This window comes from Crinia signifera, chromosome 19, assembly GCF_055691185.1.
Source record: "Crinia signifera chromosome 19, ASM5569118v1, whole genome shotgun sequence".
NCBI classification, from domain to species: Eukaryota; Metazoa; Chordata; class Amphibia; order Anura; family Myobatrachidae; genus Crinia; species Crinia signifera.
Genome location: NC_139226.1, coordinates 134806077 through 134878165, shown reverse-complemented (window position 1 = coordinate 134878165; position 72089 = coordinate 134806077). Strand labels below are relative to the sequence as shown.

Here is a 72089-nt window from a genome sequence, read left to right as displayed (position 1 = left end):
GGGATGGGTGTCATGTCCAAGGTGTTGGGGTGTGGTGGGGTTTGGGAGGGGTTTGGGGAGGGTGGTGGGGAGTAATAGGGTGGTTCAAAAGGGGGTAGTGGTGGGTTGAAGGGGGGGGGGGTGGTGGAGGAGGAGGAGGTGTGGCTGGTGGAGGTGGATGAGGATAAGGTGTGCTGTCCAGGGGGTGGCACGGTCTCTGACCACACAGACTGGGAGGAGGAAGGGGAGGGGGAGGAGGTGTGGCTGGTGGAGGTGGATGGGGATAAGGTGTGCTGTCCAGGGGGTGGCACGGTCTCTGACCACACAGACTGGGAGGAGGAAGGGGAGGGGGAGGAGGTGTGGCTGGTGGAGGTGGATGGGGATAAGGTGTGCTGTCCAGGGGGTGGCACGGTCTCTGACCACACAGACTGGGAGGAGGAAGGGGAGGGGGAGGAGGTGTGGCTGGTGGAGGTGGATGGGGATAAGGTGTGCTGTCCAGGGGGTGGCACGGTCTCTGACCACACAGACTGGGAGGGGGAAGGGGAGGGGGAGGAGGTGTGGGAGTGGGAGGTGGATGGGGATAAGGTGTGCTGTCCAGGGGGTGGCACGGTCTCTGAGCACTCAGACTGGGAGGGGGAAGGGGAGGGGGAGGAAGTGTGGGAGTGGGAGGTGGATGGGCTTGCGGCTGGTGACATGGCTCGTGCAGCTCTGGCCTGCTCCATGGCCTCCCTCGCAGCCTCCTCCTGACGGGCCCTGATGCATGCCCTGGCCTGAGCTGAAATGTCCATGATGGTTCAGGAGTCAGGGATGGTGGAAGAATATGAAAGGAAAAAGGAAAGAATAATTTAGTATAGATTACAACATAGAAAGTTGATTTATATGGGAAAGTTGACATTTTTTAATTGGACATAATTTATATCAAAATAATGCACACTAATGTACATCCATATATGGACATATACACACTACCCATATATACCACTACACAACCATATATTAACCTAGCAGACCATATATAGGCCGACATAGCATAGACATAATATACCCATAGACTAATGCACAACGAAATATTAATTACAAAAGTGCTATATAAACACTATAATATTTCGCATTTTTAAAGCAATGACAAAATACTCACATCGGCTAATGTAGCGGCGAATAGAACATAGCAGCTCCGGCTGCCTTCGGCGGAGGTCGGACCACCGGCGCTCAACCTGGCCTAAGGTCCTCCTGACGCCCGTCCGAAAGAAGATTCGCCGGCGGGCTGCATTATACGCCCGCCGCTTCTCTGCATTGGACACACAGGGGCCCCTGCCACCCAGCCGATGGTCCATAACCCGAACCAGGGCCACAAGCTCCCTCAGGGAAAAAGATGGTGCCCTTCCAGAAGACATCTTGGCAATGGCGCAGTTATTAATTGCAGGCACATATATAAGTTTGCCTGGTGTCTGATTGGTCACAAAAATTGTAATGTAATAACTTTATTAGTCCATCTTCACAGAACAATATGTTTGCGAAAATTAACATACGCAGACCGTACACATAACCACTTCAATACATACAATATGCATTACATGGAGACGTCCTGTATATACAGTATGCGCGTGTATTGATGCTACGGCTCAGACAAGCTGAGGAGCTGTGGCAAAGGCAAAAGCAGGCTGACCCACCACCAACACAAGCACAGGCAGGGACCAGCACACAGCCTACTCCTGACCCTACTTTGGCCAATGGTGGCCAAACTATCAACCAGCCTTCTCAAATATTGCCGAGTCGGTATTGGATCATGAAGTGCGAAAATTTAAATAGCATATCTGCGTCATTTTACGCGAATTGTGATACAACATAAAGGTGTATGAGTGTGTGTCTGTACATTTGTGACGAATGACATGTGTCACCATATTGTTAGTGTGTGATATGCGTATCTAACATGTGTTCATTCTAGACATCGCTACACAATCAACCATATTGGCGAAAAAGGTAATGAGAAACCAACACATCGAACATTAGACACTTTATTGAGGTAGAAATATGCGTTAATGGAAAACAACAACGAGGTTAAGGGGTTGTCTGCGTGAGTAATGAGGTTTGCAGATTGGATCAAGTCTACATCCATCCCACTTAATTGAGGAGCGTGAAATCATTGATTGATGTGGTGAGTGCATGTGTCTTGCGTGCTTAAAAGTGTATACTGCAAAACATTACGCACAGAAAACATGTTCGGACGCACAATGTGGTGCGTGTGCGTGTGGAAATGTGGTGGGGCGTGCGAGCATTTCTGATTGCACGCCGTGGTAGACCACACCTTTTTTGGGGATATGTGTGCGTACGTATGAGTTGGCAAGTTTATAGGCGTGACTGCAAGATGCGTGCTAGCGGTTTTGCAGTGTAGCACTGCGTGCGTATGTGCATGCGAACGAATGAACCTGAATAAGGGCCATAGTACATCAGAACATAATATACTGTAACATAAAGAATCGATGAAGAGGCATCTCTAGTTCATGACATAATACAAAAAATATCAAATAAACAGATTAAACCAACATTGGGGGAAAGCACATGAGGATAGGTAAGCAAAAGAGGAGGGGAAAAGGAGTACATATTTGTCAACATAAAGATTAAAATTGTGCAAAACATAGAGAAAATAAGCATGTAAATGGTTTGACTTAGCTGACTCATTGTTCAGTAGAAATTTTTCTGAGAATCCACCATTTAGTATTTTAAAAAATATGAAATATTTGAGCTTGTATTTGACTGTCTACACCAGTGGTAGCCAACCCTAGCCCTCGAGAGCTACCAACAGTTCACATTTTCCAGACAACCTAGCTGCTGCACAGCTGCACACATTAATCACTGACACATTTTAAAAAATACACAGATGGAGCTAATTAGCTCACTTGTGATTCTGTGAGGAGATGCACTGTTGGTAGCTCTCGAGGACTAGGGTTGGCTACCCCAGGTCTAGAGAGTCAATTTAAGGACCCTGTTTCCTGTAGAACACTAAAACGCATTTTTCTATTTTTCAGGTAGTGCAGTTTGTCCATCATAGAAAAAGATTCAATAACATATTTCAAACCTCTCCCAAAAGGGCCACCGATGAAGAGATCCAATGTTTTAGAATCACATTTTTTGCAGTGGGTATGGATCATTAGGTCACCACAATGTTTTTTGACAGTCATTAGGTCGACATGCATTTAGGTGGATATGAGTCTAGGTCGACATGCAGGAAGGTCGACATGAGTCTAGGTCGACATGGGTTAGGTCAACAAGGTCATTAGGTTGACAGTCAAAAGGTCGACATAGGGTTTTTCACTGAAACATAGCACCCCGCCCCCTCGCATGCTTCGGGCGAGCACAGTGAGCCATGCTGTTATTCTCCCACCACACTCTAGTGGATGGTAGGGCATGAAATACCACCTGTCAGCACATGTCAGCTCATTTTTTTTTTAAAACCCCATGTCGACCTTTTGACTGTCGACCTGACCTATGTCGACCTAATGACCCTGTCGACCTAACCCATTTCGATTTTCCTGCATGTCAACCTAGACTCATGTCGATCTAAAGGCATGTCAACTTAATGGTGTCGAACTAAATACTGTCGATCATCATGCTGGTGACTCAATGACTGTATCCCTTTGCAACTGTAACCACAAATGTGAGTATTGGGATTTACCTCTTTTTCAAACTCCCGTCCAACCATCTCCCAAAACCAGCCAACAGGAAAGCACCATGGTCCAAGGAAACTTTGGTATAAAATACAGTATTGATATAATTAACCACACACCACAAACGCTTAATATTCCCACAATCCCACCATTGGTGCATATGAGAAGCAGATTGGCATTTGCATTTAGGACACTAACCTAAAACATCAGGAATGGAATGCCTACATTATTAATGTGGTAAATTATTATACTATTTCCAAATGTTTGGTTTTTAAAGGAATATCTACATAGGTGTATAGAGGACCATTTCTAGGAACCATCACTCCAGTGGTCTTATAGTACATTTTGTTTGCTAATCACATTAGAAGACTAATGGATGATTAGAAAACACTGGAAAACCCATGTTCAATTATGTTAGCACAGCTGAAAATAAATTTGCTTGTGAGATGCTATACAACTGGCCTTCCTTGGACCTAGTTGAGTATCTGGAGCATCACATTTGTGGGTACGATTCTACTCTCAAAATGGGCAGCAAAAAAGAGAACTTTCATGTTAAACTCGACAGTCTATTCTTGTTCTTCGAAACGAAGGCTATTCTATGTGAGAAAAAGCAAAGAATCTGAACATTTCATACAAAGATGTGTACTACTTCCATCAGATAACAGAACAAACAGGCTCCAACCAGAGTAGAAATAGAAGTGGGAGGCCGTGGTGCACAATTGTGCAAGAAGACAAGTACACTAGAGACTTTAGTTTGAGAAATAGATGCCTCACAGGTCCTCAACTTGCAGCTTAATTAAATGGTACCCACAAAAAAACAGTGTCAATGTCTACAGTAAAGAGGTAACTTGGATGCTGGCCTTCTAGGCTGAGTGGCAAAGAAAAAAGCCATATCTGAGACTGGACAATAAAAGGAAAGCTTAATATGGGCAAATGAACACAGACATTGGACAGAGGAAGATTGAAAAAAGTTTTATGGACAGACGAATCAAAGTTTGGATCACACAGAAGAACATTTGTGAGACAAAGAACAAGTGAAAAGATGCTGGAAGCCATACAAGAACCAAAAACAGAAATCTCACTCTTAGGTACACGCATTGACACATTGGAACATAAGACAGATGAGATCTGCAGTTACCAAGATGTAATTACCCAAGAGTTTGCAGAAATGGAAACAGAAATGGCCCATATGCGAGAACACATGGAGGATCTAGAAAACAGATCACGGAGAGAAAATTTACGTATTCGAAATATCCCTGAAACATAGAAACATAGAATTTGATGGCAGATAGGAACCACTTGGCCCATCTAGTCTGCCCCTTTTTTAAACATGTTACCTCAAACCATATTTGATCCTTATTTTTTTGTAAGGATATCAATATGCCTATCCCAAGCATGTTTAAATTGTACTACTGTATTTGCCTCTACCACCTCTGATGGGAGGCTATTCCACTTATCTACTACTCTTTCTGTGAAGTAATTCTTCCTCAAATTTCCCCTGAATCTTCCTCTCTCTAGTTTCAGTGCATGTCCTCGTGTTCTGCTGCTCCTCTTCCTGTGAAGAATGTCTCCCACCTGTACCTTGTTAAAACCCTTGATATATTTGAAAGTTTCTATCATGTCCCCCCTTTCCCTTCTCTGCTCTAAAGTATACATATTAAGATCTTTTAGTCTTTCCTGGTACGTTTTGTGATGTAGGCCATGCACCATTTTAGTTGCTCTTCTTTGTACAGTCTTTAATGTATTTATATCCTTCTGGAGATATGGCCTCCAGAACTGAACACAATACTCTAGATGAGGTCGTACCAATGACCTATACAGTGGCATTATTACTTCTTTCTTTCTACTGCTGATACCTCTCCCTATGCAACCAAGCATCTGACTTGCCTTCTTCATTGCTTTGTTACATTGCCTACCTGCCTTTAAGTCCCCTGAAATAGTGACACCTAGATCCCTCTCTTCCTCAGTAGTTTCCATTATAGGGTCATTTATACTATATTTAGTCTTTGGATTTTTGCAACCCAAGTGCATGATTTTGCATTTTTTGGCATTAAACTGTAGTTGCCAGGCTCTTGACCATTCCTCTAATCTACCTAGATCCTCAATCATTTGTTTTACTCCTCCTGGTGTGTCTACCCTGTTGCATACTTTTGTGTCATCTGCAAAAACACTGATATATATATAGATAGTCTGTTACTTCCAGGCTTCCTGAAGGGCCTTTTTCAACAAATGTTACCAGAGTGCAAAGAAGAACAATTCTTGCTAGATAGAGGTCATAGAGCACTTAGAGCGAAACCATCTATAGGACAGCCCTCCAGAGACATTATTCTACGAATATATTACCAACACATTCAAATAAAAATCCTGGAAATAAGTAGGCGAACTTCTACAGTGCAGTATAAAGACTCAAATTTACTAATATTTCAAGATATGGCTCCCATAACATTGAGGAAAAGGAGAGAGATGGGACCAATTACTAAAATCCTTCATGAGCAAAAGATTATGTATAGATGGGGATTCCCTTTTTCACTGCAGTTTACATATGATGGAAACAAACAGATCTTGAAAAACACGGAAACTGGACTGGAGACCCTTAAATGTCTGGGCTTAGTCGCAAGCTCTATACCCCCACCCTTGATTAAGGATTTGAGCAATGCAAAAGCTAAAGCCCCTCCCCGAGCAGAATGGTCCAACACGTGATCTCTAACATATACAAGAGATTTTAGTAGGAGTACCCTTAGTGAAAAACTATATAATATAAGTTATAAGGATACAGAGCAGCCACCCGAGTTAGTGATTTAACACGACTATAACTAGATACACCAATAGAAAATGTTGGAAGTGCACATTTGATTTAAATATTTTTTTTTACTTAATTTTTTTTTTCCTTTGCTCATCTGTCTCATGTTTGTATTTATTTAAATTTGTGGAAAATAGCTTGAATATGGGTATTTGATAGTGTTTGAAAAACGCACTAGCACAGTATAAAGCTGGCTCACACAAAAAGCCCTGGATTTATTTTTATTTTTATTTATTTTTTGGGGGGGGGGGTGTTTAAGGGAAAGGTGAAGTTTTAATGATATTCCAGATGAACATATAGGTAAATAATTAAGATTTGGCACCCAGTTTATTATATTTCCCGACTTTATTTGGTACTTATGTAATATCTGGGCGCCCGATTTTTTCATTACATCGCATGCAATATAGTGGCATACAATTCATACGATGCGATTTTTCATTGTAAAGACCCGACTTTTACATGTATTCTGCGTCCCCTCGCGGGGCTCACTGCGCTCGCCACGCTTCGGGCTCGGTGGCTCGCTGCGCTCGCCACACTATATAAAGTCAACTCCATGCATAGTTGGATAGTGGGGGTATGAAATCACCCATGGTTGACTATACAATGAAAAATCTGGTCTTTACAATGAAAAATCGCATCGCATGCCTTAAGTAGTGGCATGCAATGAAAAAATCGGGCGCCCAGATAATTCATAAGTACCCTTTATTTATGTTTGTTAGGTTTAAATTTATTTAATTCGACACAATTAGTGGAGACAAAAATATGCAACAGATAATCGGCTAGATTGACCCCTAATAGTAGACTATACTACTCTGTTTTTTTTTTTTTTGTCTCTTAAGAGTTGAAAGCCTATAATAGAGAAAGGCAGCCCATGCCCCACTATAAAAGAAAGAGAAAAAAAAGAGGAACTACAGTATAACATCCCCCCCACCTCCCGCACCTTGAGGGGGAGAGTCCAGTTTCTGGGCTACCACCCAAGAAAGGAGTGGTAAGCCGTTTCTTTAAAACACGGCCATAAGATAGGTACTAAGATGTCCAGTCGGACATCACCTTTAGTGGGGTTTTTTTTTTGTATTTTCTTTTTTTCTTTACCCATTTTTCTTCTTTTTTTGTTTTTCTTTATTCAAGCAACTTAGCAACAGACAATGTGGTCACATTGTTTAAACAGACAATGTGGTCACAAGCCATAGGGCACCCAAAAACTAGGAAAGGTGAGTGCTGATGTTAAGTGTATATATTGTTTATTAGATTAATTGTTTTAATTATTCTTATTGTGGTCACATTCTCTCATGCACCCTGTTTTTAACTAAGATTCCATAGCTTATGTTAACCATTTTCCTAGATGATTAGAGATAGGTGTGTTGGTAGCTGCTCACCTATAAAAGCAAAGTGTGCTGTGAGCTTCAGACCAGATAGCATGCCTGGAATCAAACATTGATGTGATAGCTATGTGTATTGTAGCCATTTTCAGCGATAGTGGTAGGACCTGCAGAAAAGTGGGGTCCTGTGAAGGGGGCTGCAGGCTTAAATGCATTGATCAATTCATGAACCAAATCTCCACTATTTATTATCAGTTAATTTAGTGTGTGCAGAGCCCCTGCAATGTCTGTTTAAACAATGTGGTCACAAGCCATAGGGCACCCCAAAACTAGGAAAGGTAAGTGCCGATGTTAAGTGTATATATTGTTTATTAGATTAGTTTTTTAAATTAGTCTTATTGTGGTCACATTCTCTCATGCACCCTGTTTAACTAAGATTCCATAGCTTATGTTAACCATTTCCCTAGATGATTAGTGACAGGTGTGTTGGTAGCTGCTAACCTATAAAAGCAAAGTCTGCTGTGAGCTTCAGACCTGATAGCATGCCTGGAATCAAACATTGATGTGATAGCTATGTGTATTGCAGCCATTTTCAGCGATAGTGGTAGGACCTGCAGAAAAGTGGGGTCCCTTGAAGGGGGCTGCACGCTTAAATGCATTGATCAATTCATGAACCAAATCTCCACTATTTATTATTAGTTAATTTAGTGTGAGCAGAGCCCCTACAATGTCTATTTAAACAATGTGGTCACAAGCCATAGGGCACCCCAAAACTAGGAAAGGTGAGTGCCGATGTTAAATGTATGTATGTATATATATATATATATATATATATATATATATATATATATATAAACCAAGAAATGAATGGGCACTCAGGGACTCCAATGATGCTGGTGAAAACAGGGACCAAAATTTATTCCATCAGTGGTCTCACGAGCGTCAACGTTTCGGGGGCCGGATCCCCGTTGTCAGGACAAATTGCAGACAAGGTATAACACAGAATAAAGTGCAGTGATATATATCGGACATAACAAATGATGCGCTGTAGCCGTCCCCCACGAGTGTCCACGGGCCGGTTTCTGGAGTCCTGCACCCAGCAGTGACGTCACCCCGTTCAGCGGTGTCCAGCTGAGAGCGTGTCATCGCGGCCGTCATCCCGCGGTCACGTGGGAGGGCTGTGAAGAGGCATGCAGCTCATTAGCATAAAACAGTGCAGTAATAAAGTCATATGACTACAAGGCATCCATAATAAGTACATTCATAGGAGGATGCAAAAGTGAAAAAAAAAAAACGTAAAACTAGGCACACGAGTGAGTGTGACCGTACAGTGACTGTTCAGTGACATCTAGTGGTGGACATCGAGAAAACATGTACAATAGAATATAAAACATTAAAAAGCTTTTCGTTTAAAAAAAAGTATGCATGCAAACCCATAATGGAGCCATACTAAAGAAGATGCAAAATACTAATGCTGGGTGAGGTGCAAACCCCTGTGGTGTGTGTGACAGCCACACAAACAGTGCGGAACTGTCACTGACCGCTATTCTATATCAGACAAATAGAGGCTGACTGAGAGAACCATATTATTGGACTGTAGTTTAAACAGCATAAAAGCCGGGAGGCATATTCTCTCCCTGCTCTGCTCCTGTGTCAAACAGGGGTAGCACAACAAACAATCGGTTGTGCGAAATGTTAGAATGTGAACACGTCACAGATGGTGAGGCTGCAGCAACAGAATGCCAGCCCTGTGTATTAATGTGCATTGATGTGTCCCATGGATGCAAATTGGAATGAGGGACTAATGTCGGGCAGTTGGGTGACAGATAGATAACCTATCAGGGAGGGAGCTGATGCTTAGGTCAGCAGATAAGGTAATTAAAGGAAATTATGTAGGCCAAGCATGTCATTAAGGCCTCTGGGATATAGCGTGTCCATTTTATAAATCCATTTGGACTAAAGTTGCAGAAGTTTTTTGGAGCGATTGCCACCCCGTATGTGTGCCGGCACATGGTCTATAATCTTATACTTAAGCATTGCCATATTGTGTTTGGCCTTGGCAAAATGCCGGGCCACTGGTTGTTCACCTTAGCCAGATTGCAAGGCCGCCCATATGGCACAACGATGTTGTGCCATCCGCACTTTGAAGGCACAGTCGGTCTTGCCGATGTAATGAAGTCCACATGGACAGTAGATAACATAGACAACAAATTTTGTAGTACACGTGAGGGGCCATCTGATTTCAAATTTCTTACCAGTGTATGGATGTACAACTTCAGTAAAAGCTGTCATATAGCTGCACGTAGTGCAGCCTAGGCACCGGTAGCAGCCCACTCTAGTGGGCCTTGTTTGTCTAAAGGGGGTATCAAAATTTGTGATCTCGGTCTTGACTAGTAGGTCCTTCAAATTTGGGCCGCACTTGTAACTGGGCATTAGCTTGGTGTCTTTAAATACTTGTAGCTCGGGGTCTGATCTCACAATTTCCCACCAGTTTTTCACTCTGCTGGTGGTGTCCCGGCTGGCTGAGCTGAAGTCATTGACCCTTAGGATGCATGGTTTCCTGACTCTAGGTGTCGCACCTGTGATCAGAGTGGTGCGATCACATGCCAGAGCCCTGGCCTTAGCTTTAAGTAGGCTCTGTCTGGGGTAACCTCTCTCCTCGAACTTGTGCACCATGATGTCCAATTGACGATTGGTTTCTGAGTCTGTGTCAGTGATCCTGCATACTCTCAGAAACTGGGAGTATGGGAGACTCTCCACCGTGTTACGTGGGTGAGAGCTGTTGTGTCTGAGCAGTGTGTTGCGGTCTGTCGGTTTGACATATAAAGAGGTGTGTAACTGTCCTGCCGTGATCGAGATGAGTATGTCTAAGAATGCGATTTGGGTGGTGCTGGTGGTAAGCGTCACTTTGACCGGATGTGAGGATTCGTTCTGCACATTGACCAGGTCACACAAGGGCTGTATGGGCCCATTCCACATGATGTACAGGTCGTCAATATACCGCATGTACACCCTGACATATGGCTCAATCACGGGATTGTACAGTATGAGCTCCTGCTCTAGCTGCCACATGTAAGCATTTGCAAATGTTTTATATTATATTGTACACACACCTAACCTCATTAACAGAATCCATAAGCTGCTCACACAAAACTGCATAATCTGTTACAGACAGCCTGTGTCCAATGTACCGCCTCCTCCTCTGGCTCCAAACCCCCCCCCCCCCAGACGTATATGACTCATACATAATAGTACCTGGGAGAACGTCCACTAAGTAAGTTTCCCCCTTGCCGCTACTCCGCGTCTGAGGGGAGCTGTGAGCTGCGCGCTGCAGCTTCCCTCTAAATAAAGACCGTGCTGGGGATCGGGGGCAGGAGAGGGCTGCGCCAGGGATTGCAGGGAGGAAGACCACGCCGGGGATCACGGGCAGAAGAGGACCAAGCCAGGGATTGCGGGCAGCAGAGGGTCGCACCGGGGATCACGTGTAGGAAGCGCCTGCTGCTTGCCACGCCCTGCAAACCTTTGGTGCCTGGAGCACGAGCTCCGCCGGTGCCACCCTAGCTACGCCTCTGGAAATAATTAGCTCCACCTGTGGATATTTTAAAACATGCAAATGAGTGCAGCTGTGCACCTGCCAGGTGACCTGGAAATTGAGGACTGAGGCTAAGAATCAAAGCTCTAGTCTAAAAATCTTCAAGCATTCCATGAAATCTCACCTCCTTAGCCAGCTTATCACATTCCAGGACTGCCCACATTAACTTCATAAACCTTTCCTATCTAGGTGACATGAGGCACAAGCAAGGTGGCCTGAAGTATGCGAGGCAGAGATTGCCAAGGCATGTTACAAATAAGGGCATAAATACAATCTAAGCATTCTATGGGCTAATGAATCTTTAAGCAGTTAACGAGACAAATTTAAAGCAGGTGCAAAATGTCAGCGGAACAACATTGAGAAGATCAATTTATCCATGGCAATAATGTCTCAGAACTTTCTCAAACCTCCAAATTTCTAATCAGGGAAAGCCATATTTTTGTCTTCAGCAAAGCCATGCGATCCAGATATGGGGGAGTGGCATCTACAAATATGGGTGAGGCCTCACCAGAAGCCGCTCCACAAGCCACACATCTACCGTATTCCCCCAATAATAAGACACTGTCTTATTTTTTTTCCAGTCCAAAAAACACCATAGGGCTTTTTTTTCAGGGTAGATATTATTTTAATTAACATTGACAGCAAATTCAATTAAAAGGTCATTGTGAACAAAAATTATTCAAAAATGGTCATGTCATCTTCTTCAACAACATCATCATAAGTGTCTATACCCTGAATTTCGCAAACACATTCACAGAAAGGGGAGGGTGCGCTCTCACTGTGAGAGAGTGAGATGCTGCATCTGTGATTGGATGCCACTGTTAAATCTTTCTCACTATGTGGACATGCCCAGTGTTCTTCGAGGATGGGAAGTACGTTTTCCAGTATTCTATGTGTCTTTGTCAGACAAACAATAGATTAAAAGTGTAATGTCAAATAAAATAGCTAAAATGCCATTTTGCCCCATACCAATACAGTAACCAACCAAGATTCTAATTATTTTTTATATAAAGACAAATATCTAAAATGCCTTTACAAGCTTACAAAGATGTAGGGTTATACATAAACAAAAGCAAAATACCGTTGGATTATGGCAGATTGAAACGTATGATTATCAGGTGGTATGGTCAAATATTTAATCATCATCATCAATAACAATCCAAAAGTAAACGCACTCATAGTCAGCTGAGTATGAGAACATAGGGATGAGAGTAAATAACTCATATAGTATATATAAAGGGACGAGCCACACATATTACACTACATATTACTGGAAGAGCCATACATGTTACACTACAAATAAAGAGCTACAGATCAGAGACCCGCCCTGCACCGTGTGACAGAAGACAAGAGGATGGAAGCCAGACCTGACCTGAAGCTTTACCATGTGCATGGGATGGATTCCAGGGATCACCTGAACTCTTTTTTTGAGGCAGAAAGTGCGTTCAGAGATGAATCTGTGGTGTTTGTTATGGAGAAGCTGCACAGCGCATTAGCAACAGGTGAGTATTCATCTTACATTGTTTCCTCAGATATATACAGTAACAGGGTAATTGTATATGGCAGTCATTATAGTGTACAGGGTGTAAACATTGCTCCTCAGCTCTGCATAATGGTAACAGGAGAAATGTTCCTCTGGAGAAGCTTGTTTACCAGGGAATCGCCACAGAGTATGTGTGTCCTGCAGACGATCATTACACGAGGGGCTGAAACATCTTCTATGTATTTTGCACTCACCATCGGCAACACTCTGGTAACTACATATTCTAGCACCTACTCCCAGACAGATGTGGACAGGTGAGAAGCCGACTACTTACCGAGGTATCGCAGAGTTATCTCCCCTGAGCCATTGTTCCCGGAGAGGAGCAGAAGAATGTAGGCCGATGTGCCATTTATCAAGGAACGTTTTGCACTATTTGACACCTATGGTTCCATTTTTTTATACATATGATCATATCCGTTAGGTAATATGTGTGGATTCTTTATGTGACTCCAATACAGGTTTTTAAATGGATCAGTAAATGTCAAAATGTTACTATCAAATGTTTATTATATACATACTGTATGGGATGGTATCGGCATCCTGGCATTTGAGATTCTAAAGATCCCATTGCACATATTACTGGTAAGAATTCTAAAATCTGCTACCCAGTATCCCTCCCTTCCTATAGCCTAACCCTTCCCCACCCAGCCTAACTCTAACCCTCCCTTCCTATACCCTAACCCATCCCCACCCAGCCTATCTCTAACCCTTCCTTCCTATAGCCTAACCCGTCCCCACCCAGCCTAACTCTAATCCTCCCTTCCTATAGCCTAACTCAGGCATTCCCAACCACAGTCCTCAAGGCACACCAACAGCAGCGCTGCAAGTATGGCGGTACGGGGTGGTACGGCGTACCATTAAAAGAAATACTGCCGGTACCCCGTACCGCCATAACAAATCTGCCCCAAAGTGTGTAATGCGCATGCGCGCATATGTAAGTGGCGGGGGGCGTGGTTTTCGCCGCCCCGCCACAGCTGATCGGAGCGGAGGGGAGGGGAGCGCATTGCGCTTCTCTCCCTCCCCTCCCTGTGTCACTCAGACTAGGCTGTCAGGCGACAGCCAATCAGCGCTCGCGGGCTGGCAGCCAATCAGGAGCCAGCCCGCGAGATAGACACTGGACAGAGCCAGGCAGAAGAAACGGGAGATGCGCTCCCTCCCCCTCCCCTCCCCAGGGAAGCAGAACAGCGGGGGACTATAGGGGAGAGAGGACCTGACTGCCCCGGACACAGCCAGCACTGGTGAGTTGTGCTGCTGTGGGGGCATTTATGTGTGGCACTGTGGGGGCATATTATATCTGGCACTGGGGGCATATCTGGCACTGGGGGCATATGTGTGGCACTGTGGGGGCATATATCTGGCACTGGGGGCATATGTGTGGCACTGTGGGGGCATATGTGTGGCACTGGAGGCATATGTGTGGCACTGTGGGGGCATATGTGGCACTGGGGGCATATGTGTGGCACTGTGGGGGCATATGTGGCACTGGAGGCATATGTGTGGCACAGTGGGGGCATATGTGGCACTGGGGGCATATGTGTGGCACTTTGGGGGCATATGTGGCACTGGGGGCATATGTGTGGCACTGGGGGCATATGTGTGGCACTGTGGGGGCATATCTGGCACTGGAGGCATATGGGTGGCACTGTGGTGGAATATTTGGCACTGGGGGCATATGTGTAGCACTGTGGGGGCATATGTGTGGCATTGTGGGGGCATATATCTGGCACTGGGGCACTGTGGGGGCATATCTGGCACTGTGTGGGCCTATTAGTAATGGGCATCAGTTGTGCGGTGTAATGAGCATTATGGTGTGGGGAATAATGTGTAACGGGCATTATGGTATGGGCCATATGTATTGGGTGTGTGACGCGTAACAGGCATTACTGTGTAAACTTTGGCCGTGTGCCTTTGGCGTGCAATATTCCAGCCACTCCCCCTAGTGTCATATGACCACGCCCCTGGTCACACCCCCTGACCACGCCCATTTTTCGCCGCGCGCCTTCGGCGCGCGGCACAGTACCACTAAGACCTTTTTCCTACTTGCACCACTGACCAACAGTGCAGGTTTTGTAGCTATCCAGGCTTGAGCACAGATGACTTAATTAGTATCTGAGGGATTCTGATTTAACCATCTGTGCTGAAGCCTGGATATCACTAAAACCTGCACTGTTGGTGTGCCTTGAGGACCGTGGTTGGGAATGCCTGGCCTACTTCTTCCCCACCCAGCCTAAGTCTAACCCTCCATTCCTATTGCCTAACCCTTCCACACCCAGCCAAACTCTAACCCTCCCTTCCTATAGCCTAACTCTTCCCCACCCAGCGTACCTCTAACCCTCACTTCCTATAGCCTAACCCTCCCCACCCAGCCTAAGTCTAACCCTCCCTTCCTATAGCCTAACCCTCCCCACCCAGCCTAAGTCTAACCCTCCCTTCCTATAGCCTAACCCTTCCGCACCCAGCCTAACTCTAACCCTCCCTTCCTATAGCCTAACCCTTCTGCACCCAGCCCCTCTCTAACCCTCCCTTCCTATAGCCTAACCCTTCCCCACCCAGCCTATATCTAACCCTCCCTTCCAATAGCCTAACCCTTCCGCACCCAGCCCCTCTCTAACCCTCCCTTCCTTTAGCCTTACCCTTCCCCACCCAGCCTTACTCTAACCCTCCCTTCCTATAGCCTAACCCATCCCCACCCAGCCTACCTCTTACCCTCCCTTCCTATAGCCTAACTCTTCCCCACCCAGCGTACCTCTAACCCTCACTTCCTATAGCCTAACCCTCCCCACCCAGCCTAAGTCTAACCCTCCCTTCCTATAGCCTAACCCTCCCCACCCAGCCTAAGTCTAACCCTCCCTTCCTATAGCCTAACCCTTCCGCACCCAGCCTAACTCTAACCCTCCCTTCCTATAGCCTAACCCTTCTGCACCCAGCCCCTCTCTAACCCTCCCTTCCTATAGCCTAACCCTTCCCCACCCAGCCTATATCTAACCCTCCCTTCCAATAGCCTAACCCTTCCGCACCCAGCCCCTCTCTAACCCTCCCTTCCTTTAGCCTTACCCTTCCCCACCCAGCCTTACTCTAACCCTCCCTTCCTATAGCCTAACCCATCCCCACCCAGCCTACCTCTTACCCTCCCTTCCTATAGCCTAACCCTTCCCCACTCAGCGTACCTCTAACCCTCCCTTCCTATAGCCTAACCCTTCCCCACCCAGCCTATATCTAACCCTCCCTTCCTATAGCCTAACCCTTCCTCACCCAGCCTATCTCTGACCCTCCCTTCCTATAGGCTTACCCGTCCCCTCTCTGCCTAACTGTAACCCTCCCATAGTGCCTTTCCCTAACCTTTCCCTCTTAGGGGTAAATGTACTAAGATGGGATGTTACCCTTAGCAACCAATCAGATTTTTCTTCTTATCTACTTAGCACATACTAGAAGATAATAGTTAGAATCTGATTGGTTGCTATGGGCACTATCTAATCTTCAATAGAACTCCCATTTTAGTAAATTTACTATTTAGGAGGTTACTCTGGTAACTGAACGTCCACGGGGGGTTCCATGTTAAAGCTCTGCACATTTGTATATTCACTTATGTGCAGAGCTTCTATACGTGCGCCTTCAGAGACTAGCATAGGCTTTGGTGCACTTGCTCATGGGGGGGGGGGTGGAGGAGGTGGGCAGGGGCATACCCATGGGAATGCCCTGCGTTTCCTTGGCGAACCCACGAAAATGCTGGGTGCTCTCAGGAAACTGCTGGGCATCCCGATGTGAATGCTGGCGGGATGCCACAGACCTAAGTCAGCAAAGGCTCACTTAGATTTGCGAGCACTACAGACATCAATCGATGGTCGGTGATCATCGAATGATTTCAGGCCCACTTGCTAGCCTGTGAATGGATGCTTATGCAAAACATTTGTTTGCATTGTGGCGGGTACATTCACTGTGAGGCTGAGGGCGGGCAATCACATGACCAGCAGACAGCGTTACGAGGCTCGCTCAGCAGCGGACTATTGCTGCTTAGAGACTCAATCGGAATTACCGGCTTAATGCCTAACCCTAACTGATCTCCCAGCCTAAACATAACCCAATCATAAAAAGAGAGTTTAACACCAAAACGTTGTCTGCGCATCCACCTTCACATGTATAAAATAAAGGTATTATACAACCCTTTTGAACTGTACTGTAGAGGATGCTTCCGGTACAGAATCACAAATATATTCTCATCAATTGGATGTCATAATCATGTGAAAATAGAAAAGAGAGTGGATCATAGCGTAACAGAGTATATTTTAATAAAATAATCACATATCAGCACATATCCTGTGCATATTCCAATGCTGTTATATTTTAAGCCTGTTTTCATTAAGGTTTTCATTTTATTTTGGTAATTGTGCTCAAAAGCATTTTTGGGGGGATTTTATTGTATTAAATTATACTCTGTTACGCTATGATCCACTCTATTTTCTATTTTCACATGATTATGACATCCAATTGATGAGAATATATTTGTGATTCTGTACCGGAAGCATCCTCTAGAGTACAGTTCAAAAGGGTTGTATAATACCTTTATTTTATACACGTGAAGGTGGAGGCGCAGACAACGTTTTGGTGTTAAACTCTCTTTCTATGTGCACTTTCTGTGGGGTAATTTGGGAATACCCCTTAATCACCATCTACGTATTTGCTGACTCCGCCTGAGGCGCACTGTGTCAATACCACTTTTTATTTTATAACCCTATCATAACCCTATCCCTCCCTTCTTATTGCCTAATCCTAATCAGCCCCCCCACATGCAGCCTAAGTTCCCCCCCCCCCGCCAGCACCCTAGCCATAACCTCCCATATGTTGCCTAAACCTAAATCTCCAGTGACCTTTTCTCCTCAACCCGTGGCTTAACCTAACCAGCCCCAGCATACTTACGTTCAGGATGCTAACAGTTGGATTCCCAATGTAAGAATTTTAACCCTCCCTCTTTAAGCCTCTTCCAGCAGCCTGCCCCTTCCTCTCCATCATAATCCTGAAATTACCCCCCTAGTTGAAAAACAATGGGTGAGATTTAATAGGATGAGAGATTCAGAAAGTGAAAGATTTGGGAAGAAATCTGCAGTTTTTTTTTAAAGCGGCAATCATTTACACTACAAAATCAAACTGGTTTTGCAGTATAAATGATTGCCGCTTTAAAAAAAAAATGAAGATTTCTTCCCAAAACTCTCACTTTCTGAATCTCTCATCCTATTAAATCTCACCCAATATATGAAAAGCTGGTGAGTGAATGATAATACAGGTGTTCCACAATATATATAGTGAAGTAATAGATAACAAGTAATGTAAAATCAAACAAGGGGTGAAATGTAATAGGATGAGAGATTCAGAAAGTGAGAGATTTGGTAAGACATCTCAAGTTTTTTTTAAAGCTGCAGTCATTTACACTGCAAAAACCTGTGTGATTTTGCAGTGTAAATGATTGCCGCTTTAAAAAAAACTGGAGATCTCTTCCCAAATCTCTCACTTTCTGTATCTCTCATTCTTTTAAATATCACCCAATATATTTATATTGCACTAATTGCATATTTAAATCAATGTAATCACATATGAATCACATATAAACTGTGGGCAACTGAGTTTATGAATCACCGGCCCAGTGTTGCAATTTTATTTACCTATAGGGTAGAAGATCGCTATCCCCCAAACTTTCTGACCGCAACCACTAATGTGTTGGAAATCATAAACATGGCTACCTATTATTCAATGACAGAATATATAATATTTGGGATCAATTCCAATTCTCAGACATATACTGTAAGATGCCCTGTTATATACCAGAATATTTGCAGTCACCATGTCTCATATACACCATTTGCCCATTTGTTTATAGCACTGCATTAAATCTCAGATTGCCGGTCCTTTATTACTGCATGGATTTAGGTAAAGACTCTCAGGGACAGATGTACTAAGCCTGGTGATGTGATAAAGTGGATGGTGATAAAGAAGCAGCCATTAATCTCTTAACTGGCATGTTAAAGGCTGGATTTGAAAAATATCAATGTGGAGCTGATTGGCTGCTGTGTTATCACCGGACTCTTTCCAACTTCCAGTGCCCCTCAGTCAGTGGCGTAGCGCCAATTTTTGGAAAATATCGGCGCCCCCTCCCTAAATTTAACCCTGCCTCCCCCGCCCTTGTCTTACCCTGCCTCCCCCCGCCGCGGCTGATCTACTAATCTGCGTCCTGGCGCCTGGCTCCTTATGAGTCAAATGTCCATTACAAAATGGCCGCCCCCTTGCAGCAGACCGTTTGAAAGGATACTAGAGGAGGCCGTCGCTGACTCCTCTAGCATCTTAAAAAACTGTCTGCTCTAAGGAGGGGCCATTTTGTGATGGACATTTGACTCATAAGGAGCCAGGCGCCGGGACACAGATCTGCAATCCCGACTCCCAGCTGAATACAGACGCAGCGGTGGGATAAGGAAGGTAGAAGTAGTGTAACAATAGCCCCCGCAGACCCCGGCGCCTACACTTACTTGATGCCTCCCCCCGCAGACCCCGGCGCCTACACTTACTTGGTGCCTCCCCGCCACCTCAGGGTCTGCGGCTCTATTGTTACGCCACTGCCCTCAGTATTATACCATGAAACATTTATCATGAAATCCCTGTATTCAGTATGTGGCCAATGCTGGGACACACATTATCTTTCTTTGTCATTGACTCACTATAACTATATAGACTGTTACATTCCTTCTTATATGAGTCTTTCCCCACAGGCAACATTAAAGGAGAAACTTTGATTGACATCAGTTTGGGATCCTTCCTTCATCATCTTTTTGGTGTCTGTGAATATTTTAAAGAGATCACAATACTAAAACCAACAGACTCCTGTATTATGGAAGTCAACAAATGGGTGGACACCCGCACTGGGGCTTTTGATTGGACTCATGCAACTAAGATTGCTGCCGAGCTGGCAGGTGTCAGGTAAAATATGATTGTAAACATGTAAGAACATAAAGGACGATTCACATGAAAAAAAGAATTGTAACAATCACATAATATAACAGGTCATTGTTACAGATATGAGATCCGAGAGTTATCTAGTGTACTGTAAGTGCAAGTCCTTGGGTACTAATTGGGTAAATGAAGGTGTCTGGGAAGCAGTTTACAGCAAAGTTGTAGCCAGAGCCAAAACTGACTTTTTAGTCCAATGTCTGTGTCATATACAGTTACATTATCCTATTACAGAACACCCTTAATTGCTAGTAAATATGATATCATTTTAATACCAACACTCACACTCACTCACATATACTTACCTTGTTCCTGGTGCAACTAGGTCTACTTATTCAAATAGAATCAACAAAATGGTGGGGGAATCCATACTCACCTATCATTTCAGGGATCGGTCTAGTCCTACAGTAGCATCCAGGTGATTAAAATAATCAATTTTCCAAAGCAGGCTGGAGGAGATATACGTGTGTACACGTCTTTAGTTAGAGCCTAGTAATGGTTATTGGAAAATTGGGCATTACCAAGGCATTTTTCTCCTTGTATATCAACAAACAGCGTTGGCTCAAGAACCAGGTGCTGGTTCAATGAAATATGGGGGAACCCAACAACTTTTCCCCCATATTTCTTTCTAGCTCAAAGAATAGTGTTTTAACACTTAAGCACACTCATACTGCATACTTACCTAGTCCTTGGCTGTTCTCAGTCCACTGTCAATGTAGAATGGACAGTGGAATGAGTAATCAAATGTCCCAATCCAGTATACAATGAATGAAATGTCCCAATCCACAAACATTACCCAAAATCACAGTTGTCATGTGGGTCACTGACATATAGCCCCTGAGGGCTATATGAATGGGATCGCTCTCAGTCAAACAATGGATGGATTATTTTTGCAGCATTTGCTGACCGGCTGAATGCAAATCATTGCCGAACTTGATATACACCATAAAGGAGATTAGGTACTTGATTCCTAGCATGGCGCCCATCTCATCGTATACCATAAGCCTTACAATGGTATGCGATGCGACATGATGGCACCCGATGTTATACAAATTAAAATTTTATACCATTGTATATGGCATACAATGGCATACAATGCGATGGTATACAATTTTAAATTGTATAAGCACCCTAATGGGTGCTTTCCATGTTAAATGGCCCCCTATAAAATTATTAATTGTATAAGGAGGACACGTACCGCCGCCCCACGCGGGCTCACTGTGCTCGCCACGCTTCGGGTTGGCGTTGATAGTGGTGGTGGCGTGGGGGTGCATTTAACATTGTAAGCACCTGTTAAGGTGCTTATACAATTAAAAATCATATAGGGGGACCATTTAGCATTGGAAAAACCAATCAGAGTGCTTATACAATTTAAAATCGCATTGCATTGCATTGTATGCCATTGTATGCCATATACAATGGTATACAATTTTAAATTGAATACAATGCCATACGACTGAAAATCGTGTTCGCCGTGCTAGGAAACAAGTACCGGAGATTATTAAAGATTGTTGCATGACCGCCTTCACAAGGAAATTAAAGAAGAAAACTAGAATACAGTGTTTATATAACATACAGTAGTTTCCCTAAACTGGTCATTTGAAACATGCACAGTGCAGTATAGGAAAAGAGACATCTGGTGGACAGAACATAATATTACACTATCCGGTCTATTTGTACATTATGCTGTAACTGATTATGCCACTATCTGGGCCAGCAACAGAAATCTTGGGGCCCCATACAGTTTTATCTCTGGGGCATCCCACCGCATCAAATGCTATCAATCCCCTGCCATGCTGGAACATAAACTGGACGCACTCTATCAACCCGTGACCTGCGCTCTATCACACCAACACACTCCCTCAACCTGCGCACTATCACACTGATGCACTCCCTCATCCTGCAGCCGGCATGCTATCACACCAATGCACTCCATCACCCTGTGGCCTGCATTCTATCACATCGATGCACTCCCTCACCCTGCGGCCTGCACTCTTTTGCACTGATGAGCACTCTCACCCTGTGCTCACTCACCCTTTGGCCTAATCTCTATCATGCTGATGTGCTCCCTAACCCTGCCGCCTGCGCTATTTTGCACTGACGCATTCCCTCACCATGCGCCCTGCGCTCAGTCACACTGATGCACTCCCTCACCCTTTGCTCACTCACGCTGTGGCCTGAGCTCTTTCACACTGAAGCAGTCCCTAACCCTGCTGCCTGCACTATATTACACTGATGCACTCTCTCATTCTGCAGCCTGCACTCTATCACACTGATGCGCTCCCTCACTGTGTGCTCACTCACCATGTGGCCTGAGCTTTATCACACTGATGCAGTCCCTCACCCTGCCATCTGCCCTATATTACACTGACGCACTACCTCACCCTGCAGCCTGCGCTCTATCACACTGATGTGCTCCCTAACCCTGCACTCACTCACCCTGTGACCTGAGCTCTATCACACTGATGCATTACCTTACCCTGCAGCCTGTGCTCTATTACATTGACATGCTCCCTCAGCCTATGCTATCACCATGATGTGCAACCCTCACACCAAGGCCTGCGCTCTATAATGCTGACACACTTCCTAACCCTCCCTCCTGGCCAGGGCCTCCATTAGGGGTGTGCTGTGGACACAGCTGTTCTGAGCCTGGCCACTTCGACATAGAGGGAAAGGGCCAAGACAGCTCATTCCGCCCACCAGTATCAGTCCTCAGCAACGCTGCCCACTGCCCACAGCAGACAGTGGAGCTGCCTGAGTCACTGCAGCTGCCTCCTCTTATCCACAGACACAGAGAGTGAGCTGGCAGCCAGCTGACACTAGGGTGAGCTGCAGCACCTCTTTATCAAGAGGTTTATGAGTTGCTTGACTTGGGTTTAAGTCAGAGGAGTACAATCTGAGTAGATCAAGTTTGTCTTTGAAAGGTAGGTGGGTTCAGTTTCATATGATGAGTCTAGGATTAGAAAAGTTCCCGGGTGTATTGTATAACGTGTGAGATCTTAGTTTGGGGTAGATGTTTCATGGAGATTGAGAAGAAGATGAAATGTCGATATAAGGACTAACTTTATACCACATGGAAGTCTCAAAAAAGTTGAGAATAGTGGATTTCGAGTTGTTGTCCATGGAATGGATATAAGGGAGCCATTTGTTACAGAAGGATTTGGAAGACAATGTTTCTTGAAGTAGTTTGGTTTTCAAATAAAAGTATAGTAATTGTAATATTCTCGATTTTAGTTCCTGGATACTCGTGCTGACTTTTTGATCCAATGTCTTAAAATTTGTTTTTTTTGCCATCGTAAAGATGGTAACTAGAAGTCGGATATATTGTGAGTTGAGTGGGTTTGATTCTTCTTTATTAAATATCAATATGAGACAGATACCCGGAGATAAGGGGATGGAGGTATGAAGAATATTGTTTCTAAAGTGGATGACCTTGTTCCAGAATCTACATATCTTTGAACACTCCCGAAAACAATGTAAAAATGTTTGACCTGTTTCATTGGGAACCATATACTTTCATTGAGGAGGTGAAATATATGCCCTATGGAGACATTTTATGTGGGTTTCTTGTAGATAAGCTGAGCCCAGATATTTTGAATAGGAGCAGTAGTTTTTTAGGATATATTCAGGAGTGGTCTGGGTAGTAGGGACTTCGGGGAGCCATTTTGAGAGTAAATTAGAAGAGTGGACGTTTGGGGTTATTTTGGACTCAATCAGAAGTGGGTATAGTTGGTTTAGTTTGTAAGTCTTCGTGGTCCTGCAAAGTAGTAATTTGAATATGGGGTGCAAACCAGTGTTTTTGTAGGGAGGAGGGTGGATTGATTGGACATAGTGCCTGACTTGTAAATAGAGGTAAAAATGAGTATTGGGGAGTGAATATTCCTGTGTTAGCGTACTGAAAGGGAGAACATTTCCACCTGGATCGAATACCCTAGACACGAGAGCCAGAGTGGAGAGAGGGGTTCCTAAGGGAAGGGGTAGATTTGGAGTTGCCCCATAGAGGAAAGTAGGGAGACAACTTGAAATCTTCGTTTAATTTTTTATGGAGACTAATCCAATTCAGATACAGTAGGTATCTTTGAATATTATATTTGTATAGATCTCTCTCGCGATGTCAGTGGAAATTCAAGTGTAACAGAGCCAATGGAGAGTATGGATGAAAATTGGCATGATCGAGAGTTAGATCAGTGAATACAGATTTTTCCAATAGCCAGTCACTTGCATATCTAAAGAAAACTGAAATAGAATAGGCTTTGAAGCCAGGGATACAGAGTCCGCCCCTTTGCTTGGGGAGCATTATTTTTAACAGCTCAACCCTGGGTCTTTTACCTTTCCAGAGAAATTTTGAAATGAGAGAGTTGACCAGTAATAAATCATTGTATTATAGTGCAATGGGGAGTAGCTGTATGATGTAAAATTATTTTGGGAAAATAACCAATTTGACAGCAGCTGCCCTGCCTAGTAGTGATAGTGGCAGTTGAGTCCATGAAGTCATCAAAGAGGTTAACTTGGTGATGGATACAAAAACAAGAAAATGTAAAGCAGCGCTTAAATAACATAATTAGATAATAACCCAAGTGAATCAATAAAGCATAATTTAATGGCACATTCAAATTAACAAATTAAAAAAAAAAACATTAGAATTAGGGTGGCCAATCCCAGGATCGGGATTGGCGGGATCCCGGGATTTGGCCCCCAAAACGCCGGGATTTCAATCCCGGGATTGGAGTTTCCAATCCCGGGATTTTCGGGATTAGACTCTAATGCCGGGCAGCGTCTGAGCACTCGCTCAGCCGCTGCCCGGATACTCCCATACCCGGCAGAGCAACCCTGCGCAGCGTGACCTCTCAGCGTGACGAGAGGTCACGCTGCGCAGGCAGGCAGAGATGAAGCCGCCAGCCCACCCAGCAAGCAAACAACTCCGCATTATGAAGTCGCCCGCCCGCCCACCTAGCCAGCCAGCCGACCCAGCAACCCGGCTCCCGAAGTAGGAAGCTGCCCACCCGGTATCCCGGCTCCCACCCTGCCGCCGGCCGGATGAAGCTGCACACCCGGCATCCCGGCTCCCACCCATCAACCCGGCCGCCGGCCGCCCCTGCAAATGTAAGTAAATGCGGGGCGGCCAGGGCGTTTTTTTATTAGGAAAGCCAATCCCGGGAATCCCGGGATTGAGCATTTTTTAATCCCGAATCCCGGGATTGAAAAAATGCCCCGGGATTGGCTTCCCTAATTAGAATGTCACAAATCCTGAAACCATATGCAACTGGGATTGTGAGTAGAGCTACAAGAAAGATGGAGCAAAACCTGCACTGAAACATACTGAATGTCCCCTTGGTGGAGTCCTGTACGTGTTTTGTGATCCTGGGTCCCGCTAGAGGTGTATCTCCTTATGGCTCTAGTTGTATAATTACCAAGTCCTGACAGCCTCAACTAGTATGCGGATTGTATCCAGGTTTCCAATGGCAAGGTACTTCCAGATGGTGGGTCAGTTTTACCAGATGAATGAGGAGGAAAATCCAACACATTTCGCTGAACACAGTCAGCTTAATAAAGGTGTCTCAATGGTGTGCCAGTGCACATATTTATACCTAACTTCCTGTTGGACCATTTGCATATTAGATTGATTCCCTTGTTTAATACAACTCATAATAAAATGACAGACTCTGAGATAGAACCATAATATATAGCTTATACAGACACAAATCACAAATATAAATAAAACTGGTTCAGAGAGAGTGCTTAGAAATATCTTCATAAACTTGATTACTTCCCGGTTCATCCCGGGTTATATGGATGAACTATACTCAAACTTTGTTTGCGGTGTATAAATTCAATATTCCCCATCATCAGTTAAATGTCCCTTAAGGAGGTTCCTATTAACTCTTATGAACTGTAAATTATAACACTTAATTGGAATTAATCACTTAATTGTACTCATTCCAATTAGGTAATTATATTGGTTACGCTACATCTTACGCTGTCATCTTCCTTATGGGTTAATTCTCCGCATTAGAAGTTGAGGGCATCTGCAGGTCAGGTAAAATCATGCTGGGAGTCTTTGTGAAAGATTCAAAGCTTGGCTGGATAGATTTGCGCAAACTTTAGTTTTTCAGTAATCAGTCGGCTGCATACAGGGGAGAGTGCTTTACGAGCTTTGGTCATTTCTGCTGAGAAGTCTTGAAACAGGTGCAATGTGTGACCTTCCCATTTAAGTGTAGATAATTTCCTGGAGGCCTGCCAGAGTGCCAGCTTATGGGTGTAGCTTAGGCATTTAAAACTAGTGACCCTTGAGCAGGTATCGTTAGGGCGCATTCGTCTGGTGTGCCTATTATTGCGATATGGTGTGTCCCACAAACTGTTCCAGGGCAGACCCTTTCAATGATTCTGGGAGGCCTATTATTCTTAAATTATTTCTCCTAGACCTGTTTTCTACTTCCTCCAGCCTATTAGTGATATTGTAGTTTTCTTTTTCAAGACGCTTGATTTCACACTGTGCATTTGCTAGATTTTATGCCATTGAATTAATGTTGTTTTCTCATTGTGTCAGTTTCTGCAGTTGTGAGGTAATGTCACTCACCACTTTTGCCAGGAGGGGGGCCATGGTAGTCGTGATGGTGTCCACCATATCATCATAAGTAAGTGACATGTTGTGATGGGGGTGGAGGGTGTCGACATCATCCTTCTGAGTGCCCGTTGCTGGTTTCTTAGAGGCAGGGGATGAGACTGACATCTCAGTGTCTGGCGCCATTGCCGTGGCTGGGCCTCTCTTTATCTGTTGCCCGGTTTGTTGCTGGGAGCGCTGTGGCTGCGGAGCTGTTATGTATCTGTCCATGTTCAGTTCCAGGAGGGTAAGGGTGCAGGATTCGGGTGTTGTGGAGGTGTAATCGCCGTGTAAAGCGAATAAATCACCGGTCACGGAGCGGAGCTGTGAGGCTCGCGTCTCACTCCATGTCGCCGGAAGTCGTCATGTGGGGGTATCTTTAATAAATGTGGGTACCAGGGGGTGTCTTTGATGCAGTGTAATGTTTTATATGTTTCACAGGTTTCTCATTGAGGTGGGATTTTTTTATTGAAAGATGTTTTTGTTTAATACAAATAACTGTGTATTTTTAAGAGAAATGTTGAGTCATATTTGTGTTTGTGTGCGTGTACGTAAATGAGAGGCATTGTGTGTGTGTGTGTGTGTGTGTGTGTGTTTGTATGTCTAAATAAGAGACGTTTTGTGTGTGTGTGTTTTTGAACGTCTAAATGAGAGGTGTTTTGTGTGTGTACATCTAAATGAGAGGCATTGCGTGAGTATATGTGTGCGCCTAAGTGATAGAAGTGTGTGAAAGTGTGTATATTTGTGTGTGCATTTAAGTGAGAGGCAAGTGTGTGTGCGTGCATGTGAGTGAAAAAGGTGTGTATGTGTGTGCCTCTAAGAAAAAGAGGTACAGAAGGAGCAGTTCTCATTAGAGTGGCTCCTGGCGATTCTATTGCCATTCACCGCCCCCACCAGCTGCTGGAATCCGACAGAATGTGGCACGCATGCACGAAATGCTTGCACGCCCCATTCTCCCAAAAGCCCTGCAGCTCTTTGCACATCTCCCTGCTCATTGCCTGCTCTGCCCCAGCCTGCCCTAGCTCCCTGCCCATCTCCTTGAAGTGGAGACGGGGAGGGAAGCCTTCTGTTCACGTTCCCTGCCACCTGACAGTGACTCCATCTGTATTATGTGTGTTTGCGTTTGAGTGTAAAAGCCAAGAATGTATGTTTGCAGCTGAATAATAGAGGCCTGTGAGTGTGCATCTACGTAAAAGAGGTGTTTGTGTATGTGTGTGCGTGCCTGAGTGAAAGGCACAAGTATGTGTGTTTGTGTGTCCATGTCTAAGTAAAAAAGGTGTGTAAAGTATGTGTGTGCATCTGAGTGACAAAGGTGTATGTGAGTGTTTATATATAAAGTCATGGGGGGCACCAACATATATCATGCCTCTGGGCAACTGGAGCAAACTTAAGCCACTGGTCCCCAGTCTCCCTTGGCAGCATCAACATGGTGGCATGCTTTATTTTTATTTTTTTGTGGGGGGGGGGCTGTCTATTTTGGCTGTCCCGGACCCCACAATTTCTAGTGGTAGCCCTGGTCACGACCCCTAGTTCTGACCCTCCCCATTAGTGCTTAAACCTAGCATCCTGTGGCCTTATCCCCCAGCAGCCTAACCCTAACCCACAAATATACACATGCACCATCATCCTTACCTTTGAAACATCTGCAGAGTGCAGGCTGGCTGGGCGAGCCTGGCTGGAACTGCAGCAGGCTCTCCTCTCTGTCTTGCAGCAGGCCTGGCAGGAAGCAGCAGCCACCTATAGACCTATAGCTCCTCCCCCTGGCTAGGTTTCCTTTAGCTCCACTCCAATTGGGTCAATGAGTGGGGGTGTTGGGCAGCTGGGCTGTTTTCACTGGCTAGCCATTTGAGGAGGGAGAATGGCAGCTGGCAGGAGGAATGAGCAAGTGGGGTGGGGAGGGCTTTTTTGGGGCCCCTCAGATCGGCGGGGCCAGGGTCAGCTGGCCCCCTTGACCCCCCTGTTGCCAGGCCTGGTCACAATGTGAATGAAAATGACATGATATTATGTGTGTATAAGACAAGGCATGCTACAGGACGTATGAACGCTACATAAATATAAAGTACAGTAGCTATCCAGGAGAAATTTGGTATTATGATACTTTCCACATAAAGAACACATAAGGGAGCAGAAAAGAGTCAACTGCTTCCCAAAAGTAATTGAATCTTGCAAGTAAAGTGTTTATTGTATTTGAGGTGATTTGTTTTGTGGCTGAGGTGAGGTATAAAAGAAAACTTAATTGAAACACACAATTCTGCAAGGTTACTTGGACCTATTGTGTTATATAATGGTTTATTTTCTAGTGTTGAAGAACAAGAAAAGGAAGAAAAGTTAAAGGAGACAATAACACGCATTATGAAATGTGACTTCAGCAAAGAGAATCTCACAGACCCTGTGGTGTTACCACAAGCTGACTGTCTAATGACAATGGCGATGCTGGATACAGTTAGTCAGGACCAACAGGATTACATCAGAAACTTGAGGAAGATGTCAACGATGCTTAAACCTGGTGGATACTTTTTTGTTATTGGAGGCTTAAATGCCACATATTACACTGTAGGTAATGATAGAATACATATACTTTCTTGTGATGATAGTTTTGTAAGAAAGACCCTCACAGATGAAGGATATGTAATTGTCTCCTGTGAGTTACTTGATAGAAAGGTAGAGAGTGATCTCATAGATTATAAACAAGTGATGGTTCTTACAGCTGTCAAGGGGAATATATAGGATGTGATTGGTGGTCATTGTCTGGTTGATTCCTACAAGCGCTTCCTAATAACAACTGATCTACTCTGGTTATTTTTACCTTATAGTTATTCTTACTTTAACTTGTCCTCAGCCATATACTAAATCTTACATACATACAGCACTTTTGTGACATAAAGTTTATTTAAAAATGATATATTTTCAGTATCTATTTGAAAAAAAATCTGTAATCCAAAAATACAATAAGTACTTTGGGGCATATAATAGGGCAGTGGCTGCTTTTAAACTGTATTTTCTCCCTGGCTATATAGTACATGGAATGAACTAGTATGGTGATAGTATTTCCAGGATAAATATGTAATATTATATCAGTGATTATGGTAGGACTACAGGTTGAATCTCCCATATCCCACACTCCAAAATAGGCAATATTCATACATACAGATTTTTTAAGCCCGACTGGGATAGTGACACCTCTGCTTTCCGATGGTTCAATGTACAAACCTTTGCTTAGTAAACAAAGTTATTTAATGCATTATATAAAATTATATGCAGGCTGCTTGTGTAATGTGCACTGTATATGAAACAACTGGATTTTGGAACTTGGTTTTATGCAATGACTTTATTGAAATATTGTGTACAATTATGTTCAGGCTCTGTGTATAAGGCGTATACGGAAACATAAATGCATTTTGTGTTTAGACTTGTGTCCCATCCCCAAGATGCTATGCGTCATTAGGTCAACAGTCTATAGGTTGGCCACGATTGATTGATACACAATAGGTTGACACATGAAATATGTTGACAGCAGCAAAAGGTTGACATGTGAATGTTTGACATGGAAAAAGATCGACAGGAGTTTTTCATGATTTTGTTACCGGGTATAGAGGGAGAATAGAATTGTGTGATGAGCGCAATGAGGTACGCAGATGGGATGCAACCATACTTACCTACTTTTGATTTCACCTCTCCGGGAAAATCCCGGAGAGGCAACACGTCAGAGGGGCGGGGGCAAAGCTGACATCACTTGGCCCTGACCCCAATGCCAAAAACGCAATGAATCGCTGGCCGCGGAGAGGGGGTGGGGCTTAAATGCTGCTAAATACCACGATCGCATAATTTAAGCCCCGTCTCCTCACCACGGACCCGCGATCTATGGTAATTAAACCGGCGGGCAAGGGGGAGTGGGGCCTATCACTAGAAAGTGGGAGACTTGCCCAGCTTCCCGGGGGCCGGGAGAAGGACCCGATTTTCGGGAGGCTCCCGGCCATTCCGGGAGGGTAGGCAAACCTGGATGCAACACGTTCATATGGTGTCAATGTCGACACCTGCTGACATAGACAGCAATAAACATGAAAAAGCCATGTCAATCAAGATATCTCATTATGGCATGCAACTATTTCAAACTGCAGAAAAAATCTGCAATCCAAAATACTTCTGGTCCCAGCATTTCGGATATAGGAGACTCTGATTATAAAAGAAAGTGCTTAGAACTATCTTCAAACTAACAAAAATGTAAAAATTGGTATCATCTCCTGCTTGATGGACCTGACAGAAGGTGGATTTTGTTAGCCAACACCTAAAAAAAATCCATTACAAGAACTGAAATTTTGACTTTGATGCTATGAAATCTACATGAATAAATTGTGCACTTTTATTGGCAAAGTCCAGTGTTTATATTGTCAACAACAGCTTTGACTAAGAGGAAACATTGTTCACAGATTTATCTTGAGACTAAAATGTAAACTAATGCTGCTTTCGCATTGCCTAAACGTTTAAGACCCGATATTTTGAAACGGTATTTAAAACGGGTCTGAACAACTAAAACCCCTTTCACACTGCATGTTGTAAACGGTATATTACTGGTCAATTACTGTTTTTGTACCTTTCACGTTGAACCCGTTGTGAAAGGTACAAAAACGGTAATTCACCAGTAATATACCATCCATTACCTGGTACCTGGCCTGCGCCCCCCCTCCCCTGATACTAGGCAGTGGGTACCGTACGCCCACTCCCCTCCCCTGGTACCTGGCAGCTGGTACCCCTGCTGGAACCACAAGTCCCAGCATGCGGGGCATTAAAGGGCCCGCTGGCACTTTTAGTTCCACAGTATTAAAAATAGTAAAATAAACACACTGACACAAATTGAAAATAAAACTTTATTTCATCCAAAGCCCATACATACTGATACTTACCTATCTTGAGCCCATAGGTAGGTCCCCGGGTCCGGTGTCCTTGGGCTCTGGGATCCGGGCAATTTGCTTAGTGGGCTATTCTGCGTAGGAAAATCGCATTGCATCGCATGGGCCATTTTAAGTGACATGCGATGCGATTTTCCTATATAATTTATTCACTGCTCTCTGAGCCCCCGGTGGTTCGCATCGCATGTCATCGCACCTCCCGCAAAATCACATGCGATCGCATGCGATTTTATAGGGTGTGCGATGCCATGACATTACCTATCCTATAATATGATTGTATAACATACAATGCTGTTTTAGGCCCCCCCCCCAATATCCACGCCACCCCGAAGCGTGGCGAGCAGAGCGCATCCTCTGACATTTTCATTAACCCACTATCCACGTCGGCCAGTGGCGTAACTAGAATATTTGTGCCTCCCCCCGCCAATATCGGCAGCGCCGTCCCCCTCGCCCTCCCACCCACCTTCCCAGGTGAAGTTAAAACACCCCCCTTACCCCTCCGCATGCCGACGCCGCATTCAGGCGGAGATCTTCTCCTGGCTCCGTCTCCTCCTGCAGTTCTATAATGACCATCACAAAATGGCTGCCCCCTAACAGCAGACAGTTTTTAAGGATGCTAGAGGAGGCCCGCCCAGCCATTTTCTGATAGTTATTTTTCATTAGAACTGCAGGAGGAGACTGAGCCAGGACAAGATCTGTGCTGCGGCCAGGACCCTGAATGTGGTGGCGGCGGCATGCGGAAGGGTAAGGGGGGGGTGTAAATTTACTTGGGTGGGTGGGAGATCTAGGTAGTAAGTTGTAACTAAAGCCCCGCAGATCGGCGCCCACAGTCCCACAGCGCCTTCCCGCCACCGCGGGGGCTGCGGGGCTATAGTTACAGTATGCCACTGACGTCGATGTGGAGATGATTTGATATAGTGTGCACTATAATATACAGTATTACTCAATCAGTCACTAACTGCAGGAGTAATTCCAAAGGACTGGAAAAGAGTGAATGTTGTACCACTGCACAAAAGTGGAAGCAAGGAAGACCAGAAACCCTCACAGCAGTATTAGGGAAATTGATGAAAACACTCTTAAAATAAAGTGTGGTAGATTAACTTACATCCAGAAATGTGCAGGTTCTCAATCAGGATGGATTTACTCAGTGGAGATCATGTCAAACAAACCTTATTAACTTTTTTAACTGGATGACTACAGTAATAGGGGCTGTTGATATAGCTTATCTAGACTTTAATAAGGCTTTTGACACTTTCTAATATTGAAGACTACTAAATAAAATCAAAAGTATGGTATTAGATACTAAGATGGTTTAATGGATAATACCTTGGTTGCAGGATAGAAACAGAAAGTTGTAGTGAAGGGAGTGCATTCACAGGAGGGAAATGTTAGGAGTGGAGTACCTCAGAGATATAAATTTGGTCCAGTGCTTTGTAATCTTTATTGCTGACATTGCAAATGGTATTGAAGGGAAAGTATGTCAATTTTCATGATGACACAATGGATGTTTCTTGTCTGCCATCAAATTCTAATTTCTACATTTCTATGTAACCTTACTAAGATGGAGTGTAGAGGGTTATACTAAACAAAAAAGAAATACTGTTGGCTCAAAGTATATTGTAATGTATGATTATCACATGGAAAGGACAAATATTTAACCATTCTGCCAAAATTGACACATTCATAGTCAGCTGAGTATGAGAACATTATAATGATAAATAATTAATATACAGATAGAGCACAGCTCATTCTTGCGGGGCTGGTGATAGAATTGCCATCCCCTGCCAGCCGTCAGAAGGGGGCGCGTGTGTACGAGATGCTCGCGCGCCCCATCCGATGGAGCTCGTCAGTCCCCACCGCCTCACCATACCCCCCTAACCTGAAGCGGACATGAGCAGGGTCACTCCGCTGAGTGACTGGGACACAAATGCATGCAGCTGAGTGACCGCCAAGTGACTGGGTCGTCTAATGGAGTCCCTCTCTGCCAGCACTTACCAGTGGGGACAATCTTGCGAGCGCTGGCAGTGAATGAGAGGGGATCCATCTGTAGTACATATGAAGGGTAAAGCCATCCAAACCCATCTATTGATGCCTCTTTCTTCCACCTCTGGTGTAACCTGACAAAGGGGAAAACCATTGGCCGGGTCTGTGTACTATAGCTGGCTACTGTCATACATTTCTTCACTCTTTACATGGGGGATGGCCTTTAAGCTCTATGGCATGGATGCTGCCCATTTAGGACTTCCATGATGGTTTCTATCTCCAGGAGCTCTTTAATTCTCCTCCTCAATGGTAAAGGCAATGGGATGATAATGTGGCCTACTTGGATTTTCAGGGTGACTTGACCACTCATGCATCGTTGCCCCTAAAGCCAATCAAAGATTATTGCATCTAATATTAGCAAGCAGGAGGCTGAACAGGCAGTCCAATGGTAAATGAACATTGAAGAGCTCCTGAAGACAGAAGACACTGTGAAAATCCTGAATGGACAGCCATTAAATAGCACTGAAAGCCTGACACCCTTTAGATGAAGAATGAGAAAGAAGCTTTGGAAGTCCTGGATGGGTTGTTGCCATGCAAACAAGCTTAATAGTCACCAAACCCAGGTAGAAGATGTCATGGAAGTTCTAGGGGAGGTGGCAGTCATGCAAAAGAGCTAATTGGCCATGACCTCACGCTCTGTAAAACAAGTTGAATGCGGGGGGGGGGGGTGGGTACCACTTTTAAAGCTTGCACTGGGTACCAAAACCAATAGTTATGTCTTTGGCTCCCACTCTCATCTTCCATCATAACAGAAAACACAACTTTGATAAATGAAAAACATTAGAAACTGCTCCACTTCATATACTGTAGACAACACACTCCGACACTCAAACACAGGATTGGCCTGCAGGTGTAAATGGGAATCCTCAATGGGCCTCACTGTCTGAGGGCCATTCTTCTAGAAGTTAGGTTGCAAATTATGCATTCTTCCTCTACATTGGAACTACCATATATGAATTTGGAGGCTTGGTTGATTTCCAAGAAAATGAAGCCAATAGTAGACCTCCTGCCAATAAAAGTGAGTGATCCTAACACACATACAGATGGAGCACCTCTAAGCCAGCGCTAGCAATCGTCAGATTCCCTTAGCTGGCGATCGCTGGTGGAGAGGTGCTCCATCTGATGGGGATATGCTAATCTCTCACACGCTCGCGAATCCCAGTCACTCAGCAGTGGGGAGCGGAATCCTTTCCTGTCTCCACTTCAGGGAGATAGGCAGTGCTAGGGGGGAGTGCGGAGGGCTACGGTGAGACGGGAGAGAGGTGGGGAGGCAGCTTATGGTGGCAGAGATATCCATTGGAATGGGCCACACAAGCATCTTGAGCGCATGCAACCTTTCCAGTGGATGGCGGCAGTTGGCGATTCTGAATGTTCTTCCATTTATAACGGGGCCTTATTATTTGCATGCTGACATTGTCCTCTCTAATAGTTGACTAAGTCTCTCTTTGGTAGTTGGTCACACCCCCTCTGATGGTCATGACTCAAACTAACAAAGTCCCCACAGTCACAAATAATGCCCAAACTCAAAATGATAAAGGAAATAAAGCAGGGTTTGCCGAACTTGTCCTCAAGATCTACCAACAGTTCATGTATTTCAGGCAACCTGTGGATCTTTGAATGAATGCAGCAGTTTTGAAAAAGTTTAGTACACAGTTAATAATAACTGCAGCTGTGCACCAGCTAGGTGGTCTGGGAAATGTGACAGTTAGTAATGACTACAGCTGTGCATCAGTTAGGTAATACGGAAAACATGGACTGTTGATATATTTCGAGGACCTGTTTGGCCACCTCTTATAAACATTTGCAGTGACAAGCTTGTATGCACTGATGCCGGGTTCTCATGCCCATGAAGTTGCTGTGTACACACATCACCTGTATACCCAGCTTAAAAATAGCACCTGATTATGTCACATTTATTTATCATATGTCTGCCAAAAGTGATACAATCATGGTCAGCTGAGTAGGAGAACATTGTAATTAGATCAAATGACTCACAAGGTACATTTAAAGAGAAATGTCATTCTACATATAAATAGAAGAGCCAGGCATTACATATAAAGAGAAGGCTACAGCTACAGATCAGAGACCCTTTGACAGAAGAAAAGAGGATGGAAACCAGACCTGACCTGAAGTATTACCATGTGCACGGGATGGATTCCAGGGATCACCTGAACTCTTATTTTGAGGCAGACAGTGTGTTCAGAGATGAGACCGTGGTGTTTATTATGGAGAAGATGCACAGCGCATTAGCAACAGGTGCGTATTCAGTATAAATTTTGGTACTTGTGTACTAGCACGGCGCCCATCGCATTGCAGACCATAAGGCATGCGATGGTATGCGATGCGATGTTACGTGATGGTGGCCGATATTATACAATTTTAAATACATAAAGTTATACGCGTCCCCTCGCTCTCCAAGCTTCAGACTCGCTGCGCTCGCCACACTAAATAAAATCAACTCCACGCCGACGTGGATAGTGGGGGTATGAAAAGGTCGTAGGGCGCGTACTGCCGCCCCTCGCGGGCTCGCTGCGCTCGCCACACTTCGAGTTGGCGTTCATAGTGGGGGTGGCGGGGGGTGCATTTAACATTGTAAGCCCCCATTAGTGCTTATACAATTAAACATCGTATAGGGGGCTTATATGTCGTGCGACCTAATATTGTGGACGCCGTGATAATAAACAAGTTCCAAATTGTTTCCTTAGATAGATATATACAATGTATGTTATACACACATGGGTAGGTATTTTGCCAATGTTATTCAAAAGTTTATTTTATGTCCACAATGTCGGTATGTTATAAGGTGTTACAATATGATTGCGTGTGATTTTGCACATACGGTGTAAAATTAAATGCATATATTAATGTATGGGACTTGTGTACTAGCACGGCGCCCACGATATTTGGTCGCACACCATATAATCGCATCGCATGCCATACACCCGATGCACTGCGATGTGATGCGATTTAAAATTGTATAAGCCCTCTATACGACTCGTTGCATCGCATTGCATACCATCGCATGCCTTATGGTCTGCGATGCGATGGGCGCCGTGCTAGTACACAAGCACCTAATGTATTAATGGACCCCCAGCTGAAGTTAATTTAATGTTGACGCTTGTGATAAGAGGAGGCAACTGACTGCCACTAGACCAGCACGAAGTCGACGATGAAATGCGTTGGGTTGTGCGCCTATTGTCGTCACCTGAAGGAAGGAGTTTGAGTGTAACCGGTTCCAACAATCTAGTGTTTGCAACCTTTCTAATGCTATTTTGATAGCGGTGTCTTATACCGCTGTATGTGGCATGTGATTCCGTCTTATTGTTTGTGTGTACTTGTATAAATCTTTTTTAATGGATACATGCACAATGAAGCACTATATATATATATATATATAAATATATATATATATATATATATATATATATATAGCGTGCATGTAATATCGCACCAGCTCCACTTAAAGCAGAATTGACCGTGCCAGGTCCAGATGTATAGACTCACAGATATCCAAGATCACTTGGAGTAACTAGCACCAGTCCAATTGAAAGAAATCAATATATGTTTAATGTCCAAAGACAAAAAATCCGATCACAGTGGGGTGTAGATAGACAACTGGAGCAAAATGGTACTGCGCAAAAACAATGACAGGCTGCTGGCTGTGAAGTCCAAACCCCAAGAAACCGCCTTCCCAGATGACGGTCAATTCGAAGCAATGGAGGTGAGTATCACAAGGATACAAGTGGGATCAGACTTCAATGCCAGCGCTCTCTAAGATGTATCTACCACACCTCCCTTAGGATGAAGTGGCGATCCTCTTCTCCAAATTAGGATGTGCCAGAGAACGGTAATCAAGGATCCTGTGTTGCACTTCCAATCCTCACCAGTTCAATACCATAGATGGTGTACCATATAGGAAGAAGGGAGAAGTATATAGTGCAACACCACTTATTTATTTAAGCATACATGACATACAAATCAAAAATATAAAACAGATCCAGGAGTGAAGGAGAATGAGTGGAGTTTTTACCAGAATAGGTGGAGAACCTGGCAAAAAGTTCTCTTATAAGGCATGAGCGGTGACAGATGTAAACCCGGGTGGTCACTGCATCAGTCCAGGCAAGAGATGACTCCGTTCTCCAAAACAACCAGTCCAAAAACAGTGCAGCTGCTCCGACGCGTTTCGGACACCAATGTGTCCTTTTTCAAGGAGTGTAGCTGCATACATGATTCCCCCCTATTTGTAGTGGAGATAGTTCCCAAATGGCCAATCAGCGGAAGCTGCCATTCCCCCTGGCGCAGACTTCCGGTAACGGCCGGCGACTTCCGGTCGCGGCCTCGTGTATGTGCATTCATGCCCCACTTCCGGAATCGGACGGAGACTTCCTGTTTGCGGTGTAGCGCTAGTATGCCCCACTTCCGGAAACGAGTGCATCAGACCACGTTTAGCCGATTCGCAGATTCCACGTGTTCTATCAGGAGTTTGTTTACGTCTCCATGGTGATTTATACATCGGGTCAAATGTGGCGCTCCCGAGATGTATATGAATCAATTCACTCCGGAGGTCATACGGGTCCATTCATATGATAAAGTTCAGAATGGGATCGTAAACCTTATATATATCACTACAATAGTGGAAATGATATAGATTAGAACAAGATAAAAACACAATGAATATAAACATATATAAAATCCTTACCACATATGGACACACTGGATATATTTAAATTTAAAAACAAGAAAAAACAATATAAAAGGTAGATAATAAGTGGATATATAAAATATTATAAAAACCATTTGACTTCAAAATCTGCATTCAGACCTTTAGGTTTGAGGGTATCAAATTTATATATTTGTCTCATTTCCTCTTTGGCAAGACATGTCCCAATATTTTTGTTCCTGGGACCGGTCTGGGCGATCTTTATGCCAAAAAACTTTAGGATACCAGTGGTGGAGGACTTATGTACCATTTTAAAATGTTGGGAAAGGGAATGGGTTTCTAACCCTTTTTTAATATTGTTGAGATGTTCACTAAGTCTGATTTTAAAAGGGCGGGAGGTTCGTCCAATATAAAATTTATGGCAAGAGCACTCAATTCCATACACTATATTCCTAGTGTTGCACGTGATGAAATCATTCAAAGTGCATTTGATTCCATTGATAGTTATGTCAGAGATTTTGCTAGTGCCATTGCTATTGACCTCTCTACATGCTTTGCACATACCACACCTATGGAAGCCCTTGGTGAGTATTCTGCCTGGACGTTTAACTATCGGAAGGGAACTACTAACAACTTTGTTTTTTATACTAGGAGCCCTTCTATAAATAAAACTAGGACGAGGAGGTAGATGTTCACCCAGAATGGGGTCATGTTTTAGAATGTCCCAATTTTTTTTGAAAGAGTGTTCAATAGTTTTATACTGGGCATTATAGCCAGTAATAAAGGACATTTTGAAGTCTTTCTTCTGGACATCTTCCTGGACCTTGGTTCCCAATAATTCATCTCTCTCTACTAACCCGACATCAGAAACTATTGAGTTAATTTTGGTAGGGTTATAACCACTTGAAACTAATTTTCTTGCCATAACATCGGCCTGTTCTTTAAACGTTTCCTTTTTTGTGCAATTTCGTCTCAGGCGCTTGAGTTGCCCCCCCGGAATGGCATCAAGCCAGTTTTGATGGTGACAACTAGACTTGTGAATGTAAGAATGAGTGTCGGTGGGTTTTGAGAATGTTTTGGTGTCCCACTTGTCTTCTCCTTTCTCAATGGTTATATCAAGGAAATCCACCGATGTCTTGCTTACATTAAAAGTCAGTTCAATATTGCATTCATTATTATTTAAAAACATACAAAAATTGTTAAGATCCTCCTCAGTGCCCCTCCAGAAAAATAAAATGTCATCAATATAACGTACCCATGACACCAGGTTCTCCCCGAGCCCCGACCAACACCAAACATGGGCCTGCTCCCACTTACCCATGAAGATGTTGGCGTAGCTGGGGGCGAACCTGGTGCCCATGGCAGTCCCCACTTTTTGGATGTAAAAACTTGATTCAAAAGTAAAATAATTATTATGAAGAATAAAATCCACCCCTTCAGTTAAAAATTCCTGTAAGTCAGTTTCCAGAGTACTGCATCTGAGATAGTCTTTTACTGACTGTATACCAATTCGATGATCAATGATGGTATATAGGGATTTTACATCCGCTGTGACGATCCACATATCTTCTTCACATGGAATAGTCATTAAAATATTTAAAAGATCTTTAGTATCTTTCAAGTGGGATCGATTAGTTAAAACAAGGGGCTGGAGATAAAAGTCAATGAATTCCGATAAATTAGATGTAATAGAATTAGTCCCAGAAACAATCGGTCTCCCCGGGGGATGGGTAAGACTTTTATGAATCTTGGGGAGAAGGTATATCACCGGAATGGTGGGTTCTTCATTTAATAAAAATTTGACCTCAGTTTCCTTTAAAGTGCCCTTTTCTTTATATTTGGTAAGTAAAGCAGAGAGGTCTCTATGTATCCTCTCTGTCGGGTCTGTACGAATTTTCTGATAGGTGTTGGTATCCCCTATTTGACTCAGAACTTCTTTTATGTACCATTCTCTTTCTAAAATAACGATTCCCCCCCCCTTATCCGCTGGCTTAATAACGATCTCATTGTTATCCTTCAGCGCCTTCAGTGCATTTCGCTCCTTCATAGTTAGATTATATTTGCTTCCTCGGACATTGATTTTCCTGATATCCTCCTGGACCAATTGGGAGAAGGTTTCAATGTAATTACCTTTAATATGAGCAGGGTAAAAGATTGATTTAGGTATAAATCTGTCAATGGTCACGTCAGGTAGAGTCTCCTCTGGTCCTTTTTGTAAGAAGAATTTCTTTATACAAAGTTTGCGGACAAATTTGTGAATGTCCACAAGGTGTCAAATGTATTTATGTTAGAGGTGGGGGCATACTTTAGACCTTTGTTAAGAACAGATAATTCGCAGGGAGTTAGAACATAAGAACTTAGATTAAAGATTTTAATTGGACCTGTTTCCAGGTTATCTACCATATTTTTAGGTTTTTTTGTTCTAGTGCGTGCCTTTTTTCTAGTTTTTTTGGGCTTTCTGTTTCGTTTGTGAGTGCCAGCCCTTTTGCCTCTTTTTGTAGGTCCTTTAAGGTTAACTAACGATTTGTTCTTGTTTGATCTATGGTTTCCCCTAAAAAATGCACCCTGTTAAGATCCCTTCTCAGGGGAAGATACTTATTCTGTGTGGGTAGAGGACTCTCACGGTTAGTACTGGAGTGATCTCTTTCTACATGAAACCTTCGATTAGTTGGTCGGGGTAGTTCATGCTGATATCTCTCTCTATCTTCCGTCTTTCTTCTATTTCTCTGATCATTCTCTCGGTGGGGTCTTCTGTCTAAACTTTCTTCCCTTCTGTATCTTCTTTGTCTCACTGTTGTTTCAGTTCTCCAATTGTCATTATTGGTTCTATGGTCTTCGGGTCTGTCATCCCTCCATTTATTAGGCCTATATCTAAATTCCCTTTGGGGGCTTTTATGGCGTCTGGGTGTGATCTCTCTCTGATAGTACCTATCCTTTTTAATATAGGGTTTTCTAGGGTTTTTTGGGATATTACGGAGGGGAGGGGGAAATTCTTCTTCTCCTCCTGTACCTTTGGACTCTCTCATGTCCCTTAGAAATTTTCTCACTTTCCTATCGATGAGGGTATTCTCTATTTTACGTACATTCCCTAAAGTTCTTGTTTCCGCATCCTTAAATTCCTGATTATCGGTAAAGGGTTGAACAAGATCTTTGGACTTAGTTATTTCTAACTCTAATCTTTTTAATTCATTTTTTCGTTCAGAGATAATCAATTCAATCAATCTGAAGGAACATCCCTCAAGGATCTTATCCCATTTATCCCTGAATTCGTCACTCGCACTCTCAAAAGATGCCGTTTTATTTATTCTTAGGCCTTTTGGAATAATATGGTGGGAGAGGTACCTCTCCAGGGTTACTGTCTCCCACCATATTTTGGTTTCTTTTATGAGGGTCTGTTCTAGATTTCTCATGACAGTATCTAGACTTATATCTAAAATGTCAATTCTTTCTTCATCTTTGAATATATTTTCCAAAAGAGTATTCCTACGGTCTCTGTATGAGAACATGTTTTGCAGCAAGAACACAGAAGCCCCAGTTGAAACAGGGAAGCAAAGCAATTCACAGTGGGGTGTAGATAGACAACTGGAGCAAAATGGTACTGCGCAAAAACAATGACAGGCTGCTGGCTGTGAAGTCCAAACCCCAAGAAACCGCCTTCCCAGATGACGGTCAATTCGAAGCAATGGAGGTGAGTATCACAAGGATACAAGTGGGATCAGACTTCAATGCCAGCGCTCTCTAAGATGTATCTACCACACCTCCCTTAGGATGAAGTGGCGATCCTCTTCTCCGAATTAGGATGTGCCAGAGAACGGTAATCAAGGATCCTGTGTTGCACTTCCAATCCTCACCAGTTCAATACCATAGATGGTGTACCATATAGGAAGAAGGGAGAAGTATATAGTGCAACACCACTTATTTATTTAAGCATACATGACATACAAATCAAAAATATAAAACAGATCCAGGAGTGAAGGAGAATGAGTGGAGTTTTTACCAGAATAGGTGGAGAACCTGGCAAAAAGTTCTCTTATAAGGCATGAGCGGTGACAGATGTAAACCCGGGTGGTCACTGCATCAGTCCAGGCAAGAGATGACTCCGTTCTCCAAAACAACCAGTCCAAAAACAGTGCAGCTGCTCCGACGCGTTTCGGACACCAATGTGTCCTTTTTCAAGGAGTGTAGCTGCATACATGATTCCCCCCTATTTGTAGTGGAGATAGTTCCCAAATGGCCAACTATGAAGGAGCGAAATGCACTGAAGGCGCTGAAGGATAACAATGAGATCGTTATTAAGCCAGCGGATAAGGGGGGGGGAATCGTTATTTTAGAAAGAGAATGGTACATAAAAGAAGTTCTGAGTCAAATAGGGGATACCAACACCTATCAGAAAATTCGTACAGACCCGACAGAGAGGATACATAGAGACCTCTCTGCTTTACTTACCAAATATAAAGAAAAGGGCACTTTAAAGGAAACTGAGGTCAAATTTTTATTAAATGAAGAACCCACCATTCCGGTGATATACCTTCTCCCCAAGATTCATAAAAGTCTTACCCATCCCCCGGGGAGACCGATTGTTTCTGGGACTAATTCTATTACATCTAATTTATCGGAATTCATTGACTTTTATCTCCAGCCCCTTGTTTTAACTAATCGATCCCACTTGAAAGATACTAAAGATCTTTTAAATATTTTAATGACTATTCCATGTGAAGAAGATATGTGGATCGTCACAGCGGATGTAAAATCCCTATATACCATCATTGATCATCGAATTGGTATACAGTCAGTAAAAGACTATCTCAGATGCAGTACTCTGGAAACTGACTTACAGGAATTTTTAACTGAAGGGGTGGATTTTATTCTTCATAATAATTATTTTACTTTTGAATCAAGTTTTTACATCCAAAAAGTGGGGACTGCCATGGGCACCAGGTTCGCCCCCAGCTACGCCAACATCTTCATGGGTAAGTGGGAGCAGGCCCATGTTTGGTGTTGGTCGGGGCTCGGGGAGAACCTGGTGTCATGGGTACGTTATATTGATGACATTTTATTTTTCTGGAGGGGCACTGAGGAGGATCTTAACAATTTTTGTATGTTTTTAAATAATAATGAATGCAATATTGAACTGACTTTTAATGTAAGCAAGACATCGGTGGATTTCCTTGATATAACCATTGAGAAAGGAGAAGACAAGTGGGACACCAAAACATTCTCAAAACCCACCGACACTCATTCTTACATTCACAAGTCTAGTTGTCACCATCAAAACTGGCTTGATGCCATTCCGGGGGGGCAACTCAAGCGCCTGAGACGAAATTGCACAAAAAAGGAAACGTTTAAAGAACAGGCCGATGTTATGGCAAGAAAATTTGTTTCAAGTGGTTATAACCCTACCAAAATTAACTCAATAGTTTCTGATGTCGGGTTAGTAGAGAGAGATGAATTATTGGGAACCAAGGTCCAGGAAGATGTCCAGAAGAAAGACTTCAAAATGTCCTTTATTACTGGCTATAATGCCCAGTATAAAACTATTGAACACTCTTTCAAAAAAAATTGGGACATTCTAAAACATGACCCCATTCTGGGTGAACATCTACCTCCTTGTCCTAGTTTTATTTATAGAAGGGCTCCTAGTATAAAAAACAAAGTTGTTAGTAGTTCCCTTCCGATAGTTAAACGTCCAGGCAGAATACTCACCAAGGGCTTCCATAGGTGTGGTATGTGCAAAGCATGTAGAGAGGTCAATAGCAATGGCACTAGCAAAATCTCTGACATAACTATCAATGGAATCAAATGCACTTTGAATGATTTCATCACGTGCAACACTAGGAATAAAGTGTATGGAATTGAGTGCTCTTGCCATAAATTTTATATTGGACGAACCTCCCGCCCTTTTAAAATCAGACTTAGTGAACATCTCAACAATATTAAAAAAGGGTTAGAAACCCATTCCCTTTCCCAACATTTTAAAATGGTACATAAGTCCTCCACCACTGGTATCCTAAAGTTTTTTGGCATAAAGATCGCCCAGACCGGTCCCAGGAACAAAAATATTGGGACATGTCTTGCCAAAGAGGAAATGAGACAAATATATAAATTTGATACCCTCAAACCTGAAGGTCTGAATGCAGATTTTGAAGTCAAATGGTTTTTATAATATTTTATATATCCACTTATTATCTACCTTTTATATTGTTTTTTCTTGTTTTTAAATTTAAATATATCCAGTGTGTCCATATGTGGTAAGGATTTTATATATGTTTATATTCATTGTGTTTTTATCTTGTTCTAATCTATATCATTTCCACTATTGTAGTGATATATATAAGGTTTACGATCCCATTCTGAACTTTATCATATGAATGGACCCGTATGACCTCCGGAGTGAATTGATTCATATACATCTCGGGAGCGCCACATTTGACCCGATGTATAAATCACCATGGAGACGTAAACAAACTCCTGATAGAACACGTGGAATCTGCGAATCGGCTAAACGTGGTCTGATGCACTCGTTTCCGGAAGTGGGGCATACTAGCGCTACACCGCAAACAGGAAGTCTCCGTCCGATTCCGGAAGTGGGGCATGAATGCACATACACGAGGCCGCGACCGGAAGTCGCCGGCCGTTACCGGAAGTCTGCGCCAGGGGGAATGGCAGCTTCCGCTGATTGGCCATTTGGGAACTATCTCCACTACAAATAGGGGGGAATCATGTATGCAGCTACACTCCTTGAAAAAGGACACATTGGTGTCCGAAACGCGTCGGAGCAGCTGCACTGTTTTTGGACTGGTTGTTTTGGAGAACGGAGTCATCTCTTGCCTGGACTGATGCAGTGACCACCCGGGTTTACATCTGTCACCGCTCATGCCTTATAAGAGAACTTTTTGCCAGGTTCTCCACCTATTCTGGTAAAAACTCCACTCATTCTCCTTCACTCCTGGATCTGTTTTATATTTTTGATTTGTATGTCATGTATGCTTAAATAAATAAGTGGTGTTGCACTATATACTTCTCCCTTCTTCCTATATGGTACACCATCTATGGTATTGAACTGGTGAGGATTGGAAGTGCAACACAGGATCCTTAAAAAATCCGATCAGCCATGATCATGTCAGTAAAAACATAATAAACAACCAGCAGGCATAAATGAGGCTATAGTTAGCATTCTCAGCCGGTAGTGACAGCGTCTCCTCGACGGCCATTTCGGTGCCTCTGCAACCCTCTTGATAAAGGTGCAGAGGCACCGAAACGTAATATATATATATATAGCTATCCAAATAAGGGACGTCACTCCGGGTCTTTTATGCAGAAAAACATAGTTTACTAAGTGCCTACGGCATTTCGGTCCAAGCCCGTCTTCAGGACATACTCAGTTAAACATTTACAAGTGGCATACAGTTATACATTTGTGTAGCTTACCCATCCCGGTGCTGCCCGCTCACGCATCCGCCCACCGGCGTGTTCTCCGTCTCACTTCCGGGTCTTCCTCCCGGAAATGACGTGACACCGTCTGGGGGTCATCATATTGGACGGGCAACACTGCGATGCACTCTATAGTGTATCTGAAAAATAAACAAAAGTGACATGATCATTGCTGATGTGCCCTCTCTTCTTCTCTACATTACTATATCTATGTGCAATTCTTAAAATATAATAAATACAAACGGGCTCATTCACGTATTTGATCATTAACCTCTGCTGTGAAATAATCATCTCTTGGGTGCAATATCTATAGTGATCACTAGATGGCACTGGTGCTCTTCTTATGCTGCATGTTATATCAGTCTTGGCCTCATATTAAACAATATTTCTCAATGGACAAACTGAATAAAACATTTTTTAACATGAAATTACATATGTACATATCAACTATCTATACAAAAAAACCCTATATATCAATCTAATTACATATCTATTTGTCAATAAACGTCAATGGTGGTGAATCCCCCCACCAAAGGGGGTACACATGCAGGGCCTCCCTGCGTCTGGGCTCTGCTTAAGTCCACAAATATTGTGGACTAGCATTGCCCGGACAGTCCGCCCTGTTTTGCGTCTCCCCTTTGTGACATGTATAGCAAAATCTGTGCAAAATCGTTGTCAGCTGTCATGTTGCTAAATATTAAAAAATGTGTGTGTATCTCCAGAATCTGTTCTCTCGTGTGTGCTAAAGTATTTTTGTATATTGGCAGTGTCACTCTCATGCACTTCTTGCTTGCTCCTCTTTTTACTTCTAATATTATACACCCATTTCTGTGCACCAGGTCTATATTGGTTGCTCCTTCATTGTTTATTGCCTACTGTCGGCTATTATGAACTTAGTGCTTCTCTACCTGGGTTGCACTCTGGATTTATATGGATTTATGCTGAAGGGGTCTCCTAAATTTGACTTAATCCTGGTGGATCTTTCTACCTCATTATGTGAAATTATCTCACCAGTACCAGAGTTACAAGAAGCATCCATAGTAGATTGCTTCATTAAGCCCATGTGGGCTGACTGTATTGAGCTTGTGTATCCACTTGCTCTCCATACAAAGCAACTGCTTGTCCCTGTCTCCTCCTCTTAAGGAGGCTGGGATGTGGTCTATCATCTGGTACCTCAGTGCCGCGATGCTGTGTTTAGCTACGGCAAAATGCAGAGCTACTGCTTGTTCGCTAGTCCCACTGATCAAGGCGGCCCTGGGGATTAGTGATAAAAAGCCCACGGAGGCTTGAAACGTTGGTCACAAGCCAGGTTTCCTGTCTAATTTATTCATCGTCTGTGAGTACCGCCGTCTACTAAGTTATACATCACACTTGCCGGTCCGGTTTGGTGCATCTGAGCGGGCACCCGACTGACACTGCACTAGCAGTTGCATTTCTTGGAGTGCCGCACCTATGCAATTACCTATATATATATAATTATAAATATATGAAATCCTGCCCATGGGCATGACTGAACGCATTCCAAGCTGCGCACACAGGGGAAATACATTCTGAATCACTCACCATTGAATGGATTCCACACTGTTTACAAACGCTGAGTAAGTCTAGACTTTCTCAGCGCAGTGAAGGCCATAAAGCAGAGGAGGCCACTGATAACATAAGCGGCCCTCCCTTCCAGTGGCCTTGGGATCACCTGCATTTTCTGGGGCATTCCCAGTAAATTCTGCATTACTGCCCCCAAATGGCCGTAGGATGTTTATTACCCTGTGTAGGGACAGCGAAGGCTTCAATAGATCCATTTGGAACAGATGGCTTTCACATGCTCACAGCAAACTGCACGCATTCACAGTCATCTGATATTCAGCCGGGCATGCAGATCTGAACTAGACCCATTGCCTCAGCAGAATACATACAGCTAAATGGCTAACCCGCAATAATGATGCTACTGTAGCATTGAAGCTGCCGAGAGTTGGGATTCCGGCATTTGCATTCTCATCTTCCGGCACCAGTCTTGTAGCCGCAGTCAGTATTCTAACTACCAGCATCCCATACATTAGGGTATTAACTCAATCCTGTCTCAGCAAGTGCTTTAGAGCCACCTGTGTCTCCTTCAAACCATCATGGCATGTGGTTTTGATTGGCACTCACCATCTGCAACACTTATTAAATAATGTGATGCCTAACTGCCACTGGAAATTGTGGGGCCCAGGACTGGCAAATAGGCAGCTGCCACTCACTATGAGTCCCATGGAGGCTTGGAGGTGAGAGCAATAGAGGGAGATGGTAGAGAGATACAGAAGGAATAAGTGGAAGAGAAAAAGTGGCGGAATAAGTGCAGGCAGGAGAGAGAGAATTGGGGCAAATAAGAGAGAGAGAGAGTGTGAGAGAGAGAAAACCGAGATGAGATAGATGGAAATGGGAGAGAGTGTATGAGAGAGAATGAAAATGTGGAAATGGGATAGCGTGTGTGCGTGTGCGTGTGTGTGTGAGAGCGAGAGAGAGAGGGGGGGGGGATAGGTGGATATATAGAATGGGTGTGTGTGAGAAAGTGAGAGAAATACAGAGAGAATAAATAGGAAGAAATGTGAATGTGAATGTGTTCGAGCAGTGGTGTAACTATAGAGGGTGCAGGGGATGCAATTGACATGGGGCCTGGCAGCTTGAGGGGCCCACAGGCATCCTTTCACCCTCTTAAATGTTTTAATATAGTGATGTGCGGGCAGTGGTTGTGCCGCTGTCCTGTGCCCATCGTTAGCAGTGAAATGTAAGTGCTGTTATACCCAGAGGGATCCTCTGCACTATTGGCACCAGTGAGCAGAAGGAGGAGCCCCAGTGCTGCTACACTGAACAAGGAGCCCCGGCACTGGTTAGCTGAACCAGGAGCCTAGTTACCTCTAAACTGAATGAGGAGGCCTCAGAGCTGCTAAACTACCAGGAGCCCCAGCATCCAGGGAGCAGAGGAAGGCCCCATTGCCATAGACACAAGCACCGATTGCACTGTTTCTCTCCTCCTCCTCCACCCCTACCCCTCTCCTCCTCTACTCGTGCCCCTCTCCTCCTCTGCCACCCCTCACATCTTTTACTTCACCTCTACTGCCCCTCACCTCCTCTACCAATCCTCTCTCCTCCTGTACCCTTCCCTCTCCTCCTCTGCTGCCCCTCTCCTACTCTACCCCCTTTCTCATTCTTTATTCTCTCCTCTCCTGGAACCCCCCTCCTCTCCTCCATCTTATCTTGTATTCCCCTCCAATGTTCGCTCTAATTTTACTAAGGCTCTGTGCGGCAAAAGATATTGGCTGTGCAACTTTGGAAGGAAATGTAAAATGTTGTGCGTCACATAACGTTATAAAGGCCTAGTAAACTAATACTGTTTTCAGACCGCAAAACCCGTGTCCAACCCTGCATTTTGAACACGGGTTTGTCCTTGTGAAGAGCCGTGTCAGACTCTTAAAATACCCCTTTCACACTGCACTTCAACCCGGGTTTTCTTAGGATTGGTGCTTACACACTGAACCCGTGTCCGGCCTGCAAAACCTATGTGTGTCATTAAAAATTGACTTTTTTCATTGCTCACAATAATGATGTCACAAAGGAAATAAAAGTAAGGGGCGGAGATTGTTCACAGCATTGCAGCAGCAGCAGCATGGCAGACTTCTCTGACCTCATGGATGTTTGTGCTTTGATTCTGTGTGATTCAGGTGTTAGCATGCAGCATAGTGTCACACTATGCAACATGCTGTACACTTATTTCATGCTGAGGAAAAGTGCACAGTTTTGGGCAGAGAGGAACAAGGAGAGATGCCTTTATTTGCGCAGGAGGAGAGCATTTATCTAGTCTACTATGTCGTCCGCACTACATCTGAACACGGCATCAGCCCGAACATTGTGGGCCAGAGACCGGAGTCATGGGCAAGCTTTCATGCTAGCTGTGGAATCTTTCCAAGATGAACAGTGGATGGCTCATTTTCGGATGTCACGTGGCACGTTTAAACACCTCCTGGATGTACTGACCCCTGCACTCACTATGCAGACCACCAACTACAGGAGACCCATTGAGCCAAGCAGGAGGCTAGCCATCGCCTTGTGGTGGTATGCTACACCTGGGGAGTACCGCACACTGTCCTGCTTGTTTGGAGTTGGGATCTCTACAGTCTGCAGCATAGTCTACCAAGTCACACGGGCAATACTGGATACTCTCCATCTCCCTTCCAAAGGGACAGCGCCTAGAGGACACCATCCAAGGGGCCTAGAGGACACTATCCAAGGGTTCCACAGACGGGGGTAGCCACAGTGTGCTGGGGCCATTGATGAGACACATATCCCTATTATTGCACCCCGTGACAGCCCGGCAGACTATTACAACAGAAAGGGGTGGCATTCCATCGTTTTACAAGCAGTCGTGGATCACCAGTACTGGTAAGTTTGTTTTTGCAGTGTGTGTTTTATATTATGTGCATTGAGACCATTTTTCTAAACTAAACATACATTCCTTTTAGCTTAACTGATGTGTTCATTGGGTGGCCAGGCAGAGCATATGACTCCAGAGTCCTTGCCAATTCAGACATTTTCCAACTAGCGGAGGAAAAGCAAGGTGGCTGGCTGTTCTCAAGAGAGGTAAGAAATAACACATTTGTCAAGTTGTGGGGGAGACCAGGAGTGAGCCATAAGCGGACCTCCACTTACTGATGAACTACACATACTGCCATGCTTTGACTTACATTAGGTCATACTAAAACTGGTGCAAGGAATGCTTGTATGTGTAGTTCACCAACATCTGTAGGGTAACTAATAATATACCACTATGGTGTAGGCCAGTGGTTCACAACCTCAGTCCTCAAGGACCCCCAACATGCACTGTTGGGGGTCCTTGAGGACCGAGGTTGAGAAACACTGGTGTAGGCAATTTTTCGACGTTACAAATACTTATCTTTTACTCTCTGTTTACAGAAATCAAAGATTATTGATGGGGTTGAGATACCAGTGCATATTATTGGCGATGCGGCCTACCCTTTACGCCTCTGGTTGATGAAGGGCTTCACGCAACATGTGCAGTTGAGCCCTCAACAAATTGCCTTCACCCACACCTTGAGCTCTGCTAGGATGGTCGTGGAGAATGTGTTTGGCAGATTAAAAGGACGTTGGCGCTGCGTCATGAAGAGAAATTATGTGGACCTTATGATTATGCCTGATGTTGTCGCAGCTTGTTGTGTACTGCACAACATATGTGAGGCTCGTAATGAGCAATTTCTCCCTGAGTGGGCTGTACAGGACTCTCCACTTGAGTACACCTCTGTGGATTCTGCAGAGTATGTTGGGGATGATAGCGGGAATGCAGAACAGATCCGCTCTGCTTTAATGGTGAATCTTCCTTCACTACTGTCATCATAAATGCAAATACAAAGTTGTGGTTTAAATATTAAAACAGGTTTATTCATGTTCAAGCAGTGTACCTGTTTAAAATTGTGTACTTCAACACACGCTAAAACTTTCAAAAACTTTGGTGTAAACATTTATGTTAACATTTACAGGTGAACACACAAACAGTATAGTGAAAGGAGCATCTTTGCAACCTAAAAACATTCCTTGTTCTGGCAAGTGAAACTACAACTATAAAAAGTGCTGTTTACATATTTAAAACTGTAGTAATATAAAAACAAAGTGCCGAGTTGGGATAAGTTCCTGTACACAGGAGGGTGAGCATGGTCATAGAACGGGCCAGGGTTATATTGGGGGTAGGGTTGATTTGGGTAGTGAGGTGCCTGTTGTATTTGTGGAACTGAAGAATGCCCTTGTTTGCGACTGGTGAGTATTCGCTCAAGGAATGTCATCTGGAACTGATGGGCATTTCTTTGCAGTAACTCTGCGTCCCTGCTTTGACGCTTCTGTATGGCTATCAACTGTGTCAAAAACGCATTTTGCATAGCATCCTGTGCCTTGAGAAATCTATCTAGGCGAGCATCTTCTTGTGCGGACATTGCTGCGTCCATTTCCTGCAATTTTTCGCCAATGACATTGGCCATAACTCTGGCCATTTGTTCGTTTTTATTCACTCGCTTTCTTCTTGGAGGAACAGAATATACTAGACAAATCATCAGCGTAAAATTTTATTACCTTAGCAGTGGAGATAGCAAACGCGTGCGAGTGGTATTCGTCCACCTGCACAATAACAACACTGCAAAAGATTTAAAAAAAAATTAAATAAAGGATGATGGAAACATTTTCTGTTGGAATATTTATTTTCTTTGGGTGTCAGTGTGTGTGTGTATATATGTATGTGTGTGTGTGTGTGTGTGTATATATATATATATATATATATATATATATATATATATATATATATATATATACGCACACACACCCCCCCCCAAAAAAACACGTTATTTTTTAAAAGTGTATGTTTATGTGCGTGTGTGTGTGTATATATATATATATATATATATATATATATATATATATGTGCTTGCACACACATACCCCCCCCCCCAAAAAAAATTACACCAACTTTTTAAGTACTTGTGGGTGTAAGTCTGTCTGTCTGTCTGTGTGTATGTGTATGTATACACACACACTCACTATAAAATAAATAGTGGCACCACATATTTTTTTTATACATTAGTACTTACGGTTGCTGCGCAATGGTGGGGTCTGGGTATTTGGAGGTGGCGTGGCTCCAGCCAATGTGGCTCCAGATGCCATTCAGGCTACGGCCTGTGTCTATTCTGCCGATTCAACAGTCGCAACGATACTGTCATCATGGCCCCCAGGATGTTGGTCCATGGTGTCTGCCGGGTCATCATCTATTAACAGTGGCGACGATGGACAAGAGTCTGCAACGCTGCTGTTGTCATGGTCCTTCTCAGAAGCCTGGCTGCTTTGCGCAGCTAAATTGGACGACAGCCTGACTGGTGTGGCTAATGCTGTGCATACAAAAACACCTGCACACTGGTCATAGTGTTTCCAATCTAGGCATGCCGCACCACTTTTGTGTCTGTTGTGGTCGTGTACCTTCATGAAATGTTTCCGCAGCGCCTTGAGCTTATTGACCACCTGTTGCTGTGTCCTTTTGTAGCCACGGGATGCCAATACCATCGCAATATTTTTGTAGACCACAACGTCCTTTACGGTTCCAGTGATTTGTCTGCGGATCTCCTCCTCACCCCTTATGTTGAGCAATTCCCTCACCTCCTTATCTGTCCAGAGAGAGGACTTATTGCTGTAAAGCAGGCTGTAGAAGTGTGGAATACACACTGGACAAGTGTGGATTGCAGGCTGTAGAAGTGTGGAGCAATAGGCTTCCAAAGTGGGGAACAGCAGGCTGTTAAAGTGCGGAGCGCAGGCTGGGATGGTACCTGTATCGCGTGGTCCGCAGCTTCAGCGTGCTGCTTGTTGGTTTCCGGGGTCAGACTGCTGACCTCACAGGAATCCACCAATAGCGGCATTTCATAAACAGCAGTGTCGGATGACACGGGTCGGGGCCTTTCTGACCGCACAGAAACACGTGTTAGAGCCGTGTTCAACCCTGGTGAAGACCAGGGTTGAAAAGCCGTGTTGCTCAACACGGGTTTTCTGAGTGTGGCGCTTTCATACCGCACCTTCACCCGTGTTTAAGCCCCGCGAACACGGCAATAACCTATGTTCACAGTGCGGTCTGAAAGCGGTATAAATGGTTAATTTTAATAATTACAATAATTAACAGACACTGTATAATGCCACACTGATTGAGCCAAAATGTACATAATTCCACACGGATTGAGCCAACATTCACATAATGGTACACAAATGAAGCCAAGATTAACAATATGCTCCATAAACATGGACATTGCGCGCTGGAAAACGTTCATCAACAATTTAACCTGTAATGCCCAATACACATTACTGCCAATACCAAAAAGCTGTCAATACCAAAAAGCAGCCTATGAGTCTGACACCACTCTTATCTCCTCACTGCACCTCAGGACAGGGCCCCTTCCAGACAGGCCCTGTCCAGAGGTGCAGTGAAGAGCATATACTGTGCCATTTTGATGCGCCCCTTACAACCACATTAAGCACTGCAGTCACTAGCCAGCCTCCAGCCCTGTGGCTCCGGCCCCTCTCCCCACAGAGCAGACCAGCACTGTGCAGCTGCTCAGCTACTCGCCAGTTCCAGTGCAGGATAGCATCTACAGGCTCCTCCTGTCTTCCTGACCGATGGGTGCTGCCGCGCCACAGCCTCAGCGTCTGATGTCACGGCCAGGCAGGCAGTCATGCGTGTGTCCCGATGGTACTCCCAGCTCCCAGCGCTGACCCAAGGCTCAGGCTGTTTAGTGGCAGGCAGCAGCGATGCCAGCACAATCTAGGGGTGGACAACGGCAATGGCGGTAAGGCCGAAGGCTGGGAAAGTGGGAAGGCGGCATCTGCGTATTGGCTCCTCTGCACTGCAAGGATCAGGGAGTCAATCCTGACAGACCCTGGAAACCAAGGGTGGGCTTACTGGCCGACTGACAGCCAGCCCAGCCCAGCAGAGCTTTTTTGTTATACACAGTGTCCGGGGCAGCTGAAAATGCAAACAATAGTAAAAAAAAATACTAAACTAAAATTACTGGGCGCTCTGTTATTATGTTTGTGCGCATGTTCGGCGAGTTGTGGAGGGAACACTGCTCCCCTCCCATCCTGTATTCCCCCCTCTGGTCCTCTGTTTTTCCCCTCCTCTACCCCCTGTCCGGACTTTGGACCATGCTGTAGTACATCCTGGGTACTGTATGTGGAGTCATGGAGTTATGAGGAAAGGATAGCCAGGTTAGGGATGGTTACATTGGGCTATGAGGAAAGGCTAGCCAGGTTAGGTATGGTTACATTGGGCTATGAGGAAAGGCTAGCCAGGTTAGGTATGAATACATTGGGCTATGAGGAAAGGCTAGCCAGGTTAGGTATGGTTACATTGGGCTATGAGGAAAGGCTAGCCAGGTTAGGTATGGTTACATTGGGCTATGAGAAAAGGCTAGCCAGGTTAGGTATGGTTACATTGGGCTATGAGGAAAGGCTAGCCAGGTTAGGTGTGGTTACATTGGGCTATGAAGAAAGGTTAGCCAGGTTAGGTATGGTTACATTGGGCTATGAGGAAAGGCTAGCCAGGTTCGGTGTGGTTACATTGGGCTGTGAAGAAAGGCTAGCCAGGTTAGGTGTGGTTACATTGGGCTTTGAGGAAAGGCTAGCCAGGTTAGGGATGGTTACATTGGGTTATGAGGAAAGGCTAGCCAGGTTAGGGATGGTTACATTGGGTTATGAGGAAAGGCTAGCCAGGTTAGGTATGGTCACATTGGGTTATGAGGAAAGGCTAGCCAGGTTAGGGATGGTTACATTTGGCAATGAGGAAAGGCTAGCCAGGTTAGGGATGGTTACATTGGGTTATGAGGAAAGGCTAGCCAGGTTACGGATGGTTACATTTGGCTATGAGGAAGGCTAGCCAGGTTAGGGATGGTTACATTGGGTTTTGAGGAAAAGCTAGCCAGGTTAGGTGTGGTTACATTGGGCTATGAGGAAAGGCTAGCCAGGCTAGGGATTGTTACATTGGGCTATGAGGAAAGGCTAGCCAGGTTAGGTATGGTTACATTGGGCTATGAGGAAAGGCTAGCCAGGTTAGGTATGGTTACATTGGGCTATGAGGAAAGGCTAGCCAGGCTAGGGATGTTCCATTGGGCTATGAGGAAAGGCTAGCCAGGTTAGGTATGGTTACATTGGGCTATGAGGAAAGGCTAGCCAGGTTAGGTATGGTTACATTGGGCTATGAGGAAAGGCTAGCCAGGTTAGGTATGGTTACATTGGGCTATGAGGAAAGGCTAGCCAGGTTAGGGATGGTTACATTGGGCTATGAGGAAAGGCTAGCCAGGTTAGGTATGGTTACATTGGGCTATGATGAAAGGCTAGCCAGGCTAGGGATGTTCCATTGGGCTATGAGGAAAGGCTAGCCAGGTTAGGGATGGTTACATTGGGCTATGAGGAAAGGCTAGCCAGGTTAGGTATGGTTACATTTGGCTATGAGGAAAAGCTAGCCAGGTTAGGTATGGTTACATTGGGCTATGAGGAAAGGCTAGCCAGGTTAGGGATGGTTACATTGGGCTATGAGGAAAGGTTAGCCAGGTTAGGGACGGTTACATTGAGGCTAGCCAATTTACACTTTTAGGGGAACTTTTTACCCAAAGGACTGTAGGACACACAGTCACACCCTATGGTTAGAGGAAAGGAAGTTTCACAACCAGTGAAGGAAAGAATTATTTACAGTAAGGGTAGGTAAGATATGAAATACTCTGCCAGAGAATGTTGTCATGGCAGACATGTGATGGGGGCTATTCTGATTGAATCGGTCCCCCGCATGTTCCCACAAGGGACCGGTTTTTGGTGACTGCACATGCGCATAGTAATTTATGTGCATATGCAGCCGCTGTGTGCGAGCACCACGTCACTCACACACCAGAAGCGGTTGGTGGGCAGTGGAATTCGCCCATGGTAAAGACCAAAATTTCATGGGCGTTCACATGAATATGCTGGGCGTTCCCAGGGAAATTCTCCCATGATGTGGGTGCGGGGGTTGGGCAGATGACGTCATATCAGCTGCTAGCACGCTTCCCACACAGGGCACCCAAAAATAAGAGACACCACAGAGGTGTCTCAGATCTGAGAGCGCTGGAAAAATCATTCAATGGTCGCTGACATTAAATGATTTCTCCCCCCGCACCCACCGCAGGGTGGATGGGGGGCAACGTTTAGTCCACATGCAGTGCTGCGAGTTTTGCAGTGTTGTGTGTGGACCAGAATAAGATCCATAATTTATATGACAGAACGCAGCTCCGCTCAGAGGCGGTGGCGTACGCCCGAGCACGGGAGCATACGCGTCACTGGTCTGGACCAGCAATTGGTCTGCTAATGTGAAAATTGGTAGAATCCAACTTCAAAGGGAAATAGAGCTGTGTAAATAAATTTTTTGAATTGTATGTTTGTGTTGCAGTGAAAAAGTTGACACATGTCGACTCCTATGAATTGTGTTTCCTGTTTTCCTAACATTAAAAACACACTTGCATTAAGGGTGTAGATCAGACATGGCCAAACTGTGGCACTCTACCTATTGTGAAACTACACATCCCAACATGCCTTGCCACAGTTTTAGTATCCCTTAATAGCAAAACTGTGGCAAGGCATGATGGGACTTGTAGTTTCACAACAGCTGGAGGCCGGGCCGGATTAACAATGGGCCAGATGGAGCTACAGCTCCAGGCCCACTCTCCTAATAGGCCCATTTTGTAGCTGAGAACGTTTTCCCCATAGGATAACATGGGACCCGCTAAATCCGACCTCCACCCGGTTCCAACGGCTGCCAGTTCCCCCTCCGGCATCACAGAAGCTCAAGGTTGATCTCAGTCGAACTGAAATCGCTGGGCCTTCAATCTGATACCAGGCTGGTCCATATGGGTTCATTGGTTCTACAGATATACTGTAATTTCATGGCTGTTCATGTTGTTTGAGGACAGATTTCTCTGGAACCAAACGGCCCAGTTTCACAGGACCAAAATCATTCGAAGCCTACATGTAAATGGGACAGTTGGTTCCGAAGATATAGCTGCTTGTTTAAAGGGGGGCGGGGGTGGTTTTCTCTCCCCCTCACACCAGAAAATGCTGGGACTAGGCTGGTGTAAAATGGGCCAGTCCGGGAATGTCCATGCATGATCCTGGGACAATATTCCCGCGTAAATCCCTGCATTTTCTGGTGTAAAAGGGGTATTATTTCAAATAGCAGTGCGCTAAATACAGCCGGGCAGCCCCCTGCTCTATGCCCAGATGTCAATGGCTGTCATTTCCGCCCGACGGCGGCTGTCCCCCAGTTACCATGAGCATGTATTCCCCCTTGGCAATGAGCATGTAATCCCACATGGCAATGAGCACGGAACCCCTGGCAATGAGCACGGAACCCCTGGCAATGAGCATGGAACCCCTGGCAATGAGCATGGAACCCCTGGCAATGAACATGTAGGAAAGCAACACTTATGTAGCATAAATTTTAATAGGCATTATAGTGTTTGGCATAATACATAATAAAGATTATGATGTGTGGCTTAACATGTAATGGGCATTATGGTGTACATTTTTAATGCGCGCCTTTGGCGCGCTATACCCCTATTTATGAAGCATATTGTGCATGATTGCTCAATCTGTTTGGTATAGTGCAGGCATGTCCAAACTATGGCCCTCCAGCTGCTGTGAAACTACAAGTCCCATCATGCATTGCCACAGTTTTGCTATTAGGGAATGCTAAAACTATGTCAAGGCATGCTAAGACGTGTAGTTTCACAACAGCTGGAGGGTCACTGTTTGGACAGGCCTTGTATAGTGTGTATTTTGGCTCAATCCATGTGGCAAAATGTGAATTTTGCCTTAATCTGTGGCATAACGTGAATTTTGCCTTAATCTGTGTGCCATAGTGTAAATTTTGGCTCAATTGGTGTGAATTTTGGCTCATTCCATGTGGCATAATGTTTAAGAGGCAAGTACAGTATAAGGGGGCTACTATTGTGTTGCATGATTTGTATAAGGGGTATATGGTGTGGTAAACTTAGGTGACCACATAAAAGGTGCTGAAATGTTGTCTACCAAGTTTCGGCTTTCAGGTTTTTTTATGACTGGAGTGCCGCCTCACCCCGCAAGTATCTTAGGACATCGGCATCCTGCGGGTGCACCATTGGAGTGCACCCGCCAATATATCTCCCTGCATTTTTATTATGCCAACCCCCTGCTTTTTCCAGGCATATATAATTAGTTAAAAGTATTTACACAAATAGAGACACACCCATGAGCAGACCACCCAAACAGAACACTGGTCACGCCTCCCACATTATTAGGTGCTGGCCACAACCCCTATTATTGCGCATAATAGGCCCTTGATAATTTTCAGCTCCAGGCCCATTTAGACCATAATTTGGCTCTGGTTGGAGGGCCATAGTTTGGACATGCCTGGTGTAGATGGTTAAAAAGTAACTAAATGGACACATTGAAACATGTGTATTTGGATTAATACGACATAAAAATAAACCTACCTTTAAATGGTGAGAAGTGTAGAAAGAGAAGCTTGCACTGAAATCAGTGCTGTGTATGGCTTGCAGGTACTGAAACTAGTTTTTTCACTAAATAGGCTGCAGCATTGGAGAATATTGCAGTCAGGTGTATGTAATTCACTTGTATTTGGCGTTAATTAGCAGACCCAGGGTGTCCGTAAACTCTAAGAGTGATATTGAGTACTCTTTGGCGTCCGACTGTTTTGGGCCAAAAATGCACTATGCGCTCGCCAAGCGAGGCAGTTGTCCCTCCGTGCAGTTTTAGTACACACCCCCGTGCACACCCAGGTATACACCCAGTTTTGCCCACTATTCTGGCCTCTCCCCTAAAAACGCCAACATCACGCCCACTGTGACCGTGCGCATGCGGATGGGATTTTTTGCTCGGGAAGGTCCGTTCATGAGCGGTGTGCTGTCACCGCACTTGCGCATAGTGATTCATACGCATGCGCAGTTGAAAAAACCTCTGTACCTTGCGAACGCGGTCCGCCCGCATCAACCAGAATAACCCCCTTTGAGCCTTATTCTAGTTCATTCTTAGAGGCAAATTCCTTCTTAGATGGGCAAAACCATGTGCACTGCAGGTGGGGCAGATGTAACATATGCAGAGAGAGTTAGATTTGGGTGGGGTTTTTCTTCAAAGTGAGATCTATATTGCAGTGTAAAAATAAAGCAGTCAGTATTTCCCCTGCACAGAAACAAAATAACTCACCCAAATGTAATTCATAGAATTACATTTGGGTGAGTTATTTTGTTTCTGTGCAGGGGAAATACTGGCTGCTTTATTTTTACATTTTAATATAGATCTCCCTTTGAAGAAAAACCCCACCCAAATCTAACTCTCTCTGCATATGTTACATCTGCCCCACCTGCAGTGCACATGGTTTTGCCCATCTAAGAAGGAATGAACAAGAATAAGGCCCTATGTTACTATGTGTGTAACTTGTACATACAGTACAGAGAAAATAGGGCATTTATGTTTTCTTATAATTACTCCTAAATCTTATTTTGGTACTTATGTATTATCTGGGCTCCCATGTTAAATGCACCCCATTTTTTCATACCCCTACTATCCAACTACGCATGGAGTTGATTTTATATAGTGTGGCGAGCGCAGTGAGCCACCGTGCCCGAAGCGTGGCGAGCGGACGCGGTCTCATAAGAAAAACGGGAGCCTAGATATTACATAAGTACCCTTATTTTATACTGACCTACCTGCAATCACCATGTCTCAAATACTCTGAGATGTTGCTAGGAGGTTTGTCGCCCTCCTGCAAACTATAAATTTGCATCCACCCAAACTTTACAAAGGGACGGGCATGGCCACACAACAGTACTCCCACTCCAAATTACACCACACAGTAGAACAATTTTATTCACCTAACATAGCACCAGTGCCGTAACTAGCCAGTTTGGTGCCACATGTTAAAAAAACAGGGAGAGTGCGCACTGAAGGCACGCACAAAAACATAGAAGCGTGGTTTCATGGGGAATTGGCGTGGTCACATAAAAGTACCAATAACACCATAATCCCATAACACATTATTCTCCACACTTCAAAGCCCATTACACATTATACCACACACAGTAATGCACATTATTCGCTATGCCACACATCATGATGCCCCGTAAGCCCATTACACATTATACCACACACAGTAATGCACATTATTCGCTATGCCACACATCATGATGCCCCGTAAGCCCATTACACATTATACCACACACAGTAATGCACATTATTCGCTATGCCACACATCATGATGCCCCGTAAACAATATGCAGCACACCATAATGCCTATTACACATTATGCCACACACCATAATTCCCCTTACACAATATTCCTTGCACTATAATGCCCATATGACATTAACACACATTATGCTACACATAATGCCCCGAATACTCCTGCATATGCCCACATTTGTATCATTGCTTATTCATAACGCTCATACCAGTTGCAAAAAGTAGTTGCTCTGCTTACAGTAAACATAACGCCCACACCAGTTACATAGTTACATAGTTACATAGTAGGTAAGGCTGAAAAAAGACTTGCGTCCATCTAGTTCAACCTGGTATAGATATCCATTGCTGATATGGTAGGTTCTGGTATTTTACAGACAAATTATATTTCTTATTTGTACCCATGGATGTTTTTCTCCAGTAAATGTTTGTCCAACTTTGCCTTGAACGCATTTAATGAGCCAGCCGTTACCACCTCTCTGGGAAGAGAGTTCCAGAGTTTGACTGTTCTGACCGTAAAGAAATTCTTTCTACTAGCTGAATGAAATCTTTTTTCTTCTAATCTATACTCATGCCCTCGCGTCCTAGATTCCTTTCTAGTAGAAAAGAGGGTGCGTGACAGTTCCTTATATTGGCCCTTGATATACTTGTACATGTTGAGCATGTCCCCCCTTAAACGTCTCTTTTCTAATGTAAATAGTCCCAAATTGCTTAATCTCTCCCCGTAGCTTAAATTCTCCATTCCCCTAATAAGCTTTGTTGGTCGCCTTTGGACTTTTTCTAATTCTATGATGTCCTTTTTATAGTGTGGGGCCCAGAACTGTACTCCGTACTCTAGGTGAGGTCTCACCAATGCTTTATATAGTGGCATAATTACCCTTGAGTCCCTAGTTTCCATTCCCCTCTTAATACATGCCAGAATTTTGTTGGCCTTTTTTGTAGCTACATTACAATGGGCACTACATCCTAGTTTGCTGTCTATTTGGACTCCTAGATCCTTTTCAAGTATGGAATTACCCAGTTTCTCTCCGCTAAGGTTGTAACTTGCACACTGGTTGTGTCTCCCAAGGTGCATAACCTTACATTTATCTACATTGAACCTCATCTTCCATTTTTTTGCCCACTCATCTAGAATTGCAAGATCATTTTGAAGCATGGTGACATCTTCTGATGATTTGATGACTTTGCTAAGTTTTGTATCGTCCGCAAAGATGGATACATTGCTGAGTAACCCTATCCCAATATCGTTAATAAAAATGTTAAACAAAATGGGCCCCAAAGCCGAACCCTGGGGCACTCCACTTAGTACCGGTATCATATCTGATACGGCACCATTCACAACCACTCTTTGTTCTCTATTACATAGCCAATTCCCTACCCATCTGCAGATATTTTCACCCAATCCTAGGTTCTCCATTTTATTAATCAATCTCTTGTGTGGGACAGTATCAAATGCTTTAGCGAAATCTAGGAAAATCACATCTACAGCATTTCCATTATCAAGGTTTTTACTAACCTCTTCATAGAACCCTAGTAAATTAGTTTGGCATGAACTATTTTTCACGAACCCATGTTGGTTAGCACTGAGTAGACTGTGATGATCTAAATATTTCTGTATACCATCCCTTAAAAATCCTTCAAATAGTTTACCCACAATTGATGTTAAACTAACGGGTCTGTAATTAGCGGGATCTTCCTTTTTTCCTTTTTTGAATATTGGCACTACCTCTGCTATTCTCCAATCTTTTGGTACTATACCTGACGATAGTGACTTGCTAAAGATATAATGTAGGGGGGTAGCTAGTTCATCCCTTAATTCCATTAATACCCTTGGATGAATCCCATCTGGCCCTGGTGATTTATTTGTTTTGAGTTTGCTTAGCCTCAGTATTATTTCCTTCGGCGTGAAATCCACAATGAGATCTGGCTTATTTGTCCCGTTTGTGGTAAATGTTCGTTCCACAGTCTGCTCTCCCTTAGTAAATACTGATGAGAAGAACTCATTTAACAGTTTTGCTTTTCCCTTGTCCTCAGTAACACTTTTTCCACTAGTATCAGTTAGTGGGCCTATGTTTTCCTTAAGTAAACGTTTACTATTTATGTATTTAAAAAACTTCTTTGGGTTGGTTTTGCTTTCAGTGGCTATGCACTCTTCATATAATATTTTAGCTGCTTTGATTACCCCTTTACAAGTTTTGTTTGATTCTTTGTATTTTGCGAACGCCTCCTCATTCAAGTTATTTTTATAGAATTTAAAGGCTCTGGTTTTATTGTTGATAGCTGACCTTACTTCTTTGTCCAACCATGGTGGCTTTTTTTTGTTGAATTTACCTTTAGTTACTTTAGGAATGTATTCAATAGTTAGTGAATCAAGCACCTTTTTTAGAGTATCCCACATTTCCTCTGCATTTTTTCCCTCCATAACCGTTTTCCACCCAATTCCTGTTAGGGCTTCCCTGAATAATTCAAAGTTCGCTTTTCTGAAGTTTAGTATTTTTGCAGATCCTTTTTGATGTTGCTGACAGTAGTAGCACTGCCTATTAGTAGCACTGTGTCACCATATGCCCACACCAGTTTCTGACAGTAGTAGCACTGCCTATACACATGCCCACACCAGTTGCCGATAGTAGTATATCTGCTTGTACATAACACCCACACCAGTTGCCAAAAGTAGTTGCTCTGCTTATACATAGTGCCCACACCAGTTGCCGACAGTAGTAGCACTGCTAAACCATATGCCCACACCATTTGCCGACATTAGTAGAGCTGCCTATACACATGTTCACACCATTTGCCGACATTAGTAGCACTGTGTAACCATATGCCCACACCAGTTGCCGACATTAGTAGCAATGCCTACACAAGTGCACACACCAGTTGCTGACATTACTAGCCTGCCTATACAAGTGCCCACACCATTTGCCGACATTAGTTGTGCTGCCTATACATAACACCCACACCAGTTTCTGACAGTAGTAGCGCTGCCTATACATACTGTATGCCTACTCCAATAGTAGTACTGCCTATACACCTGCCCACACCAGTTGCCGACAATAGTAGCACTGCGTAACCATATGCCCACACCAGTTGCTGACATTAGCAGCACTACCTATACACATGCTCACACCAGTTGCCGACATTAGTAGCACTGCCTATACATATGCCCACACCAGTTGTCAAAATTAGTGGCACTGTGTAACCATATACCCACACCAGTTGCCGACATAAGTAGCGCTGCCTATACAATTGCCCACACCAGTTGCCGACATTAGTAGCGCTGCCTATCCAAGTGCCCACACCAGTTGCTGACATTAGTAGCACTGCCTACACACATGCTCACACCAGTTGCTGACATTAGTAGCGATGCTTATACACATGCCCACATCAGTTGCCGACATTAATAGTGCTGCCTATACATGTGCCCACATCAGTTGCCGACATTAATACACCCACACTTTACACACTTGGCAGCTCATCCTCTCCTGTTTCCTTGTGTCTTCAGTCAGTCTTGCTCCCTTGTAGCTCCACCCCTTCTGGTCCGTGTAGCCATGCACCCTATGGTCGTGTAGCCACGCACCCTTTTGGTCCCTGACGATGACCAGGTGACAAGGAGCAGGGAGGGAGCTCTATGTCTCCGGCACTGCTGCCTGTCATGCAGTGTGACAGGCGCAGCAACAGCCGGCGCCTCCCTGCTTTGCATTTTCTACTGAGCGGGTAGCGCTGGCCCTGCATATAAACCATGTGCCCATTACTTTATTGCAATGCAGTAATGCACATATTTCTGGTAATTTATTACAGCATGCTGTGGATGAAGGTACTAAGTATTATATGTATACGATGGAGCATACATCATAAACTCCTTGTATTCAGTATGTGGCCATTGCTGGGACACACATTATATTTCTTTGTGGTTGACTCACTATAACTATATAGAATGTTACATTCCTTCTTATCTGAGTATTTCCCCACAGGTCAAATTAAAGGAGAAACTTTGATTGACATCAGTATGGGATCCTTCGTTCATCATCTTTTTGTTGCCTGTGAATGTTTTAAAAAGATCACAATACTAAAACTACAAGACACCTGTATTATGGAACTCAAAAAATGGGTGGACACCCGGACTGGGGCGTTTGATTGGACTCATGCAACTAAATTTGCTACAGAGCTGGCAGGTATCAGGTAAAATATAATTCTGGTAAAATATAATTCTGGTAATGTAAGAGCATAAAGAAAGAGTGCAGCCCATTGCCCACGCGCAGTGCACGACCTCAACTGCACCCTGGTCCATGCAGGGGACCCTTAATAATAGAGACCAGGCAGCACAACCAGCGACAGCCCCATCCTACACCCAGGTATGGAGTGCCACTCCCCAAAATAACTATTCTGATCTCTAGTAGTGATATGTTGTGATCCCAGCACCAAACTTCTGACCAACATTGGTATTCTGCCTGTCAGCATCCTGATTACTGGTATGCAAGTGAATTCCTCCCTTAGTAACCCAGGAACAGCTAAAATTGTGTGGTCACACCCCTTCCCACTAAAGACCATGTCTCTTTGTGCACCAACGGTGTGCACTATCCCTTTTACAAACATGAGGGTTGGAGGTACCAATGCTCTTGCTGTTGCAGGACCCATAATACTGTATCTAGAGGTGCACCTTGCAGTGATAACAGGGGGCACCAAACAATATCTTTCTTAGGCATTAAATTGGTTAGGGTCAGCTCTATGACTAGCCATGTGCACTACTGTTAGGAGCCATTTATTCTGGCTCATTCCTGTTATGTTGGTTCTGTGATTTTTACCTGGTATTGGACTCTCTGGTGGCCTCCGGTGGTGAGTCTGTGCCATTGCAGCTCAATCTTCTGTTAGCTGATTTATGCACAAGTCTGGGTGTTAATGACCTCGTTATACCAGCTTGGGAGTTGGGCTGGATCTTTCATAAGTGTTTTGATTACCTGAGCCCTTCTTAAGGCATTCTCCCCAGCACTGCCCTGCCAGTGATAGTTTTCTGTTCCCTTTTGCAAGGAGCTGCAGTTTCCTGTTCACAGCTGGTCACCTGTCTGGGTACTGCTCTGTTTGGAGCTTACCACCCATCTGCTGGTCATTAGTCTGTTTCTCCCTGTACTTAGCCCAGTGAAGCCTCCCTGGCCTTTGGCAGCTCCATCCTGCTTACATTCAGTTTCATAATCCTGTCTGTCTGCTCCAGTCTGTCCCAGCCCGCTTTTTACTATCCTTAGCTGCTGGATATCCCGTGGTCCTGCTGTGCCTGTTACAGGTCATGTAAGTGCTCCAGTGGAGCCTGGTTCTGTTCTTTGTTTATTTATGAAGTTCTGGCAAGCTGCCATATTCCTTTGTTGTTCTGTATTTTCTGAAGTTCCTTTGGTCCTGTTCTCCCAGGTGTGGAGAGACCCACGTTATTACTCTTGTTTTGGGGTACCATTTATTACTGTGTGCCCTCAGTTCAAGTTTGCATGTTCAGTTGGAGGCACCCCGGTCCATCTGTATCTTGTGTCTGCGCACTCCCCATCCTTGGCCTGGTGCCATTAGGCAGGGTGTTCCCCCCAGATAGCGCCGTTTAGTTACAGTAGATCACTTCTTGACACTACCTATGATGATCTCCGTAGTCTTGTCATCTCTTAAAACCTGGTTGCAGCGGGCTTGGAGTGGGCCTAACTCACTCCTTCTAACGCGGGGACTACAGGAGAAGTCTAGCTGTACCAGAAGATTACGGCCATCAGTCCGAGGAGGTCAATAGAGTTAGTGTAGGTTTCGCCATGGCCGTTCTAAACAGTGGTCCCGGCTGTGGGTTTACACCCAAAACCCTAACAGCTACATGATGCATGAATGCTACATAAATGAGGATGCATTTGTCACAATCCATAATAAAATATTGATGACATTTCTTACACATAAAAACCACCTAAGAATGCAGAGAACCCTCTACTGCTTCACAAAAGTAATTGATACTTACAAGTAAGTCCGTGCTCTCTGAGATGATTTGTTCTGTGGAAAAGGTGTAGAAATTTTGCATGGACACTTGTACCAATTGTGTTATATACTGTTTTTTCCCCTAGTGTTGAAGAACAAGAAAAGAAAGAAATGGTAAAGGAAACACTTACATGCATTATGAAATGTGACTTCAGCAAAGAGAATCTCACGGATCCTGTGGTGTTACCACAAGCCGACTGTCTAGTGACTGGGGTGATGCTGGAAGTGGTTAGTCAGGACCAAGAAGATTACATCAGAAACCTGAGGAAGATGTCAAAGCTGCTTAAACCCGAAGGATACTTTATTGCTATTGGAGCCTTAAATGCCACATATTACACTGCTGGTAATGATAGGCTACATTTATTAAATTACGATGAAAATTTCGTAAGAAAGACCCTCACCGATGAAGGATATGTAATTATCTCCTGTGAGTTACTTGATAGCAAGGTAAAGAGTGATCTCACAGATTATAAACAAATGATGGTTCTTACAGCTGTTAAGGGGAATATATAGGATGTGATTGGTGGCCATTGTCTGGATGATTCCGTCAACACTTCATAATAACAACTGATCTACTGTAGGTATTCCTGCTTTATAGTTATACTTTACCATATTGTCCCAGCTTTGTAACTTACTGTATACTGTAGGTACTTGACTACATAGTATTTCATATCCTGTAGGCAGTGCTATTTTTGTAGGAAAATAGGTTCAGGAACTGTGGGCGGGGCAGAAGTGGGTGGTGATGTGGGTGCAGCTACCAAAGGGGCGGAGTATCAATTCACGCATAAACTTTTTTTTAACACATAATTCCCTCAGCAGTGCCATATATACACATGCCACCAGCAGTGCAAGTTACACAATGCCCCCAATAAGTCCAGATAAACAATGCCCCCCAGCCAGTGGTAAAAGTCTAAAAAAATACCTGGTGGTACTGTGTGCGCGTGTGGCCACATGCCACATGAGGCTTGGCCAATGAAAATGGGGGCATGATACACATATGACCCCAATAGTGCAGTCCGTGATGCCCATTATACATATGCCACACACTGTCATGCCCATTATACATATGCCAAACCATGATGCCCAGTATCCATATGCCACACACCGTGATGCCCATTATCCATATACAGACGGAGACAGAGGGGGCATGCAGACGGAGACAGAGGGGGCATGCAGACGGAGACAGAGGGGGCATGCAGACGGAGACAGAGGGGCATGCAGATGGAGACAGACGGAGACTGAGGGGGCATGCAGACGGAGACAGAGGGGCATGCAGATGGAAACAGAGGGGGCATGTAGATGGAGACAGAAGGGGCATGCAGACGGAGACAGAGGAGGCATGCAGACGGAGACAGACGGAGACAGAGGGGGCATGCAGACGGAGACAAAGGGGGCATGCAGACGGAGACAGACGGAGACAGAGGGGGCATGCAGACGGAGACAGAGGGGGCATGCAGACGGAGACAGAGGGGCATGCAGATGGAGACAGAGGGGGCATGGAGACAGGCGCAGAGGGGGCATGGAGACAGGCGCAGAGGGGGCATGCAGACAGGTGCAGAGGGGGCATGCAGACAGATGAAGAGGGGTCATGGAGACAGGCGCAGTGGGGGCACAGAATCACATGTGGAGGGGGCACAGAGACAGATGCAGAGGGGGCACAGAGACAGATGCAGAGGGGGCACAGAGGCAGAGGCATCAGGAGATTGGAGGCTGTGGAGAAGAGGGACTTGCAGCCTGCTTCTGCTGCACTTTGAGAAATAGTCAACATAGAGAAGAGGAAAGGGCTGTGTTCTCTGTGCTGCTGCACTGATCAAACCACAATCTTCCTCTCCAAACTTATGAATTGCCTCTGCCCCTCTCCCCCAAACCCACAGTGGCGCATAGTAATGTGTGGACGGAAATTCAACATTCACTCACAGCCACAGGGACATTCCAGCGCTGCTGTAGGCTCCAGTCGGAGGACAGAAGATAAGGAAGGGTCACGGGACAGCTGTAACTGAGAGGTGCTCGTCTCATTCACCATCTAGACGTGCCGCTGCGAAGCTACCTTCGGACTCGCACGTTGATGACATCATCATCTTGCGAGTCTCCCTACAATAGGTAGCTCCGGACGGCAGACACACTATTGGCTCACTGTGAACTGTACCGTCGCGGAGACAGTTTCACATGCAGGGCACTGCTCTACCTTTAAAACCCCACCCCCATTCAAACATGCTACAGAGGATGCCTGCTGGGCCGACGAGCCCAGCTGCTGTACACCCAGGCACTCTCAGGCGCCGGACTTCCTCCGCTCCCACAGAGCCGGCTAGAGGTTCCGGAACGCCGTTCCTGATGACGCAATTTTTCACCTGAACTTCAGGAACGGCGTTCCGGACCGTTCCGGCCGAAAAATAGCCCTGCCTGTAGGTAATTTTAAACTCTGAACTAGGGAATGTAATTACTGCAAATAAGTGTTGGATAGACTGTCCTATCACCATTTGTGTACTCAATTGGAGACCTTTTGTTGTGGGAGGAAGTCTTTTGAGGGATCAGTGAAATTAGAGTGGACACTTGGTGGCAGCCCTACATATAGTTACTGCTTTAATTCTGCCTTTTATGCCACTGTGATTAGCTTTTTTCTTATATTCCCTTCTTGTAACCCCCACTTTATACTACACCTCTGCTATGTGCACCCCCGCCGCAGCAACCTCAGATGCGCCTGGGTTGGTTTCTGTATGGGTAGGTTGCACTATGTATTTAATTTATCCTTCTAGAGCAGGCCTAGCTGACTACAGCCTTGGGGTGTACAAGCAATTTGAGGTTCGGGTTGGCTCACCTGGTACACTTGTGGATGGGATTGAATAAGCATGGGCCTGACTGTTATATTACCCCCATTACAAACATTAGGATGCTGCAACCACCACATTTTCTGTAATGTACTCTGGTGTACCCTAATACACCCAGGGTAATCCTACATAGTGCATTCAAGATGGCTGCCTCACCTGTTACCTTTCATATAGGATAACCTGTGGAATTTGTTATCCCAAATTGCTGCACTAACCATGTTTATACTTATTGAGCTCTATGGATTTTTTTCCTGTGTTATTTTCTTCCTGTGCTAATACAAAATCCTTATTAAAATGTGTTGTTTTTCTTTTTGTTTGTCTGTAAACATAGTTTGAGTCCTGCTGTAGAAACGCACTATACAGTATAAATAAAATTATACTATTATTATGCTCTTCTATAGCCCTTGGTTATTTGCTAAATCTTACAGACTGTACAGCTGTAATTATGTGACAGAGATAAAGTTTAGCAAAAAATAATACTTTTTAGTACATTTATATTATTTTCATCTTGATAAAGCAGAAATATGCTTCATATTTCTAAATGTAAAAATGTAAAATTACGCGGATGAAAGTTTAATTGACCACAATTATCATATAATCATTTTTAAATAATTCTTACAAGTGTAAAGGTGAAATGAGTTTTAAAACATGCGTACCAAAACTGGGTTTTACACTACTGTGTAAACCCTTGGGAGCGCTTAGATTGAGTTGTTGGCTCAATTGGAGCAGCTGCTTGGGTAGGGAGGGTCAGTCCCTACGTATATACAAAAAAAAAAGACAACACAAAAAGCAGCGCTCACATACAATGATGAGTGAATCAGATTGAAAATTCATATAACAATTTATTAAAAAACAACAATATTAAAAATGTAGCAGCATATAGATTTTTGACAAGTGTACACTATTGCAATAGGATTATAGTGGCAAAAAATGGGGTGGGGGGGGAATGTAAAATCACAATTGATATAGGTGCCCAGATCTCACGTGTGTCTGGATGACCCCATCCGGGGTTAGGAGGAATGAAGAACCCGCACTGTCCACGTATGAAATACAGTCCCAATGAATTGTGGAGTCCGTAAACGGCGATTTGTATCCTGCGAGCACACCGAGGGAGTGGCTGATGTTGTAAGTGCCTACCTACAACCTCGTGGCCGCATGTCCAGGTTGAATGGTGGAAATTGAGCCGTAGACTTCCAGGGATCGTTTCAGAAGAATTATGGTCAGGTAATTGAGCAGGGGAAACCTCCAAATGATTGTCCAGGATCTGGCACCAGCATTACCAACGCGTTTCGCTGTCCAAACGTCAGCTTTGTCAAGGTATGCTGCTGTATGATCTAAACCTATATTTATACCCAGTGCATTATGGGATTCATTTGCATGATTGATCTGATTCACTCATTATGCCGACATAATAGTCAATAAAATCTTTAAGTATATGGTGGAGACAGACCTTAGAAATATAACAAACCTATAAATGATATAAAAAACAGACGATTTCATATAAAAAACACACTTTAATTTAATTTGACCTCTATGAACTATTTCCGGGTCAAATAGATGACCTAATCTTATGTTGATTCAGACTCTAGTTCGTATGTTATAGAGACCTGGGAGGGCGATTTCACCTTACATTTATAGTTAATTATGGTCCTCATGCATACAAGTAGTGGGTCTCACTATTGCACATCAGGATTCAATAAACATGTACATATATTCCCCGTTCGTCGGGGTTTTAAACCGGAAGTAGTTTCACAATGTTATGCCAACTCCTTGGTAACAATTCCGCGTCACCGGAAGTGACGTTCCGTTATACAAGTTATAGGTTTAATTTTGTAAAGAGACAATACTAGTTGATGGTTTCACATGGTATTATACATCATTAAAGTCACTCTACCTTGTTATCTCTAGCAATAAGTCGCGTGAGAAGTAAATTTTCTCTAAGGTGAATATAGTATAGGCATTGTACTGGTTAGACTACAATACCCAGGATTCTCTGTACCGGAAGTGACGTTCCGTTTTTTCGTGTACAGATCCACACATCATTTACAATTCATTCAGTTACAGTTGGTATAGTTATTTATTTATATAACTCTGCTACATTAATCTATACAACACCCTTTGCATACTATCGTATAACTCATGATTTTTAAGTCAGAGTATGGCATATCGCTGGAACTACAGTGCCCATAATGCATTTCTTTAACCGGAAATGACATTACGTAAAGTTCATGTTATTACACACAATCCAAATCACTTCATATATAGTTAGTTATTTAATTTCTATGCCTAACATAAATAAAAATTCTGTCAATAATATCTCCATTTGGCATTCTTGTTTTCCTCAGTCATTCATTACATTAATTCGATTTACAAGTTATTAGGACTACAAGTCCCATACTGCTTCACTGTATTCATGTTTAGCTTAGCTTTTATTAGCTCTATTCTTTTAGGTAAAAGTATGATGAACAATTATTCCCTCTACATTCATATAATTCATCACAAATATTTATTCCAAAAACTAATAATTAGAAAAAACTTTTGTTTCTATGTGGGCTTATCATTATGGCTGTGTCCTGAAATGGACCATTATTGGTTGTCATGGTAACCCATGATAGCATCTCACATATAGCACTGATTTATCTCTCTGAATCTAATGCTCGCTCGGATGTCAAGTTGAGCTTATTAACCCATTCAAGCCCTTATTATTTAAATACTAGGATCTGTTATCAATTATTTATGAATAAACAATAAGGGAAGAAAAAACCGCCAAAGGGATATACATTTTACACTGTGAAAGGACAGTTACTATGTGCATATTACTTTATTAGTGGAACCCTCAATAGAACATAATTATATTAAATTTATGATACAGTCCCCTCAAATAGTCAATGTCAAATTCTTGCCAAATAATCTATAGAAAGAA

At 44.0% G+C, this 72089-nt stretch overlaps 2 protein-coding genes across 2 annotated transcripts; both read left to right on the top strand.

Annotated features, from left to right (window-relative positions):
• Nucleotides 1-12709: 12709 nt before the first annotated feature.
• LOC146041634 (indolethylamine N-methyltransferase-like) lies at nt 12710-29216 on the top strand. The gene is made up of 3 exons (XM_083161569.1): nt 12710-12857; nt 19651-19858; nt 28790-29216. The coding sequence occupies exons 1-3, from the start codon at nt 12710-12712 to the stop codon at nt 29214-29216; spliced, it is 783 nt and encodes a 260-aa protein (XP_083017695.1).
• A 24665-nt stretch (nt 29217-53881) lies between these two features.
• Nucleotides 53882-66854, top strand: LOC146041633 (nicotinamide N-methyltransferase-like). Its single transcript, XM_083161568.1, has 4 exons — nt 53882-53887; nt 64152-64167; nt 64325-64532; nt 66428-66854. Exons 1-4 carry the CDS (start codon nt 53882-53884, stop codon nt 66852-66854), a joined length of 657 nt encoding a protein of 218 aa, XP_083017694.1.
• Nucleotides 66855-72089: the final 5235 nt, after the last annotated feature.

What these genes read in the sequence shown, in the direction of transcription:
- LOC146041633 (XM_083161568.1), top strand. An exon ending in ACAGAGCTGGCAGGTATCAG is followed by an intron (nt 64,533 to 66,427) that starts GTAAAATATAAT and finishes TTTTTCCCCTAG; the next exon opens with TGTTGAAGAACAAGAAAAGA.
- LOC146041634 (XM_083161569.1), top strand. Translation starts at nt 12,710, where the DNA reads ATGGAAGCCAGACCTGACCTGAAGCTTTACCATGTGCATGGGATGGAT. An exon ending in GCACAGCGCATTAGCAACAG is followed by an intron (nt 12,858 to 19,650) that starts GTGAGTATTCAT and finishes CTTTCCCCACAG; the next exon opens with GCAACATTAAAGGAGAAACT. An exon ending in GCCGAGCTGGCAGGTGTCAG is followed by an intron (nt 19,859 to 28,789) that starts GTAAAATATGAT and finishes TTTATTTTCTAG; the next exon opens with TGTTGAAGAACAAGAAAAGG.